The following is a 72,089-nucleotide window of genomic DNA, read 5'->3' on the forward strand; positions in this document are numbered from 1 at the left end:
TCAATTTCATGTAGATTTTAAAATATATTGGTATAAACTTTACACAATATTTTACTTAAAAAAGGATCTCTGTTGTGTCTGCAGTTATGTCTTCTTTTTATTTGTAACATTGTTTATTTGGATCTCTTCCTTTTTTCCCAGATAAATCTTGCCAATGTTTAAATCTTTTCAAAGAATCAGTTTTTCCTATGTTTATCTTTTTTTCTATCATGGTTTTCTATTTCAGTGATTACTGTTCTTACCTTTATTATTTCCTTCTGCTAGTTTAGTAAGGTTTATTATACTGATCTTTTTCTAACTTCATAAGTTAGGTATTTACCTAATTAAGTTTGGGACTTTCTTCTTTCCTAGTATAAACATTTAAGGCTTTACACTTTCTTAAACAATTGTTTTAGTTAAATCCCACAAATTTTGAAATGTGGTATTTTCATAATTATTCTGTTCCAAGTACTCTCTAATGTCCACTAGAAACTTTGTGAAGTTTTATAAATTTTAATTCCAAACTTACAGACTTTTAAAAAATAAAATGTTTGTTTTAAATAGTTTTAAATTTACAGGAAAGTTTCAAAGATTATACAGAGAATTCAAAGAGTTTCCATTTTTCCTGCACCTAATTTTCTCTATCATTAATATTTTACATTACTATGGTACATTTGTCAAAAATGATGAACCAATATTGATATATTATTATTAACCAAAGTTTCTACTTTATTCACATTTCCTTAGTTTTTACCTATTTTTTTTTTTCTGTTCTAGGATCCCATCCAGGATATCACATTACATTTAGTTTTCACATTTCTTTAGGCTCCTCTACATTGTGACAATTTGTCAAGTATTTTGTAGAATGTTCTTCAACATGGATTTGTCTGATGTTTTTCTCATGGTTAGACTGGGGTTATGGGTTCTTAAGGGAAGGTAAAGTACCATTTTCATCACATCATATCAAAATTCATGCTACTGACATGACATTATTAATGATGTTTACCTTGATCACCTTCTTAAAATAGTATCTGTCAGGTTTCTCCACTGCGGCGTTATTATTTTTGCCCTGTTTCACACTGTGCTCTTTAGAAGGAAATCACTCTGCACAGTCCACCTTTACAGAGTGAGGAGTTACGTTCCATCACATTGTGGGACGGGGAGAGGGGGGGAGTATCTGCATAAATTATTTGGTATTCTTCTGCAAAGTAGATTTATCTTTTCTCCCCCATTTATTCAATACTTTATTTATATTAGTATAAATTTGCAGATATTTATTTTATAGTTCAGGTTATATTCTAATACTGTGCTATTTTATCATGTTTCCCAAATTATTTGACTTCTTAGGAATTTCTAAAGTTTAAAAGCTATCTTTTCACTATTTATTCACTATTTATGTTTATCTTAATTGCATTGTGACTAGAGAAGAGAATCTGTGTGCTACTAATTTTTGAAATTTAGTAGAATTGTTTTATATCCTAGTAGACGTTAAAATTTGTAAATTATCCAAGTACTTGAAAATATTTTTATTTTCTAATTATTGAGCAGTTGCCTATATATGTTGCTATATAATTTTACTGAATTTTTTTGTCTGCTGAATATATATATATATAGTCTCCCAATGGTAAATTTTTAAATTTCTCTTTATACATTTGCAACTACTTTATTAGAAAACTGCAAGATCAGATTTATTTTATTTCCTGATGACTTAAAGCTAAAATGTTATGCAGTAATCTTTATCTTCAATAATGATTTTTATTAAAGTCCTATCTTTCTGACATAATAAAATTACATAAGGTTCTTCTGATTGTTTGCTGCCTGGCATATATTTTTTCCATTAATTTACTTTAATCCTTTCTGTGTCCTTATGTTTTAGAGATGTCTATTGTAAATATAAGATATCTGAAATAGAAAGATATATTTTAGTTTACAATCTTTGTCTTTGAACAGAAAAACTTAATTTACATTTTTTATGATAACTTCATTAATACAGAGGTAGTTCTAACTCACTGTAAACTTTCTATTCTGCTTTTCCTCTTTCTTCTCATTTTCTTACTTATTTTATAATGCTTGACTTTGTTTACCCCTATTTTTAGAAAGTATACATTCTGAATTCTCTGCAGTTACCATAGAAATTTACTATGTATACACAACTCACTGACATGTATAATTAATGGATATTTTAAATTCTATTCCAGAGTATTATATGGAACTTTGAAAACCTTAATTTAGATTACCCTCTTATTATTTTATGTTACTATTGGTTAATACATTCATTGTATTCTAAACACTATGAATTAGACTCAAATTCACATTGTTGGCAATCTGTATATCATCTCCAAAGAAGATATACAGATTGCCAACAAACACATGGAAGAATGCTCAACATCACTAATCATTAGAGAAATGCAAATCAAAACTACAATGAGATATCACCTTACACTGGTCAGAATGGCCATCATCAAAAAGTCTACAAACAATAAATGCTGAAGAGAGTGTGGAGAAAAGGGAACACTCTTGCACTGCTGGTGGGATGTGAATTGGTACAGCCGCTATGGAGAACAGTATGGAGGTTCCTTAAAAAACTACAAACAGAACTACCATATGACCCAGCAATCCCACTACTGTGCATATACCCTGAGAAAACCATAATTCAAAAAGAGTTTTGTACCAAAATGTTCATTGCAGCTCTATTTACAATAGCCAGGAGATGTAAGCAACCTAAGTGTCAAGTGGTACATACAGAGAGCAACCAAAAAAAAAAGAAGTTTTCTGGAGCCTGATTTTCTTTGTTTCTTTTAAGGCCATAATTGTTTTTCTCTTGTTCTTTATAAAAGTAATATTTCTTTTTAAAGAATGAAGCCTTTCTACCAGCAATCTTCTTCATCCAAAAGGTGGATTTTTAACAACTGTTCAACTATAATAGTGCAATGGAACTGTCTGCCTTGTTATACACTAACTCCATTTAAGATCTTTGCTGTGTGTTAAAAAAGAATCAAAGCCAATCCCCACACTATAGAAAGGCATGAGACATCTGAACATTATCTGTAGCAGGCACATCCGGTACCTAAAAAAAGCACAAAGAACTCAGAATATACCTGCAACCGTGACAAGGATGATATATAAGCATGGAGCATGTACACACTGATGGAGAAATATCTCTGGTATAAGACTGCGCTTATGAAATATGGAACTTATTACTGGGTTTTCAGTTATTAACGAGTGTACCAAAGGGTCTTGTGACTCCGCTGCACAAGAGAAGTTTTATTCTTGGCTGCACACAATCTGTCAACATATGTATTCTGAGTCTAATGTCCTCAAAACCTAGACTTTCAGCCAAATTTTTTTCCCGGTGCTCTTAGAATTATAAAGTCTTACTTTTAACATCTTCTTGTTAAGCATGACCCTAACCAGAAGTGACAGAGCTTGGCTTACTACAGTGTCAAGGGAGAAGGAATGTCTGTGACAGAGTGGCTACCCCAGGATGGATGACAACGGTACACATACTCGTCTCTGCCCTGGGGGGCGGGGGGTGCCTATTGGCTTTGATTATAGGAGCCGATGCTGGGGATCCAAGCCAAGCTCCACTGACATATAGGAAGCACACCTTCTGCTGCTTTTATGAGAAATTGTGGGTGTTAATACATAAATCTCAGAGGTTGCTGAGATGGGCCTGCATATTGGGGCCCCATTGTTTGTCTGTACGTGGCTCAGACCTGGCCCTAACACCGGGCTGCTTTCAACTTATTTTGGCAGGTGTGTAGGCTGTTCAGCAATAATTAGGAAGAAGAACGAAGGAAACAGAGGCTCTCTGTTCCTTCTACAGTTCAGTGGCCTGCTCCATGCCCTGTGCTGCAAACCAAACCCGGAGGGCCAAGCTGGCACCTGGACCTGGGAGTAGTGTGAACAGAGAAAGTGAGAAAGGACTTCAGGACCATCATATCTCCCTATCAGAGCTGACCTGAAACTTGATTTGTCATTACATGTCCCTAAATTGTCATAATAATTACATGTATTCAAATGTTCTGAAACAGTCATGATTGAAAATATTCCATCCTGTTGTTCCTAAGAGAACACTTATTCTTATGAGACCATTCATCCCAAATCCGGGTTTGGAAACTTTTCAGAATATATAAAATAGATAACTAATAAGGACCTAGCGTATAGCACAGGGAACTCTACTCAATACACTGTAATGGCGTATATGGGAAAAGAATCTTAAAAAGAGTGGATATATGTATAGGTATAACTGATTCACTTTGTTGTACACCTGAAACAAACACAACATTGTAAATCAGCTATAATCTAATAAAAATTTTAAGAAAACGTATAGCCTACTTTGCTATGACGTCAACAGATAATCTCTACTGGAATTTGTCCCCATTCAAGTTGAAATGAGTGACAATGCCGAGTCCCAATTTATACACCTTCCAGTTCTCCAGTACCTGAGCTCTCTTCTTTCTCATATGACTTTCAAAGACAAAAGACACAGCATAGGTTTGTGAGCCTACCACTTAAATAAAGTGAGGAAACGAAGAGATGGGTCCCTCGTATGCAATTCGTGAATTAGCTTTTTTTCTCACCCAGGAGCCTCTTCTTCGCTGGGCATGATCCTCCTAGGTTGGAACACGTCACCAGGCTTCAAGGACATCATCTTAGGCATGACAAATGCTCCAGAATATTCTCTTCCTGCTGCCTGAGCCTTCATCTCTTCAGACCTCAGCTGGCGCTGATTTCAGATTTACCCACAAATTAGATTTCCCATGCACTTGATGGTTTTTCTACTTCTAAGGCAACACTTAATCCTGCCTGTGTGTCTGGAATCCCACCTGAGTCACAGCTTAGGTGTGGGTATGTCAGACATACTTTCCCCACCATCATTTCATCAGGACTAGACTTTCGCCAGACCATCCAGCAATATAAGAAAGAGATAGAACTGCAGAATATCTGACCCAAGTGCTATGATAGAATTGTCCACTGAGGAGTTAAAGTGTGTACACTTATCAAAACCCATTTCTGGCTCTCCTTTTGCTGTTTTACTGGTATTTTAAGTTACTAATAGAACTCCTTCCTGCTGCACTGTCTTCCAAACTGCTTGAGCAACAGTTGCTGCTGTGAGCAGATACAATTTTTTAAAAAATTAAGCTAGACTGTTTTCCAAACTGACTTAAAATTTTGCATTATCACCAAGAATGCATGAGGATATCCATTTTCTCACATCTCTGCCAGTGGTAGGGGTTTTGATCCTTCTTATTTTTTGCCAGTCTAGTGGGTACAAAGGGAGAGCACACTGCTACTTTATTTTGTAATGTGACGTCTGTAGAATTTGAGCATATTTTCATGTGTTTGGTAGCTGTTTTCATATGATTTTCAATGAGTTGCCTATACATGTCCCATACCAAATTTTCTGGCAATTTTAAAAAGCTATTTGAATATTATGATAATAATTCCTTACGTTCACCTTCTATATTACAAACATTTTCCAAAATTAATCACTTGTTGACAGTGTTTGTATTTTCCACATATATTTTTAATTAAAATTTTTAAAGTTTTAATTAAAATTTAGAATTACGTACATATAATTATAATGTATAAATGTAAACAACTATAGACTTTGAATTTCTGGTCTTTAAGAAGGTTTGTCTTGCCCTTGGATGTACTTGGAATGTTCTAGATTCTCAAATATGCAATCTCACTTACAAGAATCTATCCCGTGAAAATAAAATCTTGGGACATGATATTTGCAGAGGGATATTATTTTAGAATGTTTTACCATGGAATAATAAAATATAAAATAAAATAAATGTCCATCACTCAGGGAATGACTGAATAAATCATGGAGGATAAACACTATTAAAAGAAGAAAGAGGGCTTCCCTGGTGGCGCAGTGGTTGAGAGTCCGCCTGCCGATGCACTGGACACGGGTTCGTGCCCCAGTCCGGGAAGATCCCACATGCCGTGGAGCGGCTGGGCCCATGAGCCATGGCCACTAAGCCTGCACGTCCAGAGCCTGTGCTCTGCAACAGGAGAGGCCACAACAGTGAGAGGCCCGCGTACTGCAAAAAAAAAAAAAAAAGAAAAGAAAGAGAGCTCTAAAAGTTTTCTTTGAGAGATTTCCCATGAAATATTTTTGAGTGAGAAAAGCAAGTTGTAGCAAATTATGCATACTATGAAGCCACACTTACAAAAAAATGCATGTATGAATATGTACACTGTATACGTATTTACACCTGTACATGTGTATGAGCATAGAAAACTACAAAGGTTATATACTGAGTTGTTAAAAGGAGATGAGAATGATAATGAAGAGGTAGAGAAACAGAAGGATGGAGGAAGAGAGAATCATAAAGTTGGGGAAGGTTATATTAAAGACAATGTACAAGAACAAAAATACCTGCCTTTAAAAATCAAGCGACATTTTTAATCTTCATTTGAATGTCTTACATCACTGTAAGATTTGCCTTTCATTTATCTTCACATTATGTCATAGAGGAGAGAAAGCTAAGTTTTATGTTAGGTGAAGGTATTGATGTAATACGAAAAACTTGGTGCTTGCTTGGCTTCAGCTACTTGGCAACTGACATTACATCTCAAAACCTGTCATGGGTCTGATGACCACAGATCCTGGGAAGCTCCAATGGTACCTTATCTATGATCTAACCCAGGGTTCCTCAACAGCATTGTAACTGACATTTTGTGCTAGATCATGAATTCCTTGTTGTGAAGGGTCATTCTGTGCAATGCCAAAGGCTTATCTGCATCTCTAGCCCTACCTATTAGATGCCAGTAGCACCCAACAGTAACAATCAAAAATATTCCCCAGATTTATCAAATGTTCCTTAGGGAAGTGAAATCACTCAGTTTTGAACCACTAATCTCATCTGAATGATTATTATATCCTTTTCCTGAAATTTGTTTTTCTGGTAACAAGAAGACACTTCTTAATGATTCCTTTGAAAACTGACCCCTTTGAATTATTTCAGTGCCCTTTATTTTGATTAAGTGTGTGTCACCTTATCATTAGTGGGAGAGGGAGATACGATCTTGTTGTTTTCCTGTCAGTATTGCACAAACAAGTTAGAGTGACTCATTCACTCTGGGCACAAGAAGCCTCAGCCTTCAGGTACACCGGGAATGTTCATTATAAATCATAATTATCTGGATTGTTTGGAGCTACTGTTATAGACCTAGGGAACAATGACTTCAAATTTTTTGAAAATGAGGGAAGTTCCTTTCTACTTATTTGCTTTATTCCTACAGTAATCACACATACACAGGAACTGCTTTATTCTTTATTGCACTCTTTTATCTTAGAATTCCAGGCTTTCACAAAACTGATAATCTAGGGCAAAGAAATCAATCAGGAATTTAAAAACTGTTAGGGCTTTGATGATTTTGCTCTAAGGCTGTCACTCTGACTTAGTTCAGAGAACTCTGTAATCCTGAATAGTCTAATTGTTACAACCTAAAGGAAATTCTCCTCAAATGTCCCATATAGATTAAAAATTTCAAGCCAGGGACACTGTTGATTTTGCCTCAGGGATACCTGTCCAATGGCTTTCTCAGATCACCAAGAAGTACAGAGGGCTGTGAAGCTTTGTCATGTTTACAGAACTGTTTTTGTTTGTTTGTTTTGTAGCCAAATGTGATCTGAGACTTGCTTTCACGAAAACCTTTTTAGTGAGATTGGGAGCAAGCAACTAACCCCATCACTTTCAGCAGTGTGGTGACTACTAAGATTTATTTAAAAGAAACTAAATAGGGCCCAAAGCTAAATGGCTTAGGCCAATCCAAAACACAAGTAAACTTTTCTCATCTTCACAACAATCTTAAAAACATTTGTTTACTCATTTATTCATATTTATTCATAATAAAAGAAATTTCTAAATACTATGTGCAGGCTTTGTGCTGGGATTACAATGGTAAACAAAAATACTCCCTGCTCTCATGGAGTTTAAGATCTAGAGGAGTAAAGAGGCATTAATTGTACACTTTAATAAATAAGGGTTACATGTTCTGGAGAGGTCCATGGCACTATATGAGATTTGCTTTGCTCAGGAGGGCAGGGAAAATTTCCTTGAGAAACTGATGCTTACACTGAGATATGAAGCATCATTAGAAGTTAACTTGGTGAAGAAGGGAGAGAATAGGATTTCAAGAACGAACAGAGCATGTGCAAAGTCCCTGACAAGAGGGAGAGTATTGAGGATAAGGAGCGGAAAGCAGACCAGTGGGACTAACTCTGAGATGGCAAATGGAGAGGAGCCAGGTGAGATCAGCTTGAGAGGTGGGCAGAGACCAGACCTTTTAATTCAAAACAGGTTTTGCCTAAATCTTACAAGCAATGAGAAATCATGAAGAATTTTAAGAAAACAGTTGCTATAATCAGTGTTATTTAAGCAAGAGGTTGACAAAATTGTGTTTTTAATTTATTCTGGCTGAGTTTAAGGAAAGGGTATGAAGGGGGCCAGAGAGCACATTGGCAGGTAATTGAGGAAAATGTTTAGCTGGTTCAAGAAATAGAAGATGATAGTTTGCATTAAGATGGCTGAAACAGTAGTGGTGAAGATGAAGAAAAGTGAGTAAGTGCAAGAGATACCTATTGAGTAATATCAATTGGAATTTGTGGTATGTATTGGTTGCTGGAGGATGAGAGGTGAGAGAGAGAGATTGTAAGAGTGTTCTGGGAAAATTAGATTCATATCACAAATATTATTCTGTTTGACTTTTAGATGAACCTCAGATAATTTAACAAACTTTACCCAGGTTCACAGAAGTAACCCATGGCTTAGCCAGAGTTGAACCCAAGTGAGTCCAACAACAAAGCCAGCAGTTTATTCATGGCTGAAACAGTTTTTAAGAGAGTAAATTTGACCTGGGAAATGAAACACTTTAAAAAGGACTGGTGGGAATTCCCTGGTGGCACAGTGGTTAAGAATCTGCCTGCCAATACAGGGGACATGGGTTCGAGCCCTGGTCCAGGAAGATCCCACATGCTGGGGATCAACTAAGCCCATGTGCTGCAAATACTGAGCCTGTGCACTAGAACCTGTGAGCCACAACTACTGAGCCCACGTGCCACAACTACTGAAGTCTGCATGCCTAGAGCCTGTGCTCTGAAACAAAGAGAAGCCACTGCAATGAAGAGTAGCCCCCACTCGCCACAACTGGAGAAAGCCCTCGCACAGCAATGAAGACCCAACACAGCCAAAAAAATAAATAGATAAATAAATAAATTTATATTTAAAAATGCTTTAAAAATAAATAAAATATAAAGGACTGGTGCTGTACAGTAGAAACTAACACAACATTGTAAAAGAGCTATACCCCAATTAAAAAAAAAAAAAACAACAAAACAGAAAAAGACTGGTGGTCTCTGGGGTAAAAATTGGAATCCTGGTACTTTTAATGAAATAAAAGGGCATCTCCTACCATAGACTTCTTCTCGCACTTTTATTTCACTCACATTTTATTTGGCATGTGACTTACTCTTAACTTCTAATAAACCAGTTAAAATGTGATTCTGCAAGGAGGGCAGCAGTAGCAGCTACATTGTTTTCTAATCTTGCCAAAACCTAACATGACAAAAGACAGAATAACTAGACAGCAAAACCAAAAACACATGGATATTTTAAAATAAAACTGAATAACACAATTCTCAAACAACAAAAGAATGAGTACAAGCTACCAGCAGCCAAGCCCTGCATAGTACTGCTATTTGAATAGCCTGAAATGTCTAAGAACAGGGGAATTTCAAAATAGCCAGGGCAGTGCAGTGGGAAGGGTCATGGGCCAATTTTAGATTTTCACCTGAAACTAAGAGACGTTTTACCCAATGTAATTGTAAATTAATGAAACAGGCCTACTGTAAATACCAATGGGTATGGAGTAGCAAATCCCCAGTGAATTCTCAAAACTGGCCCAGCAAGTCTCCTTTACAGATAGATCCATGCACAAAGGAGAAACTTCTGGGAGTTGAATCAAAATTGATAGGAATAGGGACAATGGAGATGAAATAATAAAAGGTCCAGATAAAACTGGGGAAAGGGAAAAGAGTCAGGAAGGCTCAGAAGCAAACCACCATATATTTGAACACTACAAGAAAACAATATATCAGGGAATTCTGTGGAGTGAGAAAAGTTTCCCTGAACCACATTTCTTTCTAAAGTTGGGGAAAGTTAATTTCACAAAAAATGAACACAGAAAATACTTGAAGTTAAATTCCATATAAAATTATTATAAGAAAAAAGATAATATGAAATAACATCCCTACAGGCAATGGAAATGTGCCAGAAAGATAGGCCCTATAATAGAATAAACTATAAACATTTTCAAGTGGAAGAAAGAAAATGCAAATCAGAATGAGGAAACATAAATCCGGTTTAGAAATATTTATTAATTTACTGACAGAACTCAGGAAGCAATTATGCGATAATTTCAGAAGTGAGGGCTAACCTGGGAAAAATACAAAAGCTACTAAACACAACAGAAATGTCTTAAGGAGAAGAGATGGTGAAAAAGAGGAAGAAAAGCAAGATCCAGTATAGGTATAATGGGAGTCCATGATGACAGAAACCAAAGCAAGAGAGTAAAACAAATGCTAAAAACTGTAATTTAAGAATGTCTTGAAACAAAGAGTAGCTTGAAACTTCAAAGTGAAAGAGCATGCTGTCCCCCTGAGAATACTGAACCAGAATGACCAATATCAAGACATGTTCTAGAAAAATTACTGAACCCAAAGTTTTAATTAATTTATTTATTTAATTTCACTAGTTGCTATGAAGTTGTTGTTTGATAGATCACATTTGTAATGGCCTCTTCAGTAATTTACTTGGCTGAGTAAAGCCACAATGCCCAATGTCATACCCACCTTCTGGGGAACTGGTCAACTCTGAGACTAAAAGGTCCAATTTCCTCTCCCCAGCTTGAGACATCTCCCAACTGCAGTGCTCCCTTTAGGGTTGGGTGAAGCTTTGTTGCAACTGCACCACACCTCAACTTCTCTCTCTATCTAACCTTGTTTTCTTCCCTCGCCTGAGCTGAGGACATTCTCTAATAAACTTCCTTCATGCTGATGTCATATCAGTGTGTGCTTCCTTCCTAATCTGAAATAGGCATGTGGGCAAAAACAGCATGTGATTTATAAGGGAAAGAAAGTAGTTTATCAATAGGCTATTTGACAGCAACACTTTATGAGAGAAGAAAATAGAGTAACATGTTTAAGATATTGAAGAGAAGAAAAGGAAAACCAAAGTACAAGGGGCACAGACAAATTATTATCAGTCTAAATGAGCTCAGAAAATATTACTCCTTATGGGCCCTCCTTAAAGAACTTACTAAAGAATGAGTTTCAGACAATGAACAGGATTAGAGACACATAGAGATAAGTCCTGGAGAGGAAAATTTAATGTATAGTTAATTGTACAACTAGGGTTAAATGAGGATTAAAAGAGAGAATGAAATTAGCATGCAATAGCTAAATCCACAGATAATGTAGATGGAGTTCAACTATTAAAAGGGAAAGGATACGTAGTACAAATGAAAAGTTTATTTTTAACTGTCTTAGCAGGTATATGGATTGTAAAAGTATTATTATCATTATCCTGAGACTTTAAATGTGTGTAATATGAGACAAGTAAAAGAGCAGTGATGGAATATTCTAATCTCAACATCATTTATGTCTTTAAGAACCAGGATTTCCAATGCAGGATAGGAGTTGGCAAACTATGGCTCATGAACCTACCACCTTTATGTTTGTGAGTGACATTTCATTGGACTATATCCACACCCATACTTTACATATTGTTTATGGCTGCTTGCCTGCTATAATGGCAGAATTGAGTAGTTGCAACGGAGACCATATGGTTTGCAAGGTAAACTAATTACTATCTAGTCCTGCACTTTGAAAGTCTGTGACCCCTAGTGTAGAAGAAAAGAGTTGCAGAAATAATACAGAATCTGTTAGGGAAAAGCCAGGGAGTCCTGATTTTGAATTAGAAGTATTAGTATGAACTCATGATACGTGTGTGTGTGTGTGTGTGTGTGTGTGTGTGTGACTCTGTGTTTATGTGCACAAGCACATGTGAATTTATTTCCTGGCTGTGTCCACTGAAGAAGCTTAGAAACAGTAACCAAACAGAGAGCAGTGGACATCTTTATTGATGTGTACTGTAGTCTTGAAACACACTCGCCTGCTAAAAGAATTCAGAGCTTCTAGGAGATTAGAAATATACAAAATTATCATACTAGATAGTGAGAAAGCTATGAAAAGTTTCAGGAGTCAACTTGAAGAGGCTCCCACTGTCCAGAGGCTCAATTTTGTGCTTCAAAACAAGAAAATAATTGCAGTGTCTTAAAACTCATTAGATATGTTCATACTGATATTAAAACATGAAACTAGTAGTTCATCACAAAAAAATTATTGGGATCCAATATATCATCTTGAAAACTTATAATTAAAGGATGAGAAAAAGCATTTGCCCCTCCTTTTCAGTATAAACTTTTCCAGTAGGTAACCAAATTGTAGATAAGGGGACGTTTCTCTTATAAAATTTCCCATATAATAAATAATAAATTTAGAATGACACCATAGGCAACCCCACAAAACATTAAGGGATCTATTCATCATGTATCAGTGGATGCTAACATCACAAAAAGAGTGGCAACCAGATATCAAATGCCTTCCATTGAAAACACACCACAGTCTATAGTCCTACCAAATGAATAGCAAATTTCAATGATAGAGGAATATGTTGAATTGAACCTTGTACTGGCAATCAGCAAAATCCAGACTGTGTGGGAAATATACTTGTCAAATGCACTTTAATCAACAGATAAATTGTAAAGAAAAGTAATGTATGAAGGGAAAACCTGTGGATTAAAAGATTAAAAGACATGCTCATTTCCTTTAAATGGGCAAGGCTATAGTTTATAAGACTGTTCACATGGGTGATAAAACCACAAAGAAAGTCGAAAAAGTGATCACTATAAAAGCATGAACCATGGTTAAATTTGAGGGGGGAGAGGATATAATTGGAATAGCTTCTGAAGTGGTAGCAAATTTTATTTCTTGACCTGGGTGATGATAACAATGATATTCATCTTATAATAACTCATTAAGTCCTGCATTAGCTGTGTTTGGGTTTTCTGTATGCAGAAATTTTTACTTTATAATACAAAGACAGAAAAAAGGAAGTGTAACATATTTGGATTGGCCCCAGTTTATTTTAAAAAATAAATTGACTAGAGATATACACTGTTGTATTTGTACAAGTAAAGTATTAAACATACGGTTTATGCTCCCTAAATATGCAGAAAAGATATTTCCACTGAGAATTAAGATAGAAAATCAACTTATAAACACAATTTATAGCTTTACTTGTTTTTAAGTGAGTTAAGTAACATAGCATTATGTCTGAAAGTTATCTAATCTATGTCTAGTGTGTATCCTTAAGTCTCTTTCTCATTCTAATAAAATCTTTGCTCTCCGGATGATTGGCTGTACCCAGATAATCAACATTAGTGTGAAAAATACCCAAGAGTTACCTTACTATATAGGTTGATAAAGGGCAAAGACCATGTTTGATGTCAGAGGCAAGGATCTTGGATGAGAAAAGCTACTTGATTCCCCAGGTTATATCAGCAGAAATTTCCCAGAGCAAGGAACAAAAGGATAGCGAATATTTAGGAGCTGCCTTGGGTACCCACAAGACATTTGGTTCATTATTGTGATGTTTCCACAGCTGTCTGCTTGTAGAAAGAGCTACAGGAAATACGTCTTCCTTCTTAAAAACAAGCAAGGGACACTAAAGCCCCATTATTGGCCCAAAGCAGGAAATAGAACAAAGCCCAATGTAATACAATTCTGCTGAAAGGAATCTGACTTAGGAAAGAGTGGTAGGCTTTTCTTAGGATGGCTAGTCTAAACGGTTCCCAAGCCAGTCATGTTGAAAAGACGCGCTTATTTAATGACCAACAATTTATGACAAATTGCAAAGGCTATCAATAGGAGAAGGAAGCCTGTGCATCAAGATGTAATCCTTTTCTGATGCACCAGGAAGTAGTAACCACTGATGACAAAGAGACATAAAACAAAGATGATTGTTGACATGACATTTTTTGGATACATGCCAGCACTGTCACTGCCCATGGAGATGGAGAGGCCAGGAAGAGTCTCCTGTAAGAACAATTATATTAGTTCTGATGTTGGCTTCTCTACCAAGCCTCCTTTGTGATCTAAGGGAAAACATTAAACTGAAAAAGAGAGGGTGTTTTTTTTTTCCTAGTGGAAAATGAAAAATGATTAGGTTAGTAGTCTCTTTCTGACATTCATTAGCAGGGTCATTAGTAAAATTCAGCAGGTCACCTTTCAGAGGAAGTCAAGTCATGTATATTCTAGGAGGTATATGAGAACTCTAGTGATACTGCTTTTAAAGAAAATCTGTGCCAAGTATAAAATATTACTAGATAGTAATTGACAGGACACTGTGAAGTCTCAACTTTTATCTAAAAATAGACACAAAGTAATCTAGTGGTTTTCTTTGGAGAGGTTTAAAAATGATGCATTTATTAGTTCCTCCTTTTACCCAAACAAACAACTTTGCAGAATTGGTAGCTGTCATGTGTTTCAGTCTGCTCAGGATCCACTCAACTCTATTAATATCCTCTCATGAGAAGATTTGGACCCACTCCAGTCTTGAACTTCTGAGGACCAAACCTCTTGTTATATTGAGAAATTCTTCCTCACTAGAGAGTGTGGAATGCATATTGATCCAATGCCCAACTCTCAAGAGCCATTGCATTAAGGATAATAGACACTTTGTCCTCTGTGAGCATTGAACCACAGCCTCAATCTTCCTTCCACGATGTATGCTCTTTTTGCCTGACTGTCCGATTGGCCTTCTGTCTCCATCTCAGCTCAGCCCTCTATTCAGACCAGTCAGATAGATCTTTCCTTCCTTCTCTCCCTCATTCTTTCTTTTTTTTCTTTAACAATCATTATTCAAACTGTGTGCGTGCATGTGCATGTGTATGTGCATGCATGCACACATTGCCTAGGTTCCTGGATACTAGTGTGGAAGATACAGAAATGAATAATACTCAATTCCTGCTCTTAAAGAGTTTTCAATCTGGTGAAAAAGAAAGTCATGTAGGAAATTAGCAACAGTATGCATTTAAGCAAAATTTATGCAATTAAAGAAACAGAGCAAATGACAATGAGAGTATTTCCCCTCCCTCTATTTAAATGGCTACCTGTCCTTCCAGGTCAAGCCCCGATCTCACTCTTACATATCTATCATAGCCCTGAGTATGGATGCTACCAAGCCAAATGCGTGGTTACAAGTGATATATATTACATGCCTTACATATTCTCTATAATTTGTCTTCTTGGCCAGATAATAGACTTTTTGGGAGCTGGGCATGCATTTTAGCCTCTTATCCAGTGTCTCTGACATTGCAAATTGCTCCACACAACATTGGACACAAACTAGATAGAAACAATGATAATAGTAGATACTGAGTCCTTGCTACATGCTAGGCAATACTATAAATGCTTTACATGTATTAACGCACATAATTAATCATCATCAAAAATCTTCATTATAAAGATGAAAATATATGTACAGAGAAGTAAAGTAAGTTATGCAATATTGAAAATTTTAAGGGCACCCAATTGATAGCATCCATCTTCTCAACCAAGTTATGAGTTGTGAATCAATTTAGGAATAAGCCAAAAATAAGATAGACAGGATTAATATATCACTTTTTTTACTCATTAAACCTGCATTGGAGGAAGTAGCTTAAAGAAACACAGCATATTAATACTGAACCCCAGAACGGGGAACCCTTACCTGCCCAGCTATAGCAGTGCTGAAAAGAGGAAGACCAGTACACCTGTTTTCTGTGGGCAAGTCACGCCCAGGAGGCTGAAGGGAGTAGATGAATTGAGAAAATATAGTAGATTCTTTCCAAATTTACCAATCTGTTCTATTTCCCTTGGGATAAAGCAAGTAAAGGGGACAGAGATAGGCACAGCATTCATGACTGAGCTGCTTCTACATGGAAGAAATAACAGTGGCTGGGAAAACATGTTCCCCTACAATATTCTCCAGATTTTTATTCCCTTAGTATATCAGATTTAATCATTAAGCCTACGGTCATCCAAGGGTGTGACTCTCCTACTTGGTGGTAACAATCAGCATTTATGTCCCCATCTTCATGAGCTGCTGCCCAATTCTACAGGGTATCTTCCTGACTTAACTGATAGAAAGTTTAGATTTTGTTCTAAAGAAGATTGTAAAATAGGACAGAATCTAATCAACTACTGTCAACTCTGTCCCAGCATAGCATAGCACAGGCTTAGTGATGAGAATAAATGAAAACACTAAGATATCCCAATATTAAAATTCAGAATAAAATGATAAAAACCTAAAAGTCCCAAATTTGAACCTGAAGCCACTCCCATTATAAATTTCCTAGAGAGACCGTAATGTTCAATGATTAAACTCCTTTCAACTTAATGTCCAAAGACATTCAAGATTAAGAGAATTAAAGTCAAACTATTATCTATCTTCTATATTTAAATCCAGGGAGAAATTAAAATTCAGCAATTAAGCTCTTTGAGACCTAAGATCCAGAGAAGAAATCATACGTGAGTCAAAAGTCCAAGGAAGTTTAAATTCCCCACATTTTGGTAGGTAAGTAGGTAATAGCTACTACATCCCCACAGCTTTTTACTCATTTTAGTTTCAGCTAAAGTGGTTCTTACTCCCTAAGTAGAGTTCCTGTGGCTGAGGAAGCCTGGGCTATATCTCACTGGAATAACTGCAGCTCAGTCAGGCTTAAGATAGCATATTAGCTCAACTCTGAGTATCTGATCTATTTTACCTTTTTAATAAACTCGAGTGAATAGAACACACAAGATTATCTAGGACCAACCCCACACCTACCAAATTTAGAAATCAAACTCTCGTCAGCTCTAGAGCAATATCCTATGGAAAATTTTATTCCTAGAACCCAAAACTGTGTAGTAATTCACAGTCCCTTATCTGTATTTCCAAAGTTCAAAAAGCATTCAGTGGTAAATATTCATATCAACTGACTGATGTGATTTATAGATTTTGTGTATCATGCCAAGTATTAACATTTACATAGTATTTTGTTGCAAAAAATATGAATATTAGATTATGGGGTGCTTCTGAAGACTGTACTTGAAGTATTATGTGATGTTGGGTATAATAAGAATAACTCTGAATTCAGAAACATAAAGGGTTTTGGAGAAGGAATTATAGACCTGTATGGCCAAAGAGCACCACCAAAAAGCTTATGGAATTAAGATAGATGGGGATTTCATTTTCTTCAGCCATACGAAGTCGCAAGTCACTCACTGTCAGAATTGATAGCTGAGGAACTCAAAGTCAATTGGAAGAAATTTTCTAGGAAAGATTAATTTTGGCACAATATATTCATCAAATCTGGGTAGGAAATCTTAATATGCATTCTGTCCTCTCTCTCTCCAATTGGCATATAAGACATTGATATCCCCTCGTGAATTTGGGAAGTTTGTCATCATGGCAGCCCCAGTCACCAGGTCTTATTTGAGGTCCCTTTCTTTTTTACAGTATCAAATGGCTCCCAAGAGCTTCAAGAAATAACTGGCCAAACATGAAAGTGATTTTCAGCTTCTGTTTGCATCAAGTTTGCTATCCTTTCATTGTCCAAAACAAGCACATGGCAAAATTCAATTCAGAGCAGAAGAACATTCCAAGTTACATAGCCAGGAGTGTGATTGCAGGGAGGGTAAAGAATCTGTGGTCATTTTTATAACCTATGATAAACTCCATCCACGTGGAAGGAAACATGGTGGGTGGGAAGGAAGCATTCTTGTTGACATTCACGGTCACACAGCTAGAAAGTAGTAAAGACAGGATTTAATCTGATTCTAGATCCGCTCTTAACCTTTACGCTAACCTGTCCCCTACCATAATTTCTGACTGATTGACTCCCGTGTGCTTTCCAGGTCTGGAGTCTATTCACCAGGATGGACTCGGCCAGAATTATGTCTAAGTGCAAGTAGAGGCTTACACTCCATCACCCTGCTCAAGCACCCTGGACATGGCTGCTCCATCACTCTGGGCAGTGCTGGGTGCGTGGATGATAAGCATGGTCATGGCATGGGTGACCCTAGGGCGAACATATATTATAGCTCCTGCTTTTGCCTGAGGGAAGATTCTCTTCAGATTCTCTCTTCACCTCATATCACTGTCCAGGTATTCAGACACAAACACCACAGTGGCACATGCTTCAGGTGTGAAGCAAGAAGACTGAGGTCCAACATTCTGACCTATCCCTTGGTTTCAGCATGCTACCCTAAGGAAATCCACTTCATGACAGTTTTCAAGTAACTCCTATGATGTGGAAGCTCAAAATAGGAGATTTATTAGAATATAAGTCTACCTTAATAAAAAGTATAATAAAATTTGACTGCTCCCAAATGAAACACATTTTATTTTCAAAGACAAAAATTCCCTGGGATTTTTTATTGTTTTTTTTTTTTTCCCCTTCTTTATGCTGTGACTCTTCCAATCTTAAAATGTAGGGTGACTCTTGATCCAGAATTCTTTGAATGAGGTTGATCACCATATTTAAGAGTTTGCTCTAACTACTAAACATCAGCTATAATGTGATTGCATATCCATTAGCTTTCCATTGATTACAGATAACACAAAGTGGCAAATATGATATTTAAGAAGAAGTCCAGGCGTTTATAGGCTGATAATATTGAAGCAGTGAGGGAGGAGAGTATTCCAGAGGGGAAGATAAGTTTGGAGCTTTGGAAACGAGGTAAGAACTTATGTGGCTTGCTTGTCTTTGTTAGGATGTGGGCTCAGATGGTAAGACCAAAGATTTAAATCATACAGCAGCACACTTAGACATGCCCTAATCCTATTGCAGAATGTCTATATTTTAAGGAAGTGAGGGAAAAGTGAAGCAAAGTCTACAGGTAACATACACCAAGAACAGGAAAGCTGCAAATGCCATAAGAAGTAGAAATATTGCGGACAGATGTTTCTGGATGATTGGAGCTCCCTCACTCCAGACAGCATCTTTATCATCTCTCTGACACTGCCTCTTCCCCCAAGCATGTGACAGGCACCATAATAGCTTTCACAAGTGGGATAGACAAAGGGATGCTGTGAAATAGCAACATCTCTTTCACCTAGTATCTTCACAGCATTCTTGTTAATAACTTTCCTTAATCTAGCCACCCAGCAGGACACAGTTCTATTGAAAAAGAAATCTTAGACCATACCAAAGTTTCTCAAAAGAAATACTCTGAAGAAGACTGGGCATTAAACCTTTTAGAGCTGGGTGATAACAGCTTTTAGACATCTCTGTCAATCAGAGAGACAATACATATACTAGATATTTTATGTTCTCTATACTACACTGACTAGTAGACTGATTGACATATATATTTTGGTAGGTAGGTAGGTATATAGATAGATAGATTTCAATTTATGTATCATTGGTTCATTTAAATAATTGAATTTATAAGCTTTGGTAAGAATCACCAATTCCTGAGCCTATGGGGAGTTTGGAAGCTCCAAAGAGATCTTTTCATAGCTCAAAGGGTAAGATTGATGTTACAAAATTTCTGAGGGCTTCCCTGGTGGTGCAGTGGTTGAGAGTCCACCTGCTGATGCAGGGGACATGGGTTCATGCTCCAGTCTGGGAGGATCCCACATGCCACAGAGTGGTTGGGCCCGTGAGCCATGGCTGCTGAGCCTGCGCGTCCGGAGCCTGTGCTCCACAATGGGAGTGGCCACAACAGTGAAAGGCCCGCGTACCGCACAAAAAAAAAAAAAAAAATTTCGGAGACAAGCTAAAACAAAGCAATGAGTAAATCAGATTGAGGAAATGGGAGGATAAGAAGATAAAGCAAAACAAGTCATAAGTTTTAGGGTGTGTTCAACTTAAATCCATATCTTAGGTGAAAAATCCCTACCAAATGGTTATTCAAAGTTATTTTCCAGTGGATTTCTGCTTTTGACTAAAATGGGATAGCAGACACTGGACTTATCCTTCACCTAATTAACTAATTAATTAATGGAAAAATATATGAAATGATAGCCTTCAGTCACTGGACATCAGGAAACAAAGGGCAGGGATCCCTAAGAGATGGTAAACAGAAGTCATGAGTCCTGTGATTTTCCCAGCTTATTGGCTAGGCAGAATTCCCAGATTGTGGCCCAAGGTGGTGAAAGTTCAGGCAGAGTCCAGTGGTTATGCTGAGTTGAGGAAATGAAGCTACCTACAAATCCAGGGAGGACAAAGCAGCTAGAGTTCACAGGCAGTGTACCAGAGAGGAGAAAGCTGTGCCAAGAAAGAGGGTCCTCCTTGAACCTTGAGCTCAGTACTGTTCAGTATAAATGTAACATGAAAATACTTGGGGTGGGGGACTATCTGAATAGATTAGAGGGAACAATCCTGGAGATGACATGGAGATGAGAACAACTCATGTCTTCTCCAGCCAGAGTAGAAAATCTCATAACCTGTAGGCCATTGGATAGAATACTCAGAATGGCTTTGTCTCAGTAGTGGGGCAAATTTAGCCCTAGACTAAAAACTTCCCCTTTCCCAGCTAAGGAAGCTTAAAAGCAAGATCCAAGAGGTGGAATTGTTTCCAAGTAACTTATCTACATCACTGAACAGTGCTCAAGAATATTTGTAGAAATACAAAAATATGTAGTACTCAGTAAGGCAAAATTCACAAAGATTATATCCAATAAAATATTGTTAGGCATCCTAAGAAGCAGGAAAATATGACCTACAATGAGGAAAAACGTCAATTAATTGAAACTGATCCAGAAGTGGAATAGATAATAGAATTAGTAGATAGAACATTAAAGTAGCTATTTAACTAATTATATATTTTCAAATGTTAGGCAAAAACATGAATGATAAGTAACAAAGACCCAAATCAAACTTTTAGAGATGAAAACTACAGTATCTGAAATGGAAAATACACTGGATGGCATTAACAACAGATTAGACATTGCAGAAGAAAGAATTAGTGAACTTAAAGTTATATCAATATATAATATCCAAAATGAAACAGAGAAAAAAGTATTTTAAAAAAATGAAAATATAATCAGTGAGCAATAGGACAACCTCAACTGGCCTAATATATTACAGACCATGAAGGAGGGGAAGAAGGAAAGGGACAGAAAACCCTATTTAAAGAAATACTCATAAGAGGTCTCATCACAAGGAGATTTTATTTTTCTTTTCTTTTTCCTTTTCTTTTCATTGGCTCTGTATGAGATGATGGATGTTAGCTAAACCTACTGTAGTAATTATTTCACAATATGTGTAAAACAAACCATCATGCTGTACACCTTAAACTTATACAGTGATGTATGTCAATTTTTTCTCAACAAAACTGGAGGAAAAAAAAAGAAAAAAAAATTAATAGCTGAAAACTTTCCAAACTTGATGAAAACACGGATGAAATACCACTTTATAGAGGAGGAGACCAAATTAGAAAAGCAAGTTGCCAAATGCCACAGATCCAAGAATTTCAATGAACCCTATGCAAAAGAAACATGGAAAAGAGACACCAAGTGGCATCATAATCAAAATTATCTATATAAGTGATAAGGAGAAAATCTTAAAAGCATCAAGAGCATAAAGACATGTTATGGACAGAGAAACAAAGATAAGAATTACATCAAAAAATGTAAGCAAGGAAAAGGTGGAACATCTTTAAAATAAGAAAAGGAAAAAAATATCTGTAAAACTTGAATTCTGTACCCAGCAAAAAACATTTTAGAAATCAAAGCAAAATAATTATGTTTTCAAACATATAAAAACTGAAAGAATTAATCACCAGCAGATGGGAAATATAAGAAATGTTAAAGGATGTTCTTTGGGCAGAACAAAAATGATACCAAATGGGACTGTGTATTTACAAAAAGTAATGTAAAACACTGGAAATGGTAATATACTCTTTTTTCGTTTTAATTTATTTTTATTAAAGTATACTTGGTTTACAATATTATATTTATTTCAGGTATACAACATAATGATTCAATATTTTATAGATTATATTCCATTTAAAAGTATATATTTATATATATATATATGCTATATTTCCTACTGACAATATACCCTTGTATCTTATTTACTTTATACATAGGTACATAGTTTGTATCTCTTAATCCCCTACCCTTATATTGCCTTTCCCCCATCCCTTTCCCCACTGGTAAGTATGTGTATTATGAACTCTAAAATAATTACATAAAACAAAAATAAAATGAGTTATGCTACTAAGCCTAAAAGGAAATAAAATGGAATTCATAGAAAATACTCAATTAATACAAAACAGAGCTGAAAAATAAGAAAACATAAAGAGCAAATGAGACAAAAGAAACCAATTAACAAGGTGGCAGATTTAAACTCAACTTTAATTATACTAAATGCAAATGGACTAAATATTTTAATTAAATGCCACAGACTGTCAGAGTATATAAAAAAGCAACACATAAAAATACGCTGCCTACAAGAAATCCACTCTAAATATAAAGATATAAATAGGTTAAAAGAAAGGAAAATCAAAAGAATGCTGGAGTGGCTAAATTATTAGCAGGCAAAGTAGGTTTCAGAGCAAAGATCTTATGCATAAAAGGATCATTTTCTAATTAATAGGGGATCAATTCATCAAGAGGATATAACAATCCTGAATGTTGATGCATACAGCTTCAAAATCCATAAAGAAAAATTTGATAGAAAGCAAAGTTGAGAGAATAAGTAGATAAACCCACAATTACAGCAAGGCATAACATTAGCCCTCGTTTAGTAATTTATGACATAAATAGAAAATCAGTTAAGATATAGTACATTTGAACAACATTATTAACTAAGTTTACTTATTTGACATTCATAAAACCAGGAACAACAGAATAAAAATTATTTTCAAGTACACATGGAACATGTACTCAGACCATGGTTTGTGCAGTAAAGCAAGCCTAAATAAATTAAAAGGATTTAAATCATCCGAAGATTGTTCTCTAACCACAATGGAATTAAATTATAAATCAATAACAGGAAGATATATGGAAGATATCCAAGTATTTGGAAATTACATAACAGACTCAAAATAACATGTGAGTCAAAGAAATTCTCAAGATGAGAAATAGAAAGCAGTTTGAACTGAATGAAAATGAAAGCATAACATATCAGAATGTGTGGGATGCCAATAAACAGTACTCAGAGGGGAATTTATAGCATTTAACATCTTTATTAGAAAAGAAGTGTCTCATATCAATGACCTTGGCTTTCACCTTAAAAATAACCAGAAGGAAGACAAAATAAACCCAAGGTCAGCAGAAGAAAATAAGTAATAAAGATTAGAGCAGAAATCAATGAAATTCATTTTCCATGTCACAAAAACCAGAGATCAAAATCAACTTACTGCTGTGGGGATTTTTCTTGGAATTGCAACCATGTGTAAAATGATTTTCATCATTATTTTACAGGGAAGATGAAAAAGGAAATATGGCCCACTTGACTAAGGAAAGCAAGGTACCAGGAGCAGAGAAGAGGGAACCAAGTGTACTTGCAGGTAATCAGCCCCAACAGAAACATTGCTTCTATTTTTTGATTGGGGATGGGTGGGGGAAAAGTCCAATTTGGAAAGAGAATGCATTCTCTGGAACCACTATCTGAGTGTCAGAAGCCATGTAGTTCAGAAGCTAAAATTTTGCCTTGTTCTTTTTCTTTCCTTGGCCCCATCACTAATAAAATGACAACCATGGACATGTTGCTTATTTTCAATAACGCTTAATGGCTAATTTTAGCTGTCTTTGCTTTTCACCAAAATGTGTTACCCTTTCTTCTCCCCATGTCCTTCCATCTACAAGATTTAGAACCTCAAAATGAAAAACACATACATACAGATAGCAACCATTCGCAGATTTCTTATTCTTAGGCAGAAATCATGAAAGGAAACTCTTTGCAAGAACATTACCAAACAAAGTCCTGGTAACAGTAATGGAAAACAACTCTGTGTTCTATCTTGGGTCCTGCTCCCATAGTGGTCCTGCTCCTTGCCTACCTACGACCCCGAGAAAACTCCCTCCTGTCTGTACACCAAGCTGCTGTTGTCTTGGGCAGTGGGGAAGGAGAAGTAGCCTTTACTGGGTGTCTGCTAAATCTTTGTGAAGGAGGCATTACTATTAATCCCACTTTATAGATGAGGAGACCGAATTAGAAAAGCAAGTTGCCAAATGTCACCTAAGAGTGAGACTCAAACACAGATTCTCTGACTTTGGATCTCATGCTGTTCTGCCATAGCACAAAGGTTCTAAAAGAGCCATACTTTATCCTATAAATCGTCTTTTCATTCATTCTTTCATTTATTCAATCATTTATTCAACAAATGCTTATTGAAAACTACAGTGTGCCAGGCACCATGCTAGGTGCTAGGAATAGAGAAGTAACCCACAAACCCTGAGTCAGTTATTCTTCTGGCCCCTTGGGATCCAGGTAATTTTAGCTTGAACCCCCAATTCCATGACTTTCGCTCAGTTTCTGTCATTTTCTTTGGAGGTTATATTCTCAGGTCACCTCTGACTGTTGGTCAAAAAAATATCCCATTCACACAAAAGTTTTACTGGTGTAAAGTGGTAAGCTTTACTGGTGGCTGTGTGGTGGGGAGATGGGCAAGGGAGAAAGGAAATGTTTACATGTCAAAATCTAAAGCAATTTCAAATTGTACATTACTTACCTTGGTTTCAAAATGTGTCTTAGTCACCTCCCACAGAGCAGTATCCATTGCCTCCCTCCCCACAGAGTCCCCTGACTCACAGGGCGTTTCTGAATTCTCTCTCATCCCTCTTTCTCCCTCTCCCTACTCCTTAAAAAAAATTATTCTTCAATTTCCATGCAGATTCAGTTCAGCCATGATCCTCAGAAGACTTGGTTCTTTCCCACAAAGTTTTATTCTTCAATTTCCAGGGGCTCAGAAACTTATCTTTACAAATGAAGACAGTTTCCTTCTTAAAAAGAATTCTGCCAGCTTTTAAGATCATCATCAATTTTCACATGCTTAAAGAAAGACAGTTGGGACCAAGAAGGAATACAGGGAAAGAAACCTTTATTTTGAGAATTGCAGTAGGATAGTAATACTCCAGAGGCCCACAAAGACACTAAGAAGATTATGGGAGAAGTATCCATGCCAGATTTAGAGGGTATTTCAATCACCTACACTGAAAAAGACCCCTTCAAACTTAGTACATGAAAATAACAGCCACTTATTTGTTTATAATTCTGCAGATCAAGAATTTAGACAAGAGCAGAGTAAGGAATGGTTCGTTTCTGCTCCACGATGTCTGGACATTTGCTGAATGGCTTGACCAGTGGGGGCAGGCTGGAGCAACGTGATGGGAGTCATTTGAGTGGGGCCTAAGTTATTTATCACCATTGTCCGGGTTCCTTGGTTCTCCTCTGTGTGGTCTCTCCATATGCTAGCTTGGGATGCCTCACAACATGGCAGTCTTGAGGGGGGCTGAACTTATATGTTTGCTGGCTTTTTCAGAGGTAGAATGTGACAACTGCCAGCACTCTTTAGGTTTGGGCCCAGAAGTCTCAGAACATCATTTCTGCTTTATAGAAAGTCATAAATGGGGAGCAAATAGACTCCACCTCTTGAAGTGTAGGACGGTATATGCTGACAAGCGGGAAGAAATTGATGATGGTCACAGAAGTACAGGAGTGGTCCAAGGGAAGCAGTGCCTGGCTGGAGTCTTGAAAAATCACTAGGTGATACCTGAGTGAAGAAAGAAAAGGTGATTCCAGGCAAAACGAGGTAGCACGGGTAATGATTACTATATAATGAGAGCCCACAGGTGAGAGAGAACATAATGTGATTGGGAACTGCAAGAGATTCAGAATGGCTAGCAGGTATGATGCTGAGCGAAATATTAACTCGGGCTGTAGAGTTAATCGGGTGCCAAACCACAAAGAATTGTGTCTGCTCTGCTGAGCTCCCTGAGGAGCTTACTGAGGAATCCGGGGAAGAGGAGTGAGCAGATATGACCTATGGGCAAGATTGTTGCTGAAATCCACAAGGCAGATGATGATGATCTGGATGAAGGAAGGAGCGGCAGTGAAGGTGTAAAGAAATGGCAGATTAAAGAAATAGAAAGAAGATAGAATCAAAAGGACCACCCATTGGAAAGGGGAACATGTACCAGAAGCAGCTATTTTAAGGATGAAAATTCATTAAGTTTCGAAAAAGTTAACTTTGTGAAACCTTTGGATGTCCAGGATAAATATTATACACAAGTCTCAGCCTGAGAGACAGAAAGAGAGTTCTGGGGTATTAAAATCAAACTTGGGGCTCATCCACAAGCAGAAGTTGAAGATGTGAAAACACATGAGGTCACCCCAGGAAAGTCAGAAGAGGAAGGAGGGAAAAGGTCTGAGCATAGAACATTGAGGAGCAGCAACGTTTAAGATTTCAATTGGTAAGGTTAGGTTTTTTTAGAATACCTTAGAGAAAATGGACTATTCAGTGCCCCATAATTATCTTGTGCCTGGTAAATGTACATATAGTGAATTCCCATGCAATGCATGAATGATCATAAGAAAAGAATTAGAACTTTTGCTTTCAAAGTAACGATGTCAAAAATTGATCTATGTGTACTCAATACATCTGCTAGAAAATAGAAGTGAAAGACTCTAAGTTGGGGACTTTATGCCTAAAAGGGAAGTAACCTGGAAAAGGGCCTTGGTTTGGACACCTTTGATTACGAAGGAGGAATGCCCTAGAATGGGAGTCAGGGAGCATCTTTCTTTCCAAGTTACATCCAAACTTAAGTTTTCTTAAATGTTTCACTCTTTAGTGGTCATAAATCACATTTACTCTCCATTTCTGAGCCCTGGACCACTGGTAAATACACTCTTCTTAAAAGCATTATAGTGTTTGTTCTTATTCACCCCAGGGTAGCATCATCTCTGGTGCTGGAAACATCAGATATTCAAGGACAGTGAGTGGAATTTTTCTGTTTCAGCCTTTTTTTTTTTTTTTTTTTTTTATGGACCGGGGCACGAACCCGTGTCCCCTGCATCGGCAGGAGGACCCCCAACCACTGCGCCACCAGGGAAGCCCTCAGCCATTCTTCCATGGAAAAGCTTTCCTCAAGATTACAGACAGAACCAAGCATTCCACAGTGGAAAACCTACACTAGAAGTTCCCACTGTTCTCTTTAAATGTCCAAATTGTCTCTACAGGGCTGTGACAGCTGCCAGCCAGGATGCAAGACAGGAGCTCATGAGGTGGGGATGTTTCTCCCTGCTACATTGTGCTTTATTGGACATAACAAAGGATCTAACCAGCTGGTGATGCCCAGAAAGCCCTCTCTCTTGGTCTATTATGTGCTTCTGAGAAAGGAAATTCAGGCAAGATCAATACATCCTCTGTGTAGACGTCAAATGGCTAGTGACGTCGGTTCTTCAGGGCTGTTTTTAGTGAGGATATTCCAATCTTATGAATTTGACATGAATTTGGCCTGATGCCCTGACAGAATGCAATGTAGGCATAATTTGATCTTCCTGTAATTGTCTATTTAACTTGGCAATCCAGACTAATTTTTTCCTGTGGAGTGAGACCAGAACGTCACCAGGACAGTGGTTAGGTTAATTAATGAGGCATAATAATGCACATAATAAAAGCTTATGATCTGAATTTTCTCCCTACTCTTATCCTCTCTCCTTCTCATAGAGAACTGCTGGCCTCACTGGAATCTGGGAGTCATGTTTCATTAAACGAGCTTCTTATTCTTGTAAACAACATCAAGGGGGAAATAATAACTTGAGAACCATCTGTTTGATTGAGTCCTTGACTTTTTTTTCATTTCCCCCCATTGCATGTTAAAGGAAGTAAATAGGAAAAAAAAATTCTAATTATATTGCTGTTTACTGATTACAGGATAACTTTTACTTTAAATACCACTTGATCCACACCCAAAGCTTTTGTCATCATTCTGCTCCTTCCCAGCTCCCTCTTCTTTTTCTCTTTAGCATGTAGCTAATTAGATTTAAGCCTATTCTGAAGACTGTTCAAATCATTGCAGTCTAGGGGCACCAGGAATAGTTTGCTTGTTATGGTGTAAACAGTTAATTGGGGAAAAATAAATGCTTTCACAGGTGCCAATGACAAGAGCTTTAGACACAGTGTGTAAGATATGGCTTTAAGTCCTATGAATTTTATCTGGTGTGGTTGAGTTTGGGAAAATCATTAAACACTCTTTACAATTATGAAAAGTGTGGATTCAAAAACTTAGATTCTATAAGTAGCTATTAAGTGCTAACTATGTATGGGAAAAAATCATTAAACACTCTTTACTACTATGAAAAATGTGGGTTCAACAACTTCAGTCCTGTAAGTAGCTCTTAAGTGCTAACTATGTATGTGGTAGGCACTGAGAGAGACCTGTACGTAGCAATAAGAATATCAGCCTTGCCCATCACAAGGGGTCACTACTAAGATCAAGTGAGATAAAATACATGAAAGTTCTCTGTAGATTATAAGAGATTTATTGAGATTATTATCACAGTAAGGCATCTGATAGTTGCATTGGCCCCTTCATGACCCCAAGGCCAATTGGTTACCTTATTGTTCAGGGTTGGGCAAGGAAATAACAGTGCACTAGGCAAAGCTTGGCTTTCGCATTTCTATGCCTAATCGTGCCTCAGAGAGAAGAAACATTGCCTCCATATTAGGAGTACCAATTGATGCTATTTTGCTGCTATCATTTAGCACATGATTTATTTCAGTTGAAAATTCCTTGATTTCACAACTCCACATTTTTTCTAAGACTTAGTGCCGTTCTTGAACAAAGTCAAAATTTGTCTAAAGCAACTTTTGTTAAAAAGAGAGCATAAATACTGTGATGCCTGGCACACTATGTTACATGCCTGTGTTTGGTTCTCATCACTGCCAAGAGTTTGGAAGTTGAAATCTTACTGGAACACAAGGTTTGGACAGAAAGGGTGCATTCCTCGTGAGTCACAGATGATGAATTCATAATCCAACTTCTAGTCTGATCAACTTCTTGAAAATGGGGCATATCAGAAAACAACAGTCTTCATCAAAGGGAATATTTAGCCTGTCTTACTCCTAAACCTCCTCAATTAAGTCACTCTTACATATGCGGGTACTAACACTATTAGGTCTGTTATCCTTTCATTAATCCATTTTCCATCACTGGGGAACTGGGACAAATGTTTGTATTTTTCCCAACAACCCCTTAAGAAGTACTTTCTGGCACGTTGTGTTTTTAGATTAAAGTTAATTGAAAATCATTTTAAGAATTTGCTCATTAAGCTATAGTTACCAGAGAAGAAAAAGTGGATATCACTAAAAATACCTCCAGGATATTGCAAAATTAGGGCTTGGTATGCCTATTCAACTCAAAGGACAGAGGTACAAATGAGACACAGTGTCCATCTCTTAACAGCTTACAATTTTAGATAATAGCAATCCACATAAATATATGGAAAAATCCAAGATTAAAATAACAAACATGGCTTAAAATTCAGGACAAAAATGGTAATGGTGTATGACAGAGGAAAAAGAAAGAGAAAGTTGGAATTGAGAACTGTTCAGGGAAATTACAGTTTGGGACTGAGATTGAGTTAGGAATAGATCAACTCACAGCTGTTAAAAAACATTTTGAAAATGGCATTTGAAACCTGATATAATAAGTCTATCTTTTCTTTCATGCTACTGGTCTCACCAAATTAGGAAAAACCATCCCTGGTGGAGAAAAGTTCAGTTTACAGTCTAGTAATCCAGGTAAGTACTGAACACAATTTATTCAGAACACAAGCCAGTGAAAGCTAAATGCCATATAAGTAACTAGCTGGAATGATTTGGGAAAGTTTAACGGTAGTAGTATTTGATATGGGCCTGAGAGTTATTTGGGGGCAGCTATTTTATTTTTCTACTGTTTCAAATTTTGTTACTCCTTAACGAATTTCTATAATGAAAGTCCAAGCTAGGCTTCCAGGCAAGAATTTAATGCTTGCAATAGAGCTGGCCTGTCTGCTTGTGCCCTTGCTGGGAGTTCTACCAAAGCCTGCCTCTCATGCAGCCAGCCTGCTCCCACAACTTGCCCAGACCCCATCCTTATTTTCCACATTAGAGCCGCATTCCCTGCTTTTGTCTCCTTGGCCCTTGGATGCCCTAGCTTCTCCAACATCAGATTCTGCTCCAAACCCCCTACTTTGTGACCTTCACCCTCCTCCCATCTATCCTCACCAGGCTCTCACCATGGCACTCCCTTGTTTTATGGATCCCCTCTGCTAAGTGATCCTCCTGCCACTAGAGTATCCCCAATGGATCCCTTTCAAATGGGCTAGCCTCAGCCATGCCCATATAGCCAGGGAAGAAGATTGATCATTATCAGATGCACACATGATCATTCTGCCATCAAATAATTAGTTCTCGAGCACCCACTATTTATCAGGCTTTGTTTCAACAAGTTATTAACAAAACAGATAAGGGTCCTGCCTTCATGGAAATCATATTGAGTGAAGGAAACATGTAATAAGCAAGTAACCTAATAATAAATTAAATAAACTTGTATAACTAATATAAAAACTGCTATGAATAACTGGCAATAATAAAAGCCTACATTCATTGAGTGTTTTCTATGTGTGCCAACCTCAATACTTTATGTGGATTTAATCTTTAGGAAAACCCTATGAAATAAGGACAATTATTATCTTTATTTATAGGTAGGAAACTGAAATTTAGTAATGTTAAGAGACTTCCCCCAAAGTCTCATAGGTGTTAAGGGTTGAGCCCAGGACTTGAAAACAGGCAGTCTGACTCTAGAGCCTGTACTCTGAAGGTGAAAAAGGACTGGTTTGGAGGGAGTATATGTGAACCAAGACTTCAATGAGATACTGAAGACAGTAAAAGTGCTTTTGGCTTTTCCATTGTCTTTTTTGGCAACTGCACACCCAAGGGAACCCCCCCAAATTATATACCCTGAGGCCCCTTCTCTCCTGCAAGTTTACTCAAGGCCCTTATCCAGGCGGACTTAATTCTAAACTTGGTAAGTCTCAGGGTCTCAGTAGGTCTCCTTCCATCAGAGTACAGGACCCCTGTAAGTACAGGCTGAGGGTGTGGACTTAGACACCCAAAGAGCCGCATTAAGAAAGATAACTTCTTCCATCCATACCCCTCCCAGGAGGGATCATGGGCAGCTACCATGTGGCTTTTCTTCCTGTTCTTTCTCTAAGCTGAAGCGGTGAAAACCCAATGTCCCTCTGAATTTATTTTTCTTATTTACAAAATTATATATGCTTGTTACATCAGCTTTGGAAAATTGATGAATAACACAAAGCCAAAAAAATATATTTATTCAATTTCATCACCCAGAAAGTCATATTCCCCCTGTTGTGTATTTTCTTCCTTTATTTTTTTCTATACAAATTATAGAAAAATTATGTGTTGAGCTCATACTTCACATTAGACTTAACATAATATCATGTAACCTTATGATACACATTTCCCCATGTTAAAGCACATTTAAAGTCTGCATAAAATTCCGTCATGTGGTTACATCACAACTTACAGATAATTCCCTCAGTGTTGGACATTTAGACTGCCATTAATTGTATACTAACATAAACAATGAAGAAGTTGACACCTTTTTGTACAAAACTTCTGCTGTATTTCAGATTATTTCCTTAGGATAAATTCCCAAAGTTAAAATTATTGAGCCAAAATATATGAACGCAATAAGCCTATTGATGCACATTGGGTTTTTTTTTTAATTTTATTTATTTTATTTATTTATTTTTGGCTGTGTTGGGTCTTTGTTGCTGCACACAGGCTTTTTCTAGCTGTGGCGAGCAGGGGCTACTCTTCGTTGCAGTGCGCAGGCTTCTCATTGTGGCGGCTTCTCTTGTTGCAGAACATGGGCTCTAGGCACACAGGCTTCAGTAATTGTGGCACATGGGCTCAGTAGTTGTGGCTCGTGGGCCCTAAAGCTCAGGCTCAGTAGTTGTGGCACATGGGCTTTGTTGCTTCACAGCATGTGGGTTCTTCCTGGACCAGGGATTGAACCCGGGTCCCCTGCATTGGCAGGAGGATTCTTAACCATTTTGACACAAGGGAAGTCCCAATACACATTGTTAAAACACTCTCTAAGAATATTATACACATATCTACAATCCTACCAGACTGTAGGACATTGCCAGCAAGACTGTGTTATTACTAGCTTTGGAGATTTAGAAAGGGAACTGGAAAGCTCTAAAGAAAGTTTCCCCTAGTTTGTAATTTTCCCTAGGCCCAGTCTTGTACCGCCTACCATAAAGGTTTCATTCAGAGATTTTGGAGCTAAGCAAGAGAAGGGAGTTGGCTAAACAGCAGTAGGGAGATTTGGAGAGTAGGCAGGGTTAGTCTGCATATATAGAAGGTCTGCACAAGAAGAAGAATGCGGACCTGTGGAATCTGGAGGAATATGCATACCATAAAAATCAAGCAGGGCTTCCCTGGTGGCACAGTGGTTGAGAGTCTGCCTGCCGATGCAGGGGACATGGGTTTGTGTCCCGGTCCGGGAAGATCCCACATGCCGCGGAGCAGCTAGGCCCGTGAGCCATGGCCGCTGAGCCTGCGTGTCTGGAGCCTGTGCTCCACAACGGGAGAGGCCACAACAGTGAGAGGCCTGCGTACCGCAAAAAAAAAAAAAAAAAATCAAGTAAAGCAAAAATATGCAACCAATAGCCAATACAACCAAAAATAAATAAATAAATTCTTGGATTATAGCATTTCCCAAAAAATAATTTGTTTTTTGTTTGTTTGTTTTTACTTTGGGATGGTTTGGCTCATTCCATCAAGTTGTCTTCAATAGTTTTCCATCTATAAATTCTTTCCTAAATGTGCTTCTCCTCTGAGCCCTGGCTCCAAGGAGCGATGATTCAGCAGTAGGGTGAGGATGATTTGGGGGCTGGAGATCTTTAGTCGCTGTTAAAGATTTTCTTTAATGTGCTAATGTCCTACAGATTCAGGTAAGATTTAGAAAAGACTAGAAATATAGAGTTATCTTCATTGGAACAAACATCTTTATTCAGTTTGCCTTTGGCAGCAAAACAAGTTTAATAACTACGTTATATATTATCAACTTTGAGATTAAGGATACCTGTAAACATCTCTTTGCCTGTTCTTGGAATTAGCCAAGGGAAAATCAGGAATTTTGCCAAACAAGGCAATAGAAAAAAAAAAAATTCTAACGGGGAAAAAATAATGATGTGGATCAGTCAAATTAAAACCATTCCATTGCCCTCGGAAACGATTTTGAAAATGAAATAGTTACTGCTGCTCTGAGCCATGACAAGATCTCAAAATTCAGAAGGCAAAATGCCAGAATGTTGATCAGTCATTAGGGGAAGCAGAGAGTGCTGGAGAAAAAGCAAGAGATACCCTGAAGAAAAGCAGAGAATCACTCACAGAAAAATGAAGGAAATATGGGAGATCCCCTGACCAACCCGCTCGCCTCCAGAAAGAGCCAGATTCTCGAAACAAATGGGTTTCCCAACTAATACTGGCTGGAACATGATTACCCTGGCAAAGGTCCACCATGGGAGGAAAGCTTTTTCCCAAGATCAGGGCCAGTGAGGGGGACTTTTTTGATTGGGAACTGCAGGCCATCTGTCACCAGGGTGGCTCCATGCATTCAGCTGCATGGGACTGACATTTTAACTTTTGGTCTAGTGAAATTATGAAAATAGGTCATATAAATATTATTTTAATATAATTTTTAAATGTCCCCATTTCATGGCTATGCTTTATGAGTTTAGACCTCAATATATCTAAAACTTTGATGATCGAAGGTAAAAACAAAAGAGCTATTCAAAAATTGCCAGGAAAAAAAATCCCCCCTTTGGCTGTGAAGGTACAGGAATTCTAGGTCGGGCAGCCTCATTAGTTGCTTTAGTGAACCCTCTTAGTCAATTAAGTTCTCATTATCCTTGGTATTACTACTGGGCTTCCATAAACTAATCCAGATGCAAGCTTTTCCTCTGATGATGTTGTGTTTTGTTTAACAATGTGCCGTGCAGGGTGGGCTATTATAGAAAACTCGCCCCACAGTACTAGCTGGGGGTCTGGTATTTCAGTGGAGTACATCTGGGAGCCCTGGTCCCCAAAATGGTGTTAAGCAGATCTGAGGAGGAGGAGCTGAACTCAAAGTCAGTGTTGATAGAGAGGTGGACAGATGAGAGAGGTCTGAACAAGCCCAGAGGGCCAGCTGGGACAAGGATCAAACTGAAGAAGTAAAAGAAAATAGAAGCAATCTCTGACAGCCTGGGCTATTTGACATCGTGGTTTTTCTGGACTTCCTTTTTTTTTTTAATTGTATTAGATTTTCATCTGAGGCAATTTGGGGGAAAATGGTAATATCTCCCCAGGTCAGATGCCACAGGCTCAGTGAATGATAATTGAGGGACAGTGTAATATTCGAAGACAGCATTTGGGAAATCCTTAAGATCTTCTTTGTGTTTAATTGTAATGCCATCTAAAGGCAACAGCTGTTTTAAAATGCGTTGCATTCCATAAGCTTTCATAGGTTTTTTACAACATAATTTATTGTGAATAGTAATGATTTTGTTTTCTTGTTTTACTAAACAGCATCCATATTAGTATCGATTTATAACTCATCTAATGGCTATTAACCTAGAATAGTGTCCAATTTATTTCAAAACCTGGTATAATACACTTTCTATTAAATTATACCATTCCTTCCTCAATTGTCACCCTGATGTCCCATGGCAACTAGAGCTGCAATTTTAGGACACTCTGAATATTCTCCTAAGATCATAGATTGTTTCTGTTTTTAATTGTACACTTCATGCAAACTACTAATATTGTCTGATAAGATTTGGGCCTAATTATTGACTTTACTCCAAATAATTTTTTTTCAAATTCTCTGAGACACTTCTGAAAAGCCCTAATTAACCATAATCTCTTTTACGGCAATGTGCATACAGGGCTGAGTGGAAAATAGTGGCAGATTTAGAATCTGACAGACCTGGGTTTCAATCTCTGCCCTACCATTTATAAGGTAGGGACCTTAGGTCTCCTCAAACATCTCTGTGCCTCAGTTTCCATGTCTGAAAGATGGAGACAGTACCCACCTGGTAGGCATATAAGAATAGAGGAGAAAAGCCAATGTAACTTACATAGCCAATGCCTGGCATGGTCAATCCTCCCAAGAAGTTTGCTGTTATTTTCTCATTTTTGCATCTTCCATCAGGGCATCCTTCTGGTCACTACTTTAAATTCAGCGTTTCCTCCACAAGGTACCCGCTCTGTTCCCCTCAGCTTCTGGTCTCTTAAGGATGTAGTCATAGATCTTTTGGACATTATTGGTGGGTCTTGCTTGCCTATGGTTTGGCCTCCAGGATAGTTATTGCATGACCTCTGGTTCCACACAGAATTCTATGCGGGATTTGGCCAGGGCAGCGTGACAGGAGAAATGTCCCATGGTACAGAAGAAGCAGCTGTGGTTTAATGGAAATCAGAAGCTGGATAAGTGATGCCTCTGCCACCCATTAGCTGTTTGAGCTTCAGTTCTTCCACTGAAACACAGAAATAACAGTATATACATCTAAGGATTATTAATGAGAACATTCACGTACAAAATGCTGTAGAGATGGAGGTGTTTATTATTACCTACATGTCCTACCCTTATTTATGAACCATAACAGCATTTTGTCAGTTCTGTTGTATAATAATAATGTAATTATGTAATAACATGTTCCGTATTTAGCTGATTATATGTCAGACTCAGAAATCTGTTTGTCACATGTGCCCACAGTTGATTCCTCCTCTGTGCCAATCAGTCCCCTTGATTCTGTTCCCATTCACCACATGTGAACAAATTGCTCTCAGTATTGTGGTGTACCATTATCTCTCCCCAAACTCCTACCGCAATGCACAATGCAGTATGTGAGACTGCACGGCTTCCTGCTTTACTTTATTTGTTCTCCTTTCCCTGGACCACATCTTCTATTTCCTGATTATCATTTCCACTGACTAACACAGTAATGTTCCAAGTACTCTCTTCAGTTTCTTAAAGTCATTTGTTAATTCTGTGTTAAGAGAAGCCCTATTCCTGGCTTCTCATGGTTGAGGTTGTCACTCAAATAAGGAACCCTACTTATCCTCTGATTCAGCTCACCCCCAGTGCAATTAGTTGTGCTACATTTGCACTTGTCTATATTCATTAATTTGCATACTTGAATGTATTCTCCCAGGGTCATGGCTGATGTTCCTCATCGATTATACATGGGTCACCAACACGGAGAAGAAGCCATCTCCAAACATAACTGAACCATGGAACTGTTCTCTTACCAGTGACGACAGTAAGACTTGGTCCGGAAAAAAATTTTTTAAGGCTTTTAAGTGAACCAAAAAAGATTACTGAGTATATTTTCGAAAGAAAACTAGGCTTTGTCTAGTATACCTTTCCAGGTTATATGATTCTATGAGGACTGCACTTTTCATTGACTTGGAGCTATTTTTTTTTTTTTTTTTTGCAGTATGCGGGCCTCTCACCGTTGTGCCCTCTCCCGTTGCAGGGCACAGGCTCCGGATACGCAGGCTCAGCGGCCATGGCTCACGGGCCCAGCCACTCCACGGCACGTGGGATCTTCCCGGACCGGGGCACGAACCCGTGTCCCCTGCATCGGCAGGCGGACTCTCAACCACTGCGCCACCAGGGAAGCCCGGGTTGTTTGCTTTTTTGATGTTGAGTTGTATGGATTCTTTGTATATTCTGGATATTAACCCCTTATCATATATATTGTTTGCAAATATCTTCTCCCATTCAGTAGGCAACCTTTTCATTTTGTTAATAGTTTCTTCACTATAAAAGAGCTTTTTAGTTTGATGTAGTTTGATTTGTTTATTTTTGTTTTGGTTTTCCTTGCCTGGAGAGACATATCTAAAATATTTGCTAAGACTCATGTCAAAGAGTGTTCTACCTCTGTTTTCTTCTAGACATATTATGGTTTAAGGTCTTACATATAAGTCTTTAATCCATTTTGAGGGTTTTTTTATATATTATGTGAGAAAGTAGCCCAGTTTTATTCTCTTGCATGTAGCTGTCCAGTTATCCCAACACCATTTATTAAAGAAGCTGTTTTTTCCCTGTTATATATTCTTGCCTCCTTTCTTGTAGATTAATTGCCCATATAAGTGTGAGTTCATTTCTGGGGTTTCTATCCTTTTCCATTGATCTATGTGTCTGTATTTATGTCAGTACCATACTGTTTTGATTACTGACGTGTTGTAGTATAGTTTGAAATCAGGGAGCATGATACCTCCTGTTATGTTCTTCTTTCTCAAGATTGCTTTGGCTATTCAGGGTCTTCTGTGTTTCTATACAAATTTTAGAATTATTTGTTCTAGTTCTGTGAAAAAATCCTTTGGTATTGATAGGGATTGCATTGAATCTGTAGATTGCCTCAGGTAATATGCTCATTTTAACAATATTATTTCTTCCAGTCAATGAGCTTTCCATCAATGTTTGTGTCATCTTCATTTTCTTTCATCAGTGTCTTATATGCCATCATATAAAACATCTCTGAATCTGATACAGCTTATGATGTTTATTTCAGTGTACCACATATTACCATTATGTACTTATGAATCCAAAATTCAGAGTAAGGTCTTTGAGGGCAAGGATGATCTTACCTCTTTACTCCTTGAAATGCTGAGACCATTTTCTTATGCATAGGAGCTTTCAATAAAACTGTCTTAAATTAATGGATGAATACATGAACAAATGGACATGTCTATACCATTTGTTGTTGCAATTATCTCCACCAGATGTTGAGGAGCAAATTTAGACCGCTACCAGAATTTCACAGATTGAAACAAACTTCAAAGTCCTTCTCTGAGGAAATATATGCCCAAGATCCAGACTTGCTTGTTCTTGGGAGTTTAGCCATCTAGAGTTTCTTTAATATTTCCATTTTTCTCTGTTTTACTGCTACTAGTAAGCATGCAAATCTTCACAGACTTTGCATAGGATCTTCAAGAGATGTGCTGTTGAAAGGAGCATGCTCCCCTTATTGACATTTACCAGAAAAGCTGTTGTACAAAGAATGTTCCAAATAACACTGCATGCTCTGGTAACACCAGCTGCACATGTTCTGCACACTGATGGATGGTGGTTTATAAAGTACTGTAAATAATTTTGGTAAGATAATATTAGAACATTAAGGATGAGCTTGTTTTTTAAGCCACATGATAATCATTTTATTTCTCAGTAACATTATTTATTTTCAATAAGATTATTTAAAAGATTAAAATATTTGAAACAAAGGACATAAGCTCTTTGCTTTCCCTTTTCAGAACAAAATGCTTTGTTTGCTTGTCATATCCCTTTTAGTTATAGTTGTTAGTAGATCATGGGGAAACAGTGTGTGTACAACCCAGAGGTCCTGTAAGTGTGTAACAGCATGAGAACTCCAGGCTGGTAAGGTGGGGAAGCACTCTTATAATTGCTACAAATCAGGGATCCTGATTTGCAATGGGACCACACCTTCAGTTTTGTTAGAGGATCTTTCCTAATCGACTTATAGTCTAAATTGTCTACACTACAAGGGAATTGTTTGCTGGTATGTTTGCCAGTATTTTGTCTACTTTGAATGATAGCCAGACCCACATTATCTCATTAGCTTTTTTTTTTTTTTTTTTTTTTTTTTTTTTTTTGCGGTACGCGGGCCTCTCGCTGTTGTGGCCCCTCCCGTTGCGGAGCACAGGCTCCGGACGCGCAGGCTCAGTGGCCATGGCTCACGGGCCCAGCCGCTCCGCGGCATGTGGGATCTTCCCAGACCAGGGAACGAACCTGTGTCCCCTGCATCGGCAGGCGGACTCTCAACCACTGCGCCACCAGGGAAGCCCTATCTCATTAGCTTTTACATTTGTCAGAGCTGACACCTTAGGAGAATACAAATCACAAGGAAGTTTGGAAATGTAAGGTGACACAGATGGCTGCTAAAACCCACTTGGAAAAGCCATCTACCCTCATTTGCAGGAGTCTGACCTCCACAGCAGCCCTCTTAGCAACCCTCTCCCAGTTGTTCCAAACCCAACTGGGCACATGTCTTGGCCCTCTGGTTTATTAGGGAGCCCGTCCATGCAAGAAATATCTAGTGCATGGGCTGCTGCAAGCTGTCTTCCTGATTTAGAAGACTCAGAGGGGAAAAAGAGCCATCTATAAAGTTCTCTTAATTTTTAACATAAGCTTCAGCTTGAGTTGTGAAGTATATCTCACTGGTCATCTTGGTCTGAAGTGCATTCCATTCCCTAAATTCATCAGTGTGTAACTGCCACAGCTGCTGAGGCTTTGGCACCTGCAAGGTACCCCTGAGAGGGGCTCTCCAAACAGATGATTTTATAGGCAGTGAGCCCAATGGCAAAAATTTCAAGATTTGTTTTTCAAATAAGTGCATGTTAAGTGAAACAAACAAAAAAAAAAACTTACAATGTCAATGAACCAGAGAAAGTTTCTTTGGTTCGAAGGAGCCTTATGAAAAATCTATCATGCAGCCTCTGATTTAGAAATGTAAAGAGAAACAGATTGACTTAGAAAAATAAGGGGCAGAAAGACTACAATCTTTAATGAGCCTCATACCTGTGTTCAGATCAAGGACTCCTTCCACCTGTAATGTTTGTTTCTAATGAAGAAGTATTTCTTAATTTAGAGGCTAATCCTCAGAAACCAATGCAGAGGGCAGAACACGTCTTGGGTTTAGGGAGTGTGTCTGCTCACTTTGCTTTAAATCTCAGAGGGCCATAAAATCAAGTGAAGTCAGGACTGGATTAGAAATCAGCAGCTTTGAGCTCTGAACCACATTCCCATGATATATTGCTTTGAGGTCCTCGATTTTTATTGTTTATGCTTCAGTTGTCACATGGGTTTGTAGTAGGACCAGAAGTTGGTGGAAAAATGAACAGGTGCCAAGATCTGTGCTCTGTAGAGATAGGCTTCCCAACCATGGCTGTCAGCACAAAAGAGGATGCAAGAAAAAATATACTACCCCTAGATAGTGTCAGCATGTAAGACACACCCTTGTCCCAACACAGCCAATCTGGCAGTACACACCATTCCCAAAAGTAGTTTTCAATTGTTTCCGAGAGTAAGTGGTCACTATGCTTTTCTCCCTCTCTTCTGCCCAAATGTAAATTGCTGCTTATCTCACATACAAATGCCCCCAATAAGAGATTTTGCTGAAAAAAGAAATCAATACTCTTCAAAGATTTTTTTTCATTTTGAAAATTTTATATAAAAAAAACAGGATACATTATGGAGTCAAATGGAAAACTTTGAACTTTGGTGACAAAACAGGATACTTCAGAAACTTTAAAATTTTTCATAGACCTTAGAACTAGATGCAAATCTAGGTTTCAAAGCTGGCTAAATTCAAGGTTTATAACACAAGATGCTAAGTAAGCAGATATCAGCATTTCTCAACTCTTCACTGCATTCTTAGAACCAATCTATATTTACATCTTTAATAGTGAAAGAAGCACGAAGTCACATGGCTTGGAAGTACATTGCTGTACACTTTTTAGTTGGAGACCATGAAGTGTAGTGGAGAAAGGCAGTGTATAAAACACAAGGAGACTGGGATGATGGTCTCTGCTGTGCTCTACCCACCAGGTCTCCTTAGGCTAGTTTCCTCCTTCCTTTCACCTCAGTTTTCTCATTTCTAAAAATAGCTTTACTGCCCTGCTTACCTCTGAAGTTAAAGAAGATAACACAAGTTATGGTTAAAAATACATTTTACATTCTCTACGAAATTCTACAATAATGGATATGCATCCTTCATACCCTGAATCCCTCTAAAAACACAGGTTTGTTGGAAGATTGGTTTGAGGATTGAGTCTTTATGATTTTTATAGCAGAAGAGGAGACACAGAACCATTCATGGGTGAGCCCCCCAGCCAGATTGATAGACACTCAATCTTAAGGCAACAAGCTTTTAGTAAGCCTATCCTCATGATTTGCCTAATGCTTTACTAAGGCAAGATTCCCATCTCCTGTGAGGTCCCCTTCCCTCCCTTCAGTTCCCAACAGCCCCACAGAGGACTCCATCTCTGAAGTGATCATCCCTCAAGAGGCACAGATAAGATGCTTCCTTGATGTCCCCCTTATGGGTCCTGTGACAGGGCATAATGACTTGTAATCAGGTAGACATAGCTCAGTGCAGCCTAAAGTAAAGTCTAAAAGTCTTTGAAGTATCTTATTTTGTCACTGAAATGCAAACAAGTTTTTCATTTGACTCCATATTATTATAATTTTTTAAACAAAAATTTCAAAGTAGAAAAAAAGTTGAGTAATATTTATTTTTTCAGCAAAATGAACCATATTTATGCTGTAGCTATCTTCTCCTTCTCCCTCTCCCCACAATCCCTCCTAACCCAAGAGTATCTTTCTTATGGAGAACAGTATGGAGGTTCTATAAAAAACTAAAAATAGAACTACCATATGACCCAGCAATCCCACTCCTGGGCATATACCCTGAGAAAACCATAATTCAAAAAGAGTTGTGTACCACAATGTTCATTGCAGCTCTATTTACAATGCCCAAGACATGGAAGCAACCTAAATGTCCATCGACAGATGAATGGATAAAGATGTAGCACATATATACAATAGAATATTACTCAGCCATAAAAAGAAATGAAATTGACTTATTTGTAGTGAGGTGGATTGACCTAGAGACTGTCACACAGAGTGAAGTAAGTCAGAAAGAGAAAAACAAATAATGTATGCTAACACATAAATATGGAATCTATAAAAAAAGGTTCTGAAGAACATAGAGGCAGAACAGGAATAAAGATGCAGAGGTAGAGAATGGACTTGAGGCCATGGGGAGGGGGAAGGGTAAGCTGGGATGAAGTGAGAGAGTGACATGGACATATATACACTACCAAATGTAAAATAGATAACTAGTGAGAAGCAGCCACATAGCACAGGGAGATCAGCTTGGTGCTTTGTGTCTACCTAGAGGGGTGGGATAGGGAGGATGGGAGGGAGACACAAGAGGGAGGAGATATGGGGATATATGTATATGTATAGCTGATTTACTTTGTTATACAGCAGAAACTAACACACTATTGTAAAGCAATTATACTCCAATAATAAGGATAAGAAAAGAAATGTAAAAAAAAAGAAAAAGAAAGAAAGAAAGAAAGAAAGAAAGAATTTCTCAAATTATCTCTTCTTGGGGGCCTTGAAGTTCAATAAGGTCTCTTAAAGACAAGATTCTAGAAAATGGTACAAATTAGGTTGTGGAGAAGCCAGTGTAGGGAAAGTCCTTTCGATGACCTCAATCTTTCTCCAACCTTCTGATCAGGATCCTTTGGCAACTCAGCTCATGGACTCAGTCTAGCCCCCGTCTTGGGGGAGACCTACAGGCAGCTGTTTATCTTCTTGAGGCTATAAGGGACAGAGTAACCCAGAATGTGGTATTTTGTCTCTGAAATGTGGCTGCCCTCTGAGAGATATGATCCTGGTTTCGTCCTGCTCAAAGGTGAGATTCTTGAATGGAACTGTAGCTTTTTGCACAACTAATCCCTCTGTTCCCCAGGGAAAGACTATAGATTTACCAAATGTGCTATTGGTCAGAAGGGGCAGGATGGAAAATGCTGGGCTCAGCTCTGCCCAGTACCATCCATGGCAGAAAAAACTGCCCAATATCTGATGTGAGGGTTTGCTTGTAGTTTCCTCACATACAAAATATGACACATGTGCAAGTGAAGGCAGGCCTCCATCTCCCACTGAAGGACTGCAGACAGTGTCTGCCTGCAGAGTCCGTCTCCAGGGCCTGTGTGAGGGAGGCAGAGCAGAATGGGTAATGCAAAACATAAAAAAATACAGCGGAAACACAGAGCCACAGTTGCAAATGGCCCTTAACCAACACCAGGCCTCATCTGTTGTGAGTGTTTGAAGTCTGTAGACAGAGGACGGTGCCATTCCACAATAATTTCTCTTGCTGGAGCTCATCAGCAGTGGAATGCAGAGAGACTAAGCTTCTGGCTAAGTTCTGCTGTCAGGATCCAAAACCAGGTCCATGGGATGGGGCAGTGCATGCCCTAGATGACCCATCTATCTCTTAGTAGCAAGGAATTTGTAAGGTGGTTGTCAGAGGTGTCCACACTGGGAAGAATGTGACTGGTCTGTTTGTCAGATGGAGGAAAAGTGAGTCAGGTTGTAAAGAGGGAAAATAGTGCCTTATAGAGGAGGGTCAATGAGGAGCTAGAGCAGTGACTTCTCAAAGATGTCCTCAGGGCTCCGACCCTCAGATGGGTCCACAGAGAGAAGCATGGAAGCTTGGTGTTTGATAGTACATTTTCATCTTCCTCCAGGGTACTCTCTTGGGAAGGGGCAATCAGTCTGAACACTGTCCTCTGTCTTTGCCTCTCTGCATTACCAGAACACTGGGAGCTCCAATTGGTAAGGGAACCTTAACTAAAATCTCTGATTCAAATCACCTTGGAGTTACTGGTAATTAATGTTATGGTTCAATTCAAGCCCCTGTCCTGGACCAATCCTCCAAACGACAGATGTTCCTCAACCTCTTCTGCATGAACTCTGGATGTCTCTGGATGTCTCTGGATCTACTCTTCTTCATTCATTTTTCAAGAACTTTCTGGTCCTTAGTACAATAAAACATTCAAATTTTCTTCTTTCTGTGTTAATTTTAGATTTTTAGGGGGATCATCCATGTCTAGAATCAGGAAAATAAATCACCAGGCAAATCCAGCAAAAATATATGTCATATTCATTTCAAAACATCTAGCCCTTACTTGGCTATATGCATCATCATGATGTTAGGGGAGAGAGTCTTTAGTTTTCATTCATTATGTCATGTATTCAACAATTACATATTGAGACCTAATATGTGTCAGTTTTCTTCTAATTGCAGATCAATTCTTGCTTAAAAGCAGATTCTCAAAAAGTAGTGTGTTTTTCAACAACTAGAACCTCAGCTTATTTGCTGTGAGCAATTCTCAATAAATAATTTGGAAATTTATATGGTCCTGTCAACCATGCATCTCCTGAGGAAAATTTGTTTAGCAGAGAACCTTTGTATTTTTAGGCATTTTTTCTACAGTACAAATTAGGTCCAGAGAAGATAGTATAGGATTGTTTCTGTCTGCTTCTCCTCACTCAATGCAATTTAAAACCTTGGAAATAATTCAAGATGTAACCAAAAGAGAACCTTGGAAGGTAGACAGAGGAAGGCAACCTGGTTAGGTACCCCAGCACGGGAGGATAAACACAGTCGCATTGCCTCTTATAAACTTCCACTCAGCAGAAGAAGACAACCCAGACACCATGTTTCCTCACACCTAGCCTAGGAAAAAAGGTTGGCTCCTGTAGATTCATTCCTCCACACTATTTAGGAGGCGAGCCCAGCAGCACTAGCAAGAGGGCCCCACTGACAACAGGCAGCCAGGGGAAGCACTATCCTTCTCACCAGGACTGGGATTCTCCTCCCCTACCCAGAGATGCCTGGCAGCTCATCAAGGGGGAATCTCACCACAGTAATCACCCTGATTTAGGAAACACTCTGTCTCTCCTCTGGACCTGAGAATCTCCTTACAACTAAGAGATAACAGGCAGCTAGGAGTGCCTGCAATGGGGATTCAGAAACAATAAGAGGCCAGCTCAGGAAGCCCTTTGTCCCTACAAGACCTGAGACTCACCTCTTGCACCTAAACACATCCAGTGACCAGGTAGCACCATGAAGCGGGAACCTTGGCATAATAGATGTCCTGGACCAGGAAGCCTCTTCCTCCCAATGGACCAGACACTCCCTACTCCACCAAGATGCAGATAACCTGGAAAAATTCTTCAATTTCCTAAACAGTGACCAATGGGAGTCTCATTTGCACCAGATATACAAAGCAGACCAAATTAACCACAGTAAAGGTTCTGAAATAAATTTGCCATTGGTACCAGAGCCCACAAAAGTAGTCCAGGATCTGCATGTTGAACCTAAAAAGAGTTGCCTGCTAAAATAAAATATTTATATTTAATATAGTTTTCTGACATAATAGTTTAAATGTCCAGGATACAGTAGAAAATCACCTGTTGGAAAATCACAATTTGAATGGCAAAACACAATCAAATGATGCTGCCATCAGGATGACGAAAATGTTAGAATCATCTGACAAGAATTTTAAAACAGCCATCATAAGAATGTTTCAATACACAATTATAAATTATCTTGAAACAAATGAAAAAACAAAATCACATGAAAGAAATAGGTTATAATAAATATATCAACTGGAAATTATATGAAAAAATATAGAAATTTTAAAACTTGCTGTATTTGCTCAATAGTAGAGTTGAGATGACAGAGCATAGAATTGATGAACTTGAATACAGATCAATAGAAGTTACCTAAAATGAACAATAGAGATTAAAAAAAAAAAAGACTGGGGAAAAAATGAACAGACCCTCAGGGACCTGTGCAGAAATGACAAAAAGATCCAATACTGGATCTAAAAGGGGAGGAGAAACAGAGTGGAGCAGAAAGAGTATTTGAAGAAATATTCAGAAAACTTCCCAGATTTGGTGAAAGACATAGATTGATCGGTTCAAGAATCTAAACAAACTCAAATAAAGCCACACCAAAACACATTATGATTAACCTTCTGAAGAATAAAGACAAAGAAAAAATTGTGAGAGCATTTGGAGAGAAACAATGTATTACCTATGGGAAAAAAATAATCCAAATGACAGAAAATTTCTCATCTGAAACCACAGAAGTTAGAAGGAATTGGCACATTTTTCAAGCGGTAAAAGAAAAGAACTGTCAGATGAAATTCTATGTCCAGGGAAACTATACTTCAGAAATGATGGGGGAATACAGACACTTTCAGGTGAAGGAAAACTAAAAGAATTTGTCACTAGGAGACATACTCTTAAAGGGACATAAATGCAAGCAAGTCCCACACTTTACTCAAAGTAGAAAAATGTTGATAACTATAGGCTGTTCACAAGTCACATATGCATATTGTACTATGCCTAGCACTTAGAAAACTATGGAAAGAGAAACAACACAAAAACACTGTAAACCAATTAAGATTGAGTCTTAAAAAATGTTCAAGTAATCAATGGGAAGGCAAGAAAAGATAGCTAGAAGAACAAGAAACAGAGGAAACAAACAGAAAAACAAATAATAAAATGGCAGACTAAAGCTCTAACATATCAATAATTGCTTTAAATGTAGAAGGTCTAAAAAGGTCAATTAAAAGGCAGAGATTAGTAGTACAGATTTAAAAACAAAGATACAAACACAACCCAAGCAAATGCTGTTTACAAGAAACTGACTTCAAATTCAACAACATAGACTAATGTAAAATAGAGAAAAAAATATACCATATAAGCATTATTCATTAAAAAGGAGGAATTGTTTTATTAATATTAAAATCTGATAAAGGCGACTCCAGCAAAGAAATTTACTAGAGACAAAAAGAGGAACATCAGGTAATGATTAAAGAATCAATCCACCAGGAAGATATAACAATTCTAAGTGTGTATGCACCAAAAAATTAAGCTTCAAAATACATGAAGCATATTCTGACAAAGATGAAAGGCAAAATAAAGTCCACACTAGGGACTTCAACATTCACCTCTCTGCTGTAAAAATTTAATAAACAGAAACCTCAATTAAATATAGCTTGGAAACCAGATGGGGGAGCTCTTATGTCCTACCATGATAGCCAAGCCCAACAGGAAGAAGAAAGACTCCTCTTCTTTCCTGGCGTGGACTTAGCCAATGAAATGCCACGGACTCTTTGTTTATTACAGCCCTCCCAACTTCCTTTTCCTCTCTATAAGAATGGTCTCCTTCCCTTGACCTGCAAGGACTTGCACATGGCTTTCCATGGTTGCAAACCCCAAATTGCAATTCTCTACTGGTTCTGAATAAACCAATATTTGCTGGAGAAATATTTGACAACCTATTTATTTCAGATCAACATAGTAATTCATACAACTACTACACAGAAAATCAACAAGGATGTGGAAGATCTGAACAATACAATCAAGCAACAGGATCTAATTCACTACATATCACCGAACAACTGCTGAATACACACTTTTATCCAAATGAGTATAGTATGTTCACCAAGATAAACTATACCCTAGGCCATAAAACAAACCTCAAAATTTTTTAAAGAATTGAAACTACACAAAATATGTTCTCTGAACATAATGGAGTAAACCTAGAAATTGATAACAGAAAGATGAGAGAAAAATTTCCAGGCACTTGGAAATTAAACATCATGCTCTTAAGTCATCTATGGGTTAAAGAGAAGTCTCAAAAGAAATATAAAAATACATATAATGAAATAAAAATGAAAATATAACATGTCAAAGTATTCAGAATACAGGTAAATCAGTCCCAAGAGAGAAATGTATAGCACTAAATGCCTACATTAAAGAGAGAAAATATCTCAAATTAATAATCAAAGTGCCTTCCTCAAAAAATAGAAAACTAACAGGAAAATAAATCTAAAAAAAAAAAAGCAAGCAGAAAGAATAAAGATAAGAAGAGAAATCAACTAACTTTTAAAAAGTAAAACAGAAAAATCAATAAAACAAAAAGGTTGTTCTTCAAAAATATCAGTAAAGTTGATAAACCTCTAGCAAGACTGATTGGTGGAGAAGGGGAGGAAAGGAATAGGAATAAAGGGGTATGTCACTACAGACCCTCCAACCATTAAAAGGATATTAAGTTCATATTAGAAAAAGCTTTGTACTCATAAATTTAACACCTTATAAGGGATGGACCAATTCCTTGAAAAATCACAAACTTTGAAACCCAACCAACATTAAATAGATAATGTGAATAGTCCTATAACCATTAAAGAAATTGAATTCATGATTTAAAAGCTCCACTAAAAGAAATCTCCAGGCCCAAATGGTGTCACTGGAGAATTCTACCAAACTTTTAAGGAATTAACACCAATTTTATGTGATCTCTTCTAGAAATTAAAAGAGGAATTAACATTTATCAACTCATTTTATAAAGTCAATCTTACAAAGATACTTAGATGATCACAGTATCAAAAAAAACCCTACAGATCAATATCTCTTATGGTATAAATGATGTGGAAAAATTGGACATCCATAGGTGAAAAAAATAATAAAGCAATCACAAATTCAAACTAAACCTCATACCTATAGAAAACTGACTCAAAATGAATTATAGACTTACACGTAAAAATGTAAACTTTTAGGAAAAAAGCATAGGAGAAAATCTTCAAGATTTAAGGCTAGGCAAATATTACTTAGACTTGATACCGAAAGCATGAGCCATAAAAGGAAAGCTTGATAAACTGTACCTCATCAAATTCAAAATATTTTTTCTGTGAAATTTCCTCTTAAGAGTATGAAAAGACAAATTATAAGCTGAGATAAAATATGTGCAAACCTTATATCTGCCAAAGGAGTTGTGTCTAGAATATATAATGAACTCTCAAAACTCAACAGTCAAAAAAGAAACAAAAAATCAAGTTTCAAAATGGGAAAAAGACATGAGCAGACATTTCAGTAAAGAGAATATAGACATGGCAAACAAGCACATGGAAAGATAATCAACATAAATAGCTATCAAGGAGATGCAGATTAAATCCACCATGGACTCTCACTATACACCCTTTAAACTGGCTAAAAGGAAAAGTAGTAATAACAGAAAATGCTGTTTGCTGGAGGGAATGTAAAATGCTATAGCCACTCTGGAAAATACTTTAGCCATTTCTTATAAAACTAAACATACAATTATCATACAACCCAGCAGTTGCATTTGGTGAATTTATCCCAGAGAAATACAAAACTTACATTCATACAAAAACCTGTACTCAAATGTTCAGAGCAGCTTTAATCATAATAGTCAAAAAATATAAACAACTCATATATTCTTCAGTGGATGGGTGGTTAAACAAAATGTAGTACATCCATACCATGGAAGAACATCAACAATAAAAAGGGTGTACTCTTGATAAAAATAACAACTTGAAGGGCTTCCCTGGTGGCGCAGTGGTTGAGAGTCCGCCTGCCGATGCAGGGGACGCGGGTTCGTGCCCCGGTCCGGGAAGATCCCACATGCCGCGGAGCGGCTGGACCCGTGAGCCATGGCCGCTGAGCCTGCGCGTCCGGAGCCTGTGCTCCGCAACGGGAGAGGCCACAACAGTGAGAGGCCCGCGTACCGCAAAAAAAAAAAAAAAAAAAAAAAAAAAAAAATAACAACTTGGATGAGTCTCAAGGGAATTATGCTGAGTGAAAAAATCAATCCCCCAAAGTTACATATAGTATGTTCCATTTATATAACATTTGTGAAAAGACAAAATAGAAATGAAAACAGTGTAGTGGTCTCCCAAGTAAGGAGTGGCGAGATGGGAGGCAGGTGTGTGTGGCTATGAAAAGCACTGGGGTAATGAGACTCTTCTGTGTCATTACTGTGGTGGTTGATACATATACCTATACGTGTTATAAAATTGTATTGAACTAAGTACACACACACACACACACACACACACACACACACATACACACAAATGAGCACAAGTAATTTATTTTATACCTAGTAATTTGTACCTCTTAATCTCCTTCACCCATCTTGCTCCTCCCCCCATCCCTCTCCCCACTGGTAACCACTACTTTGTTCTCTGTATCTGTGAGTCCAGTTCTGTTTAGTTATATGTATTTGCTTGTTTTATTTTTTTAGATTCCACGTATAAGTGAAAACATACAGTATTTGTCTTTTTCTGTCTGACTTATTTCACTAAGCATAATTCCCTTCATGTATGGATGCAATATACAGCATAGGAAATATAGCCAATATTTTGTAGTAACTTTATCTGGAGTATAATCTATAAAAATATCACATCACTATGTTGTACACCTGACATTAATATAATATTGTTAGCCAACTATACCACAATAAAACAAAACAAAAACAGAAAAGAAACAGAAAAAGAGCACAAGTAGAATTAAGAAAATTTGGAGAAAGCAGTATAAAAACTATTCAGTTCATGGACCATACAAAAGCATATCCATGGAGAAGCCGTTTGTTGAGAAGTGAGATGATTCTCATCTCCATTAGGACATAAATAAGGCCACATTACTGTCGAGGGATATTAAGTAAGACATTCAAACTAATAGGTAATAGTAAAGGATGGAACACAACAATGACAACCACAAATTAAGGGACACAGTAGGGAATGGCTTAGAGAAAACAACCTCTCCCTGCCATTTGTGCCACTATTATTGAACTTGAGGAAATGAGGAATGGCAGGCCAGTTTAGGAAGATGTTTCAGGGGGTTCTAAAGAAATGTTTCCTTTCTCCAAGCAGAGCATCTTGACCTCCCCGGCATCTCCCCAAAAGGGTGTCAGGAGTGGTGTCTTGTGAGGTCTAAGCCCTACATGGCTGCCATTGTCTGGGAGGGCACCTTGTTGACCAAACAAAGTTGAAGGGATATAGAAGCAGTTTTGGTATAGCTTCAAGTTTTGAGCAAAAAAAATCACAAAAATAATTTAGCATCAGAAATCATTTTAAGAACCCTCAGTTGAAAATTTTCTAGATTTTTCCTTCATCTTTCTTGAAAGCAAAGATTTGGAAATAATTGAAATGCAATTATTTAAAATGTATGATCCTTTATTAACATGTAAATGCTCCTGATGCAGATATTATTGAACTGAGGTCAGCTGTCCACATGTCAGTATTGACATGTTCATCTCATTCTTTCATTCATCTTACCTAGTAAGTAATTAACTATAATTCATTGTCAAAGACAAAATGAAGTCTCTGGGCAGATCCTCAACTTCCATATGAACACTTTGCTGAAAGATCCTGCCAAAGAATTTTTTAGACTTAACTGACTTTCTTGCTTTCCAAGTAGACCAAAAAAGCTTTATTGTAACTTATTAAATATTTGTTACACATGGTCCTCTATCATTCAAAGAAACTATGTTTATGAAACTATAATTGGATGAAACTATGGTTCTTTTAAACTCATAAATTTGGAGTTTATGGTACATTTACGTTGGCAGTTAACAAGGACTATCTGTGTCAAATTTGCATTTTCTAGATAGTTTTGAAGTACAATAAATGTCATGACAGAGAAACAGAAAGACATTTGAGAATCAATATAGACATGCATTAATAATCTTGGTCAAAAACAATTGCATTTGCACATATGCATTTGACAGAATTAGAATAGAGTATTAGCATCTGAGAGAAAGAGATTAATCCTAATAAAATGAAGCTGTTTCTGGTATCATCTTTAATTTCTTTCATCATTGTCTTATAGTTTTCTGCATACAGGTCTTTTGTCTCCCTAGGTAGGTTTATTCCTAGAGCTTCTTGGTAATGTTTTCAGAAGTCATTCTGTTGTATACCAAGATAAAAGCTGATATTCTGCTTTTAAGAGTGCAGTTTAATTTATCGATACTTCATGGAAATTAGGAGCCAAAAGAAGAGAAGATATTGGACCACTAGTAATTGTGGGACTTACAGAAAACAATTAAGGTGCAATTGTAAAGAAGGACATTATTTAGAGTGTAATCCACAATATATTCCAGTTAATATAATTCTAATAAGTAAAAATTAGGAATGAATTACTGAGCAGAGAAATAATTGACAAATGACAGGCAGAGGAAGAATTGTACCCAAGAAACAACAGTGAATTTAAATTTACATTATCAAGTAATCTTTTAATTACTTAAGCAATTTTAAATTACTTTTAATAGTATTTGGCACATTAATGAAAATATTGTTCTATGCATTTTAATATATGTTCAAGAAAATATAAAACATGGTCTTACCTGAATATATGGTACATTTGCTTGAAGACAGCATGTAAATTCATGAGACATAAATACGAAATTTTCACCATCCTTAAAATCATGCAGAATGTGCAAACAAGACATTCAGTCAATGAGAGTATGCATCAAATTCTTTCTCATTATTAATAGTGAAAACAGAGGGTGCCATTCTTTGTGATTCTTAGTTCTCAGACTGTTTTATATAAATATTTGTTATTCCATCAGGAATAAAATGAAGGAAGGAAGGAAGAAAGAAAGGGAGGGAGGAAGGGAGGAAGGAATCGAGCCTTGTTATGAATCTGTAGCCTAATTAAAATAAGGCATCACTGTCTTCAATAGTCTTTACTAACACTCATTCACTTTGCCTGGGTATCACAGGATTCCTATTAAGAACAATGAAATCTTTGAGAGTATTAAGGAAATGAAAAAGGTAATTTTGATACCAAGCATCCCACTGTTTATTATATTTCAATTCACAACATCTCAACAAATGTCATTTCTACCATCATTCATCATTTAATAGGAATACAAAGGAAACAAAGACAAAGCCCTCCTGTGAGATATGGTGCCTTGATTATCAGAGACGTTGCTAATACCTATATTTTTATTTTTTCCTTTAGTTTAGCACCTCATAGATTCAGGCATTGTGGGTGGTGTGCCTAAAATGAGAGAAAGATTGTTATGAAAAGGAAGATGGGAAAGGAAATTCCACTTGAAGCCCCATCAGCATGGCATGATCTCAAGTGGCTCTGTTTTAGTGAAATGTTCATATGGAAGTTGAGGATCTGCCCAGAGACTATCATTTTGTCTTTGGCAATGATTTATAGTTAATTACCTACTAGTTGAAGTGGCTGAAAGAATGAGATGAATGTGTCAATACTAACATGTGGATAGCTGACCTCAGTTCAATATCTGCACCAGGAGCATTTACATGTTAATAAGGGATTGTGCATTTTAGATGGTTGTATTTCAATTACCTCTAGGTATCTTGAGATATTTGGAGACAGGTAGATTCTCATACTTTCTCTAAAATTTTACTTCATTTAACATATAAGGCCAGTAAGGGATGTGAGCACTGAATTTGTCTATTGTACATAACATCTTTCCTTAAATTATAGAATCATTCTTCTAAGAACCTAAATTTTGTTTTTCTAAGTACCACCCATCAGATAACATATATTTCATTGAAATGAAAGATAACATATACTTATTGATAACAGTTACATGTGTGGCTCTTTGTTTCATCAAAAGATATTAAAAAGCAGAAGAGTGATTATGAACAGCTTAAAAGTACAATTTGCTGAGCTAGAGTGTAAAATCTGCATTTAAGTGATCCAGAAGAGTGGAAATAAATCATTAAGTAAGAAATGATTCCAAATAAGTGATCAGACTTCTTTTTTATTTTTTTGTTCTTATTAGTCATCAGTTTTATATACATCAGTGTATATATGTCAATCCCAATCGCCCAATTCATCACACCACCACCCACACACCCCCAATGACTTTCCCCGCTTGGTGTCCATACGTTTGTTCTCTACATCTGTGTCTCAATGTCTGCTCTGCAAATCGTTTCATCTGTACGATTTTTCTAGGTTCCACATATATGCGTTAATATACGATATTTGTTTTTCTTTTTCTGACTTACTTCACTCTGTATGACAGTCTCTAGATCTATCCACGTCTCAACAAATGATCCAATTTCGTTCCTTTTTATAGCTGAGTAATATTCCATTGTATATATGTACCACAACTTCTTAACTATAAAATTCCCTCTCAGAACTGCTTTTGCTGCATCCCATAGGTTTTGGATCATTTTGTTTTCATTGTCATTTGTCTCTAGGTATTTTTTGATTTTCTCTTTGATTTCTTCAGTGATGTCTTGGTTATTTAGCAACATACTGTTTAGCCTCCATGTATTTGTGTTTTTTACATTTCTTTCCCAGTAATTCACTTCTAATCTTATAGCGTTGTGGTCAGAAAGGATGCTTGATATGATTTCAATTTTCTTAAATTTACTGAGGCTTTATTTGTGACTGAAGATGTGATCTATCCTGGAGAATGTTCTGTGAGCACTTGAGAAGAAAGGGTAATCTGCTGTTTTTAGATGGAATGTGCTATAAATATCAATTAAATCTATCTGGTCTATTGTGTCATTTAAAGCTTCTGTTTCATTATTTATTTTCATTTTGGATGATTTGTCCATTGATGTAAGTGAGGTGTTAAAGTCCTCTGTTATTATTGTGTTACTGTCGATTTCCTCTTTTATAGCTGTTAGCAGTCGCCTTATGTATTGAGGTGCTCCTATGTTGGGTGCATATATATTTATAATTGTTATATCTTCTTCTTGGATTGATCCCTTGATCATTGTGTAGTGTCCTTCCTTGTCTCTTGTAACATTCTTTAATTTAAAGTCTATTTTATCTGATATGAGTATTGGTACTCCAGCTTTCTTTTGATTTCCATTTGCATGGAATATCTTTTTCCATCCCCTCACTTTCAGTTTGTATGTGTCCCTAGGTCTGAAGTGGGTCTCTTGTAGAAAGCATATATATTTGTCTGTTTTTGTATCCACTTAGCAAGTCTGTGTCTTTTGGTTGGAGCATTTTATCCATTCACGTTTAAGGTAATATCTCTCTCAGTTATCAGTTTTCTATTTCATTCTCCTCACTCCCCCAAAACAATTCATTGATTTCTTTATATCACAGAGACCAAATAACAGCTTGAATGGTTATATTTCTCACTTTTCATTTAACTCATCTTCAAAAATCTGATCAGAACCTCAGGAATGGAGATTTTAAGACTTGAAGCTCTGTATTATCTAATAACTTCAGCTATAATGTCATTACTTAAGTATGTATTTATTAAATTCATCCTAAAAAGCACAACACATGGGTTGATATCAAAATCTTTCATCTACAACTTAACAACAACAAAAAGATACAGAGCAATTTAAAAATGGGCAAAGGACTTGAATAGACGTTTCTCCAAGGAAGATAATGTAAATGGAGAGTAAGGCCATGAAAAGGTGCTGAACATCACTGGTCATTAGAGAAATGCAAATAAAAACACAGTAAGATACTGCTTCACACCAATTAAGATGGTTATTATTTTAAAAAATGGAAAATAACTAGTGTTGCTGAAGATACAGAGAAATTGGAACACTCTTGCTTTGCTCATGGGAATGTAAGATATTGCAGTCACTATGGAACAATTTGGAGGTTTCTCAAAAAGTTAAACAGAATCACTATATGATACAGCAATTCCACCTCTAGATATATATTTTAAAAATTGAAAACTGGACTCAGATACTTGTATACTAATGTTCATAGCAACATTATTCACAATTGCTAAAACAACCCAAATGATATCTATCAAAGGATGAAAACAAACAAACAAAATCTGGAGAGAGAGAGAAAGATGACAGAATATGATTCAACCTTAAAATAATTAAAAATTCTTATACATGCTACAACATATATGAAACGAAAATATTATGCTAAGTGGAATAAGCCAGGCACAAAAGGACAAATATAGTATGATTTCATGTATATGAATTATCCAAAATAAGCAAACTCATAAAAGACATAAAATAGAATAGAGATGACCAGTGTGTGGGCAGAAAGAAATGGGGAGTTGTTTTTTATTGGCTACAGAGTTTCCATTCAGGATGATGAAAAAGTGTTGGAAATAGATAATGGTGATGGTTGCACAATACATGAATGAACTGTACATTTTAAAATGGCTAAAATGGTAAAATTTATGTCACATTCATTTTACCATATTAAATAAAAGGAAAAACAACCACAATAAACTACCATTACACATCTATTAAAATAGCTAAAAGTTATATGACTGAAAATAGCAAGTATTGGTGAGGATGTAGAGCACATGAAACTGCTGATGGAAATGTAAAATGGTACAAACCTTTTGTAAAACACTTTGACAATATCTTACAAAGTCAAACATATGTTCACCTCTCCTTGGTTTTTATTGAGGAGAAATGAAAACATATGTCCACCCAAAGAGTTGTAAAAGAATTCTCATCAAAGTATTATTCATAAAAGCACAAAACAAAAACAGTCCACATGTCCATCAGCTGATGAAAGGATATGTATATTTATATATCCATTCCATGGAATATTACACAGCAATAAAAAAGGAACAAAATATTGAGACATGCTACAACTCAGAGAATATCAAGATAATTTATGCTGAGTGGAGAAACACAGACAAAAAAATAATATATACTCTATGATTCTATTTACATGTAATTCTAAAAATAGGCAAACCCCAGTGATAAAAGTCAGGTCAGTGGTTACTTGAAGCTGGGAATCAGGGTGGGTTTTGAATGGGGCAGGAGGAAAATTTTGATGTGATTGTATACATTGATTGTTTTACATATTGATTGTATCTGTATTTCACAACTGTATAAAGCTATGGAAATTCATTAAACTGGATACTTAAAAAAAAATCACTCATCTTTCTCCTGTGCTGTATTAAGAACCCTGTGCTCCAGCATTCCATTGTTGCCATTCCCATAGAGTCTGGGAAGGGATGGGACAATGTTTGAGTTTGCCCCTTCGCTCTGCTCAAACCTCCTAGCCTGCATAGATGTCCCTAATTGCTTACAGTATTTTTTTGAAATATTATAAAGGCTATAGTATTTCTTTTGAAAGCAAAAACATTCCACTTTCAAACAAAAATAGTGATCAAAAAAATATCTACCTAGTTTTGGCATTTGCCTCTGCTCTGCCCATCCTCTCATGCTAGGCCCCACCACTGCTTCTTCAAAAACCTTAGAACAAGGTAAACTACCCTGACTCATGCCTAACTCCATAATCATATAATTTCTATCATCAAACAGTGTTTAACTAAATTATGAACACATTCCTCAGACATGCTTAACAACAAGTGTATAATGGCTTTTAATTCCTTTGCATTGAGCTTGTCTAGCAAAGAGCAAGTTGGGGGCCAAGGTGAGAGTAAAAAAGCTGGAGGAAGAAATAAAGGAAAGGCTATGATGCAAAATTATATGAAACAATATATTATCCACTGTAGCATGAATCTTAATATTTCTTTAGAGAATGGCTATAATAAACAACACTCTCCCTGAAGGGCTATGACACCTGCTACTGATTTTTCTCCCCTCAAATTGGAAATCATTGGTGGAATTCTACAAACAGAAGATGACCCTGGCTATTGCTTTTACGCAGCTGAGAAATGTGCTTTCAAGATGTCCAAGAGCACTCAGATGGTGGCCTGAACACAGAGATGGATGGGGGAGGAAGATCAGGAGGGACAGGCAGACAGAGACAGACCTAGAAAGATGGAGGGAGAGAGAGAATAAAATCCAGATTCAGTTTCTCATGGTAAGCCATGCTATTTGCTTAACTTGATGATTCTCTAACCACTGCTCCCATATTTTGCATTTAATAAATCCCCAATAAGCCTTTTGCCCCAAGTACCCCTTTGTGCTTAATTGTTAACCTCATATGCAATTGGAAGGAAATTTAATCCATATGTTTAATTTACACTTAAATCATCTGAATATGGTGTTTTTACCCCAATTTGTCATTCACAGAAACTTTAGAGACTTAAATAAATCTCTGGAGGTCTGTCCCAATCCCTCTGCCACTCCTTTGTGGTCCTCAAGTAAGTATATATATTTGAATTCAAGAGTCTGATGGTAAGTACTGAGATTTGGAGGAAGTTTGAAAGCAAAGTTTACCTCCCTTTGTTGGTTCCCCACCAAAAAGTGAACAGTCTTTTTCGGATTCTTCTGCTGGGTCTTCCTTTCTACTCAAACTCTTAATGTTGAGTAGGACTCAGCCTTGGTCTTTTTTTTTTTTTTTTTTTTTTTTTTTTTTTCTTTTTCTTCACTTTCTCTCTAGGGCATTTCTTTCAGTACCATGGCCTTATGTACCATCCATGTTAATGCTCTGATATTGATCTCTCCCCTGAGTTTCCATCTTGTATATATATCCCAGTTTCTGTTTGATATCTGCACTTAAAAGTTATATGAGTACCTCAAAGACTCAGCCTTTGTTTTTTTTTTTTTTTTTTTTTTTTCTTTAGCTTCACTTTCTCTCTAGGGCATTTCTTTCAGTACCATGGCCTTATGTACCATCCATGTTAATGCTCTGATATTGATCTCTCCCCTGAGTTTCCATCTTGTATATATATCCCAGTTTCTGTTTGATATCTGCACTTAAAAGTTATATGAGTACCTCAAAAATGTGATATTATTTTTGCAACCTCTATAAGTATTTCAAATAAAAATTTTTAAAATTTACGCTGAAAGTAATAAAATATTTAACTCTTGCCTGCCTGAAAGGCACAACTTTCACCCAGTTGCATTTTAAAAAAAGCTATTCTGGTTTCCCTCCATTTCTTCACCATCCTCTTCTAGTCCACTAGTGAATCCTGTTGGCTCTACCTTGTATTTTTCTGGCTGTATTACTTTTTCTATTGATGCACAACAAATTGCCATAAATTTAGCAGTTTTAAACAACACACATTTATTATTTTAGTTTTCTGTAGGTCAGAAGTCTAGGCATAGTGTTTCTGGATTCTCTGCTCTGGGTCTCACCAGACTAAAATTAAGGATCAGCCAGAGCTGGGTTCTCCTTGGGAGCTTAGAGTCCTCTTCCAAGCTCAGGTTGTTGTCAGAATTCAGTTCCTTGAGTTTGGAGGACCGACATCCCCATTTTCTGGCAGGCTAAATATTGGCTGAAGGCTGCTCTCAGCAATTACAGCCTGGCCCTCAGCTTTTAGCAACACGGTCCCTTCTCTAGGCCCTCTCCCACTTCTAATCTTTCTGACTTCAGGAAGGACCCAATCCCTAGTAAGGGCTCACTTGATTAGGCCAGGCCCACCTGGAAGATCTTTTATAATTAACTAAAAGTTAACTGATTAGTAACCTAATCAGAGGAGTAATGTCTCATCATAACTATAAGGGATGAAATTTTACAGGGTATGCACACCACAGTGTAGAAATCTTGGAGGCCACCTCAGAATTCTGCTTACCACACTGGACTGATATGAAGCCTCCTAAATGGCCTTTCTCCATCCACTCTTCCCTCTATTATTATTCCCCATACAAAAACAAACATTTACAGTTGAGCTTTAAACATGTGGATTAGGGGTCTTCCACACAGTAGAAAAATCCATGTATAACTTTACAACTGGCCCTCCATATTTGCTGTTTCATGGATCATTTACTACTGTAGTATACATTTATTTTTTTAATCTGCATATAAATGCGCCCATGCAGTTCAAACCCATGTTGTTCAAGGGTCAACTGTATATTATATGCTTTTGCTTCACCACTGCTTAACCCCCTCCAATGTTTTACCATTTCACTTAGAGTGAAATCCAAACTTCTTGCCATGTCTTACAGAATTCTCTATACCTGGCCCTTCCCAAAGGTGGATTTACCATGAAGCTAATAAAGCTTTAGCTTTAGGACTCACTTTCATGGGTCCTCATGATTACTCATGCATACCATGAGTACTCACAGAGGTTATAGATCATACTAAATGAGGAGAGAGAGTCAGTTTGTAATCAGGAAACATTTTTATGTAAACATTACTGAAAATTGCTTGCAGCTATTTCAGTAGAAAAAAACCTAACTCTCCGAAGTCTTGGTAATTTTGTGTTTTATTTTAAATAAATATCCGTGGAATGATGTCAGCAAGATGGCCAAATAAGACATCCCTTGCATGTGTCTACCCCTCATCAACAATTATTTGGCATACATCTATGAACAAAGTGCCATTTTGGGATCTTTGGGATTCACGTAAGAGGTTGTGAAACCCTGGTGCAGACCATGGAGAGCCATTTTGAAAAGGCAGGCTCCCACCCAGGGATCTAACTTGCCAGCTGTGGTTCCAGCTACAGATCTGGAAATAGCTCCATTCCCCTGAGAAGTTGGCTACAGAGCACAGATCCTTGGTTTTGGGTCTTTCATCAGCACCATACACAAAGGAACCCAGGAGAAGTCACACCACTGGTGCATCAGATAATAGACATACAGACCTCAGACCCAGTTGTGGACCAGGAAGTGGCTTGTGAACTGGCTATAGCCCTTCTCAGCCACAGTCTGGAATCCCATAAAGATAAGCCTGCCAAACTTGACCAGACTAGATTCTGAAAGAATCCTATAACTGGGCTCCAGCCCATCCCAGCTACAGCCAATGAATACTCCTTCTGACATAGGAACCCAGCAGGAGACCCTCCCTTTTGTGCCCCTGGAGATGCTGAAGTGGCCCTATACTCAATTCTAAGCCTCTTCCAGCCACAAACCACAAGCAGGCCTGCTGGTATAGAGACCAGGCAGAAGACACTCCTGGCTGCATCTCCAGAGATCTCCAGAGGGCCCTATAATGATCTCAAACCTTGTCATAGCTGCAGTCCACAGCAGGTCTGCTGCACAGGGACCAGATAGGAAACATGCATGTCTGAGCCTCAGGAATACTGGAAGGGCCCTATACTTGGCTCCAGTCTCTCCAAACACAGTCAAGAAACACTCCAGTATACCCAGAGACTTGGTAGGAGACACACCCATTCAGAACCAGGCCTGAAGACAGATAATGACTAAGGAGATTGAAGCAGTAACAAAAAACTCCCAAAAACCACCAAAAAAGTCCAGGTCCAGATGGTTTCAGTGGTGAATTCTATGAAAACTTTAAGAAGAATAAAGCCAATCCTTCTCAAACTCTTCCAAAAATTGAAGAGGACAGAACACTCCCACACTCCTAAACCCATCTTACAAGCCTAGCATAACCCTGACACCAAAGACAGATAAGGACACCACAAGAAAACTACAGACAAATATTCTTGATGAATATAGATGTAAAAATTCTCAACAAAATACTAACAAACCAAATTCAATAGTACATTAAAATGATCATACACCATGATGAAGTGGGATTTATCCCTGACATACAAGGGTGGGTCAACCAACATACACAAATTTATAAATGTGATATACCAGATTAACAGAATTAAGGATAAAAAAAATCATATGATCCTCTCAATAGATGCAGAAAAAGTGTTTCATAAAATTCAACACCCTTTCATGATAATAGCTCTCAACAAATTAGGCATATAAGGAGCATATCTCAACATAATAAAAACCATATATGAAAAACTCACAGGTAACATCATACTCAATGATGAAAAGCTGAAAAGTTTTCTACCAAAATCAGGAAGAAGAGAAGGGTGCCCATTCTCACTACTTCTATTCAACATAGTCCTAGAAGTTCTAGCCATAGCAATTAGACAAGAAAAATAAATAAAAATCATCCAATTCAGAAAGGAAAAGTAAAATTGTCCCTGTTTGAAGATGACATGACCTTATATATAGAAAGTCCTAAAGACTCCATCAACAAAACTGTTAGGGGCTTCCCTGGTAGCGCAGTGGTTGAGAGTCTGCCTGCCGATGCAGGGGACATGGGTTCGTCCCTGGTCCGGGAAGATCCCACCTGCCACTAAGTGGCTGGACCCGTGAGCCATGGCCACTGAGACTGTGCATCTGGAGCCTGTGTTCTGCAATGGGAGAGGCCACAATAGTGAGAGGCCCGCATACCACACACACACACAAAAACAATAACTGTTAGGACACAAAATCAGTATTCAGTAAAGTTACAGGATACAAAATCAACATACAAAAATAAGTTGCATTTCCATATACTAACAACAAAATATCTGAAAGAGAAACAAAGAAAACAAGCCCACTTACAATAGTATAAAAAACAATTAATATTTAAGAATAAATTTAACTAAGGAGGTGAAAGATCTGTACACTTAAGACATTGATAAATGAAATTAAAGAAGACATAAATGGAGAGATACCCAATGTTTGTGGATCAGAAGAATTAAATTGTTAAAATTCTATATTGAATATTGAATCTATAAATTCAATATAATCACTATCAAAATCATTATCAAAAAAATATATATATATATAATAAAACAATATGATACTTGCATAAAAACAGACACATAGACCAATGGAATAGAATCAAAAGCACCAAAGTAAGTCTACACATATACAGTCAACTAATATTTGACAAGAGAACCAAAATATTCAAATACAAAAAGACAGTCTTTTCAATAAATGATTCTGGGAAAATTGATATTCACAGGCAAAAGAATGAAATTTGACCCCTATTTTCAAAACTCATAAAAATTAACTTGAAATGGATTAAAGACATGAATGTAAGATATAAAACCATAAAACTGGAAGAAAACATAGAGCAAAACCTCCTTGACATTGATTTTAGCAACAATTATTTTGGATATGACACCAAAAGCATAAACAACAAAAATAAAAATAAACAAAGGTGACTACATCAAATCAAAACGCTTCTGCACAGCCAAAGAAACTATCAACAGACTGAAGAGACAACCTATGTAATAGCAGAAAATATTTGCAAACTATGTATCTGAAAAGTGGTTAATATTGAAAATATACAAGTAACTCATTCAACTCAATAGCAAAAAAAAAAAAAAATCCAATTACATAATAAGCAGAGGACTTGAACCGACATTTTTCCAAAGAAGACATGCAAATGACCAACATGTACATGAAAAGATGTTTGACCTCACTAATTATCAGGGAAATACAAAAAAAAAAAAAACTACAATGAGATATCACCTCACAGCTGTTAGCAGTTTCTTATAAAAAAGCTAAGAGCTAATAAGTGTTTTCAAGGATGGGAGAAAGGGAAATCATAAGGCACTGTTGTCAGGAACTTAAAACTATGGAAAACAGTATGGAAGTACCTCAAATTTAATTTAATTAAATTTGACCTAGCCATCCTATCTCTGGGTATATCCAAAGGAATTGAAATCAGGATCCAAAGAGATATCTGCACTTCCATATTCATTCCAGCATATTCATGATCGTCAACACATGGAATCAACCTAAGAGTCCATCGATAGAAGAATGGATAAAGAAGTTGTGATATAGATAGATAGATAGATAGATAGATAGATAGATAGATAGATAGATAGAGATATATCACAATCACACTTAAGGAAATCCTGCCATTCGTGACAGCTTGGGTGAGGGCATTTTGAGGGCATTATGCTAAGTGAAGGAAGTCAGACAGAGAAAGACAAATACTGTATGATCTTACTTATATGCAGAACCAAAAATAAAAAGCCAAACTAAGAAACAAGAGAGTAGAATGGTGGTTACCCGAGGCTGGGAGTGGGGGAAATGGAGAGATGTCAGTCAAAGGGTACTAACTTCTAGTTATGAGATGAATATGTTCTGGGGATCTAATATTCAGCATGATGACTATAGTTAACAATCTTCTATCATGTACTTGAAAGTTAATAAGAGAGTGAAGCTTAAATGTTCTCACCACGTACACAAAAAAAGTTGTAATTTTGTAAGCTGATGGATGTGTTAGCCTTGCTGTGGTAATCATTTCACAATATATACTTGTATCAAATCACATTTACGTCTTAGACTTAGTGTTCCATGTCAGTTAGATCTCAATAAAGCTGGAAATTAAAAAATATTCACTTTCATACTTAATTTTCTATTTGTATTTCTGCTCTCTTTCTCCTAAACCTGTTCCCCAAACTTTATAAATTCAGGAACCAAAAGCATCTACACTTTCCCTTGCCTCCATCTACCCCACCAACCATATCCTGGACCACTCCTCACCTTACTTACTGGACTCTAGACAAATTGATTCTTGATTATCCGAGTCCCTTCCCACTTTGGAGTCTTTTCATTTCTTGTTCCCTCTTCCTGAAAAGCTATCCTCCTTTGTTCTCTGCAGGGCTGGCTTTCTCTCAATATTAAGGTCTCAGCTTGAATCTAATATCTCTTCTAAATTAGCCCTGCCTCAAACAGTTAACACAAATATCTATGTAGTATCACATTGTTAGTTTCTCTGACATTACACCTCTAAAATTAACTGTTGTCCACTTTTTTGTGATCATCTCCTCTCCTCCTGCAACCATCACCCCACCTCCCTCAAGTAGGCTGTGTGCTTTGTGATTGCAGAGATCTCTTTCAATGATGCATCGTTGGTGAGTGGCACCACGGTCCACAAATACTTGAATCAATGTCTCACATCTGAAATTCTGATTTTATTCCCAAATTTTCCTATAGAAATTACTTCTCCTGGGAGTTTGTATTGACATAAGTGTGACCAGGGAGCTTGGTGCTCTGGTTTGTGTCATTCTTCCACATTCTAAAGATACAGTTTTGGGAAAGGAACAGAGATTGAAGGAGCAACAATAAAAGTTGTATAAACAAATGAAATAATTAACATTTCCCCTTTTATCCTCACCTTACCCCTCTGTCTTCTTGTTTACAGTTTGGCAAACATTTTGCCTTGTGTCTGTCCTGTGTCCTTGGATTACCATAAGTAAACTGTCCCCAGTTTCTTTCTGCCCATGTTCAACTTCAAGCAACCAGGTTTCCAACGTCTGTAGGCCTGCAGTTGGAAAACTGTGGAATATTCATTTCTTTTAGAATTTGGTCATAGGTAGACCCTGATTATATCATCAATTATAAGACAACTATTTATTATATGTGAATTAATATATACAAATTCATAAATGTTATAGAAAATGTTCAATAATAAAAGGAAAATGCATTGTTTTAAAGGCCACTTGTTTACATCTTCATTGCTCCTTCTGACCCCTGCTAGTCTATTTTCTGGTAAAGGAGGTGAACCAAAGGTGTTTCCTCTTACTAATTTTCCCTATTCATTTTTCCTCCCTGAAACTAGGAAGTCAGATAGAATGAGTGAGGCTCACAGAAAATGTGGTTCAGGACTCACTTCTGATAGAATGCATGAAACCTACACGTCTCCTTTGACAAGCCCTTGCCCTGAAAGTACTGGATGTGGAATGTTTACTCCTTTATTTTCATAAAAATGAAATCAATTCCTCATGTTCCTTTGAAGAAGTTTTCTGTGTATGGTACCTATGTGTTTAACAACACATACTGTCATTTTCTGTTGATTCCACTTGTAAATTGTCTCAATTTAATCTGATTTTAAATTTTCTTGGATTTGTTTTTGGTAGTTGTGTAATCATTTTTACTACTAATTTATTCTGGCAGGTTGCCCTAACCTGATTTCCCTCCAAAACACCCTGCTTAGTGAGTGAAACTGGCTTTTGTGCCATTTCTTCTTAAATCAGCTCCTCTCCCAGTGTGCTCTGAAACTCCCACCCAATGCTCTATCTCAGTCCTGATGCCACATTTTACTTTATCACTGAACCAGAGGACATGTAGGAATAAAAGATCATTTGCTATAAGTTGTTGCATTCCAAGCTTTCTGCACACTGTCACACAGAAGCATGGATATGCAGATAACTTTAAATGGAGTATAACCTATAAAAATAATGAATAGATTATACTCTATTTAAAGTTATTATAAAACTATGGCTGCATTTCCCTGTACTGTATAATGCATACTTCTTGCTTTTCTATTTTATACATAGTTTTTTGTGTCTCTTATTTCTTATACCCTTTCTTGCCCTTCTTCTCTTCCCTCTCCCCACTAATAACCACCAGTTTGTTCTATCTGTGATTGTTTTTGTTTTGATATATACATTTATTTGTTTTATTTTTTAATATTCCACAATAAGTAATAACAGAATATTTGTCTTTGTCTGACTTATTTCATCAAGTACAATACACTCTAGGTCCAAACACATTGTTGCAAATGACAGAATTTCATTTTTTTATTCATGATAATATTCCACTGTATATATTTATATCACAGCTTCTTTATCCTTTCAACTGTGATGGACTCTTAGGTTGCTTCCATACTTTGGCTATTGTGAATAATGCTGCTATGAACATTGGGGTCCATGTACCTTTTCAAACAAGGATTTTCATTTTCTTCAGATACATACCCAGGAATTGAATTACTGGATCATATGGTAGTTTTATTTTTAGTTTTTAATAAACCTCCATACAGTTTTCCATAGTGGCTGCATCAATTTACATCACTACTGACCACATACTAGGGTTCACTTTCCCCCTCATCCTACCCGCATTTGTTATTTGTATATTTTTCTTATAGCAATTTTGAAAAGTATGTAGTGATATCTCATTTTGGTTTTAACTTGTCTTTCTCTGATGATTAGTGATGTTGAACATTTTTTCATTTCCATGTTGGCCATCTGTATATCTTCTTTTTGAAAATGTCTGTTCAGGTCTTCTGACCATTTTTAATCATTTTTTAATATTGAGTAGCATGAGCTGTTTATATATTTTGGATATTAATCCCTTATAGGTCATATCATTTGCAAACATTTACTCCATTAAGTAGATCTTTTCATTTTGCCAATGGTTTCCTTTACTGTGAAAAAGCTTTTAAATTTAGTTAGAGCCTATGTGTTTATTTTTGCTTTTGTTTATTTTGCCTTAGAGACAGATCAGACAAAATATTGCTACAATTGATGTCAAAGAGTTTTACAGTTTCAGGTCTTAATCTAGGTCTTTAAACCATTTTGAGTTTATTTTTGTATATGGTGTTAGAAAATGTTCTAATTTCATTCTTCTACATGTAGCTATGCAGTTTTCCCAGCACCACTTTTTGAAGAGACTGTCTTTTCCCCATTGTAAACTCTTGCCTCTGTTGTCTTAGATTAACTGACCACAAGTGTGTAGGTTTATTTCTGGGCTCCCTATTCTGTTCCATTGATCTATGTGTCTATTTTTGTTTCAGTACCATACTGTTTTGATTTCTGTAGCTTGTATTATAATATGAAGCCTGGGAGCATGATATTTCTATCTGTGTTCTTCTTTCTCAACATTGCTTTGGCTACTTGGGGTTTTTGTGGTTCCATATAAATTTTAGGATTATTTGTTCTAGTTCTGTGAAAAATATTGTGGTTATTTTGATAGGGAATGCATTAAATCTGAGGTTGCTTTAGGTAGTATGGACATTTTAACAATATTAATTCTTCCAACCCTTGAACTTAGATCTTTCCATTTCTTTGTATCATCTTCAGTTTCCTTCATCAATGTTTTATAGTTTTCAGAGTATAGGTCTTTCTCCTCCTTGGTTAAGTTTATTCCTAGGTATTTTATTCTTTTTCATGCAATTGTAAATGGGATTGTTTTCTTGCTTTCTCTTTCTGATAGTCATTAGTGTATAGAAAAGCAACAGATTTCTGTATATTAATTTTGTATCCTGCAACTTTACTGAATTCATTTATTAGTTCTAACAGTTTTTTGGTGGAGACTTTTCTACATATAGTATTGTATCATCTGCAAACAATGGCATTTCCGCATCTTCCCTTCCAATTTGGATGTCTTTTATTTCTTTTTCTTGTCTGATTGCTGTGGCTAGAACTTCCAATACTATGTTAAATAGATGTATGGATATTAATCCCTTATAGGTCATATCATTTGCAAACATTTACTCCATTAAGTAGATCTTTTCATTTTGCCAATGGTTTCCTTTACTGTGAAAAAGCTTTTAAATTTAGTTAGAGCCTATGTGTTTATTTTTGCTTTTGTTTATTTTGCCTTAGAGACAGATCAGACAAAATATTGCTACAATTGATGTCAAAGAGTTTTACAGTTTCAGGTCTTAATCTAGGTCTTTAAACCATTTTGAGTTTATTTTTGTATATGGTGTTAGAAAATGTTCTAATTTCATTCTTCTACATGTAGCTATGCAGTTTTCCCAGCACCACTTTTTGAAGAGACTGTCTTTTCCCCATTGTAAACTCTTGCCTCTGTTGTCTTAGATTAACTGACCACAAGTGTGTAGGTTTATTTCTGGGCTCCCTATTCTGTTCCATTGATCTATGTGTCTATTTTTGTTTCAGTACCATACTGTTTTGATTTCTGTAGCTTGTATTATAATATGAAGCCTGGGAGCATGATATTTCTATCTGTGTTCTTCTTTCTCAACATTGCTTTGGCTACTTGGGGTTTTTGTGGTTCCATATAAATTTTAGGATTATTTGTTCTAGTTCTGTGAAAAATATTGTGGTTATTTTGATAGGGAATGCATTAAATCTGAGGTTGCTTTAGGTAGTATGGACATTTTAACAATATTAATTCTTCCAACCCTTGAACTTAGATCTTTCCATTTCTTTGTATCATCTTCAGTTTCCTTCATCAATGTTTTATAGTTTTCAGAGTATAGGTCTTTCTCCTCCTTGGTTAAGTTTATTCCTAGGTATTTTATTCTTTTTCATGCAATTGTAAATGGGATTGTTTTCTTGCTTTCTCTTTCTGATAGTCATTAGTGTATAGAAAAGCAACAGATTTCTGTATATTAATTTTGTATCCTGCAACTTTACTGAATTCATTTATTAGTTCTAACAGTTTTTTGGTGGAGACTTTTCTACATATAGTATTGTATCATCTGCAAACAATGGCATTTCCGCATCTTCCCTTCCAATTTGGATGTCTTTTATTTCTTTTTCTTGTCTGATTGCTGTGGCTAGAACTTCCAATACTATGTTAAATAGATGTGGTGAGAGTAGGCATCCTTGTGTTGTTCCTGATTTTAGAGGAAAGGCTTTCAGCTTTTCACCTTAGAGTATGATGTTAACTGTGTGTTTACCATAAATGACCTTTATTATGTTGAGATATGTTCCTTCTATACCAATTTTGATGAGAGTTTTTATCATGAATGGATGTTGAATTTTATCAGATGCTTTTCCTGCATCTACTGAGAGGATCACGTGTTTTTAATTACAACTTTTGTTAATATGGTGTACCACATTGATTGAATTGAGAATATTGAACCATCTTTGCATCCCTGGAATAAATCCCACTTGGTTGTGGAATTTGACACTTGTTGGATTTAGTTTGATAATATTTTGTTGAGGATATTTGCATCTATATTCATCAGCAATATTGCCCTGTAATTTTCTCTCTGTTTTTGTAGTATCTTTACCTGGTTTTGGTATCAAGGTAATGCTGGCCAAGTATAATGAATTTGGGAGTGTTCCATCCTCTTTAATTTTTTGGAATAGGGTGAAAGGATGTGTATTAGCTCTTCTTTTATGTTTGGTAGAATTCCCCTCTGAAGCCATCCAGTCATGGCCTTTTGTTGGGAAGGTTTTTTTAAATTACCAATTCAAGTTCACTACCAGTGATTGGTCTGATCAGATTGTATATTTCTTCCTTATTCATTCATTCTTTGTGTTTCTGGAAATTCATCCATTTATTCTTGGTTATCCAATTGTTTGGCATATAATGGTTGATAGTATTCTCTTATGGTTCTTTTTTGTATCTCTGTCATTGTTATTTCTCCTCTTTCATTGTTATTTCTCCTCTTTCATTTCTTATTATGTTTATTTATGCCCTCTCTCTTTTCTTCTTGATGAGCCTGGTAAAGGTTTATCAATTTTGTTTGTCTTTTCAAATAACCAGCTCTTGGCAGCATTGATCTTCTATATTTTTTCAATTTCTATTTTCTTTCATCTCTGATCTTTATTATTTCCTTCGTTCTGCTGACTTTGAACTCTGTTTATTCTTCTTTTTCTAATTCCTCTAGATAATAGGTTAGGTTGTGTTTTGAAATTTTTCTTGTTTCTTGAGGTAGGTTTATATCATTATAAACTTCCCTCTTATAACTACTTTTGCTGCATCCCATAGATTTTGGAAAATTGTATTTCTATTTTCATTTGTCTCAAACTAGTTTCTGATTTCCTCTGATTTTTTTCATTGACCTGTTGGTTTCTTAGTTGAATATTGTTTAATTTCCATGTGTTTCTGCTTTTCCCATTTTCTTTCTGTGACTGATTTTTAGTTTCACGCCATTGTGGTTGGGAAAAAATGCTTGATATGATTTCTCTCCTCTTGAATTTGTTGAGATTTGTTTTGTGGCCCAGCATGTTCCATGCACATCTGAAAAGAATGTGCATTCTTGTTTTTGGATGAAATGTCCTGTAGATATCTATTAAGTTAGACTGTTCTATGGTGTCATTTAAGACCACTGTTGCCTTATTGACGTCTCTCTGGATGGTCTACCCATTGATGTCACTGGGGTGTTAAAGTCACCTACTATTATTGTATTATTGTCAATTTCTCTTTTTATATCTGTTAATATTTCTTTTATATATTTAGGTGCTTCTGTAATATGTTCATAAATGTTAACAACTGTAATACCTCTTCTTGTATTGATTCCTTTATTGTTATGTAATGCTCTTCCTTGTCTTTTGTTACAGATTTTGTTTTAAAGTCTATATTGTCTGATGTGTGTATTGCTACTCATGCTTTCTTGTTGTTTCCATTTGCATGAAATATCTTTTTCCATCCCTTCACTTTCAGTCTGTGTGTCTCTTTAGCTCTGAAGTAGCATATGAATGGCTCTGGATTTTTTTATCCAATCAGCCACCCTGTCTTTTTTTTTGGAGCATTTAATCTGTTGAAATTTAACATAATTATTAATAGGTATGTACTTATTGCCATTTTATTACTTGTTTTCTTTTTTTTTTTTTTTTTTTTTTTTTGTAGTTCTGTTTTTTTTTTTCTTCTTTTTATTTTTTCCCTTTTGAGGTTTGCATATTCTCTTTAGTGGTATCCTTTTGTTCCTTCCTAGTTTTTATGTATCTATTGTAGGTTTTTGATTTGTGTTTACCATATGTGGGGTTTATATATGTTGACCTATAACCATATCTACTTGTTTAAAACAGTAATTTAAGTTCAAACACATTTTTAAAGACCTAACTTTTTACTTCCCTCCCCAACATCTTGTGTTTTTGATGTCATGGTCTACATCTTCATGTCTATTCTTCCATTGTTTATTGTAGTTATAGTTGTTTTTTACAATTTTTTGTCTTTTAATCGTCATAATAACGTTTAAGTGGTTGATCCTCAGCCTTTACTATATATTTCCTTTTACTAGTTGGATTTTTCCTCTCCTTCAGTTTCTTTTTTGTTATTATTTTTAAAATTGAGGTACAGTTGATGTACAATACTTTCCCATAGCTTCTTACTTCTTCATATAGCCATTTCTTTTCCATTTAGAGAAGACCCTTTAACATTTATTTTAGGGTGATTTTAATATTGAACTAATTTATTTAGTTTTTGGTTGTCTGGGAAGCTCTTTATCTCTCCTTCTATTCTAAATGATAATCTTGCTGGGTAGAGTATCCTTGCTGGGTAAGTTGCAAGTTTTTCCTTTTCAGCACTTTGGATATATCATGTCACTCCCTTCTGACCTATAAAGTTTCTGCAGAGAAATCAGCTAATAGCCTTATGAGGATTCCTTAGTATATGACTCTGTTTTTCTCTTGCTGCCTTTAGAATTCTCTTTTTATCTTTTACTTTTGCCACTTTAATTATGGCAAGTCTTGTTGTGGGTCTGTTTGGATTCATCTTTTTGGGAATCCTATGTGCTTCCTGTACCTGGATATCTGTTTCCTTCTTCAGGTTTGGGGATTTTTCAACCATAATATCATGAAGTATATTTTTGGGCCCCTCTTCTCTTCCTTCTCCTTCTAGGACCTCTGTAATGCAATTCTAAGTATTTTTCATGTTATTTATTTATTTGTTTATTTATTCATTTATTATTTGCTCTTCTGATTAGGTGATTTTCATTATTCTAACTTCCAGATCACTTACCCATTCTTCTGTATCAACTAGTCTGCAATTAATTCCTTCTAGTGTTTTTCATTTCAGTTATTGTATTCTTCAGTTCTGTTCCTTTTTTATATTTTCTGGTTCCTTGTTAAAATTCTCACTGTTCTATTCTTTTTAACATTCTTATTACAAATGCTTTGAATTATTTATTTGGTAAATTGTTTAATTTTGTTTCATTATTTGTTTTTAGGGGTTTTCTCTTGTTCTTTCGGTTAAGATCAATTCCTCTGTCTTCTCATTTTGCTTAACTTTTACCGTCTCTATGAAATTAAATGAAACAGTTACCTACTTCAGTCTTTAAGGCATGTCCTTATGTTGGAGTTTGAATGTGCCCAATGGCTTTGGTGAGAGAGCTGGATTTTGAGATGAACACAAGTCACATCTTTCCTCAGGGTGTGCTGGCAGCTATCACTTTGTTAGGAGGTTGGGCTATAGAAAGGGTGGCTAGAACTGGAGCCAGGAGTGAGCCAGGGCTTGCCCTCTGCTCAGTGGCTGTCACCACAGTATCAGGTGTAGGGTCAGGAAGCAAATTGCTAAAGGAGAAGCCCTGAGGTTTGGGTCCAAGCTG

This window comes from Neophocaena asiaeorientalis, unplaced genomic scaffold (genome assembly GCF_003031525.2).
Source record: "Neophocaena asiaeorientalis asiaeorientalis breed wild unplaced genomic scaffold, Neophocaena_asiaeorientalis_V1.1 scaffold430, whole genome shotgun sequence".
Lineage (NCBI taxonomy): Eukaryota > Metazoa > Chordata > Mammalia > Artiodactyla > Phocoenidae > Neophocaena > Neophocaena asiaeorientalis.